The 72,089-nt window shown below is 41.0% G+C and overlaps 2 protein-coding genes and 1 pseudogene across 3 annotated transcripts; all 3 read right to left on the bottom strand.

Annotated features, from left to right (window-relative positions):
• Positions 1-9,396: 9,396 nt before the first annotated feature.
• LOC147638571 (peroxidase P7-like) lies at positions 9,397-11,913 on the bottom strand. The gene is made up of 4 exons (XM_086798792.1): positions 11,623-11,913; positions 10,572-10,766; positions 9,962-10,127; positions 9,397-9,863 (listed from the first exon to the last, which is right to left on the bottom strand). Exons 1-4 carry the CDS (start codon positions 11,911-11,913, stop codon positions 9,451-9,453), a joined length of 1,065 nt encoding a protein of 354 aa, XP_086654918.1. The 3' UTR covers positions 9,397-9,450.
• A 29,097-nt stretch (positions 11,914-41,010) lies between these two features.
• LOC147638572 (adagio protein 1 pseudogene) lies at positions 41,011-51,737 on the bottom strand (annotated as a pseudogene). The gene is made up of 2 exons (XR_015265918.1): positions 51,638-51,737; positions 41,011-43,173 (listed from the first exon to the last, which is right to left on the bottom strand). The product of XR_015265918.1 is annotated as an adagio protein 1 pseudogene (transcript).
• LOC147638573 (adagio protein 1-like) lies at positions 51,634-52,088 on the bottom strand. Its single transcript, XM_086798488.1, has one exon. The coding sequence runs from the start codon at positions 51,913-51,915 to the stop codon at positions 51,634-51,636; it is 282 nt and encodes a 93-aa protein (XP_086654614.1). The 5' UTR covers positions 51,916-52,088.
• Positions 52,089-72,089: the final 20,001 nt, after the last annotated feature.

Here is a 72,089-nt window from a genome sequence, read left to right on the forward strand (position 1 = left end):
TAAAAGTGTTATTCTCATTAAAATTAATTTTTATGCATAAAGGATTTATTTTTATTTCAAAAGTGTTATTCTCATTAAAATTGATTTTTATGCATAGAAAGATGCATAAAGGATTTATTTTTATTTTAAAAGTGTTATTCTCATCAAAATTGATTAGAATTTTTATATCAAAAATAGAATTCTCTTAAATTCTAAATAATTAAATAGTATGAGAGAAATTTCTATCATTTTATATTCACCCGGATTGTAAAAAGAAAATTCAATGAATCTATCGAGATCGAATTATTCAGATAAAGGATTAATTTATTCCTCATTGGAATTTGTAATTCATTTAGAAATCAGTTAAGTGAATATTCAAAGAAAGAAATTCAGTAAAATAGTTACTGAATTATCAAACCTTTTCGAGAAAGATAATTCAGGAAAAACCTTATCCGACTCGAACCTTTAATCAGACTATGACAAAGATCAAACTCTTTTATCAGTCTCGAGAAAAGAAGGTGTGACCAGTTTAGAAAAATACACTCAAAACTCTACTAATTCTGAAACTAAGTTTGAGACCCTTCAAATTGATCTGTGGATCAAGGTTATAGAATTCAAGGAATTCTGATATGAAATTCAAAATTCCGATCAAGGAGTTTTTGGGGATACTGATTCAAGAAATACTCTTGTATTCAAAAGAAAATCAAATTGAAAACTTGCTTAGAAACCTTGTTTTCTTAAAGGACCATCTTACGCCAGAATGGAGGGAGGAGATATGATGTGAATAGATGTGATGAGATGTCATGTGAATAAGGATGTAAATGAATGATATAGGTTGTGAGTGGATGATATGTGATGTGAATAGATATGATGACATGTCATGTGAATCAGGATGTAAATGAATGATATAGGTTGTGAGTGGATGATATGTGATGAAAATGGATATCGATGTGTATGTGAAGAATGGATGTGAATGTGTTTGTGAAGAATGGATGTGAATGTATATGTGAAGAATGGATGTGAATGTGTATGAGAAGAATGGATGTGAATGTATATGTGAAGAATGGATGTGAATGTGCATATGAAGAATGGATGTGAATGTATATGTGAAGAATGTATATGGATGTGTATGTGAATAATGGATGTGAATGTGTATGTGAAGAATGGATGTGAATGAGTATATGAAGAATGGATGTGAATGTATATGTGAAAGAATGGATGTGGATGTATGTGAAAGAATGGATATGGATGTGTATGTGAAAGAATGTAATGTGACATGAATATATAGGGATGTGAAATGATAGATATGAATGTAAGGATAGATGTGAGTAGTCGTACATGTGAACGATTGGGTGGATGTGGATGAATGAGATGAGATGTGTATGAATGAGATATGGAATGAGATATGACGTGGATAGAAGTGATGTGATATAATGTGGATAGAATACATGTGATGGGATGGTTATGAGAATGAATGTGGTGGATATGAATGAATGAATGTGATGGATATGAATGAATGTGATGTGATGGATGTAAATGGATGTGATGTAAATGAATGTGATGGTGGACATGAATGAGATGTGATGTGATGTGAATCGGGATGTGAATGAATGAGATGTGATGTCATGTGAATCGGGATGTGAATGAATGAGATGTGATGTCATGTGAATCGAGATGTGAATGAATGAGATGTGATGTCATGTGAATCGGGATGTGAATGAATGAGATGTGATATCATGTGAATCGGGATGTGAATGAATGAGATGTGATGTCATGTGAATCGAGATGTGAATGAATGAGATGTGATGTCATGTGAATCGGGATGTGAATGAATGAGATGTGATGTAAATTGGGATAGATGTGATATGTGATGTGAATGAATATGATGTGATGAGATGTGAATGAATATGATGTGATGAGATGTGGATATGGGTAGCTGCAAGTGATGAGAATGTGGATATGGGTAGCTGCAAGTGATGAGAACTATTGTGGATAAATGAGAAAAGATGTGATGAGATGGAAAAAGATGTGATGTGAATGGGAATACATATGAAATAAATGAGGATTGATGTGGAACAATGTGGAAAGACAAGAATTTGTTATAGAAATTGTATTTATGCCCTGTTTTTAAATGACCATTTTATGTCAAAAATGTTGGGGAAGCATTTTGACCGTCTTGTGAGAATGAGGTCGTGGAGACCTATCTGATAAATTTACAACAGCTGACGGAGAGTCAACAGAGGACGTCTCGCGTAGCAAGGTCGGCCGAGGTCTTGACCAGCCTCGGTTCGATTTAAATGGTGAGCTTCCGGTACGATGGATGAGGGACCAAGGAAGTGGCCTATGAGTGAGGCGCTAGGTGACGTACGAAGGATCCTAGAGGGTGCTGACCATACGGTGCTTGGGCTCTGGACTGCCGAAGATATCCACACATACATCGAGGAAGATATTGGAACTAGGAGTAAGAGTTGTTTTCTGAATTCGGGCATGGATCTGGTTGATTGACCTTGCTGATCCTCAACGGATGAGTCCATGGCTCTTTTATATGGATCTGTTGGTTGATCTTGCTGATCTTAAATGGAGATTCCATTTTGATTTTTTTATAAGTGAATATATTGCCGGGTACTATGAGCTAGGAACTATCGAAAAGGCCCCTGAGTGGACAGGTGGTGAGTGTTCTGGTTGCCAATGATGCCATAGGTACACCGATGAAGGAAAAATTAGAAATTAGGTTTCAACCGGATATTTTAGAGGATTATGATCAATGATACTATAGTTTCATTAAAATATTGTTTTAAAGTCAGCTAGTAATTTCATATTAGGTGTGTAAGTGGTGTGACTAGTTCTAAGTTCGCATGAATATCTGGCTAGGGGGCCTGGGAACTCTTTTCCCTGGTACCCGCCGGGACAAAACCTAACCAAATTCTTAAATGGATCCCATCACTTCAGTGGTTGGGCGGTTGGCTAACCCACGGGACTGGATGGGGTTAGGCTCGACTGATGGATCCCTAAAATGAGACTAAATTCTGTTATGGTACGATAGATGAAGTAAATCCCGGATAAAAATTGTTCTATGGAAAAGAATCAACGGTTGTGCCTCTCAATGAAGAAAAAAGCATTGTTCTCTATGATCCAAGTGCAATCTTTTCCTTGATCTAACTATGGGACTTACTAGTTCGGTCAGATCAGTTCAGTTAGTTAAGGCTTTTAACTACGTTAGAGTAAAACTATCCTGGAGGAATCGCCCATGTTTTTCGAGTGAGGGAAGTTTTTCTGGGTTCGGTTTTGGAAGAACCAAGGGATTAGCCTCTTGTCTGGATATACGTGGGCGAGGCCCCAAGTGAGGGACCTTGCCCCGTGCAAGAAGTGCTACTTCCGCTGCTAGCACCCCAGAATTCATTGCGTGGTGGGGACAAGGATCTTTCAACTGTTTCAAACTGACTTGCGTAATCGCCTTCAGTCGTTTACTTACTTAAGAGTTTTATAAAATTATCAAGCTCTATCCATACCCTCATATATGAAGATTTTTTATCATCCTTGGATCACTAGCTTGGTTAGTTATGTTCTTGCATAGATATTTCCAACATTCCCATACTGTTGTAACTTGTTTGTTTTCATAGTTTGATAAGAACCTCCTAGATTTGGCTCCTCTCATTGACACATATGCCAGAACATCACCAGTGGTACCTGATTTCTGTCATCCTTTTTAAGTTGCACATGTCCACCATGAAAGCCCATGTTAGAGAGTAAAATCTCACATTGCTCTCAACATGCATCCAATAGCTCTAATGGCAAAATGGAATGAGCATAGCCAAGATGAAGCTTTAATAGCTTATCAATATTCTAATTTATGCATGTAAGGTACAAATGTAAACTCTCTCCAGCTTTATAGGAAGTATGGAATCCCAATTGGGATCCTCAGGCACAATACATGGTTCACCCTTGAATTTAGCTATTTTGGTTGAGTTTCCCTTACTCCTGGTCTTTGATTTCCCTTTAGCCTTGGTCTGGTCTTTATTACCAGTTACTTGCTTTGTCTTGTCTCTGGATGGAGGCTTCGTACAATCCATTGTAGGGTTATACCAATCCGGAGTGTTCATTCCTGCCATGCAATAGAAGCATGGGTTTGCATATCTAGGACCACCACACACCCCATACATGCACTTCAATGCTTTCAAGTCGGCACTCATGTGCCACTCAACTGTAAATTTTCCTACCCCATCCACCACAAGCATCTCTCCTTTATTCTGAGCATCAATGACGCTTGGAATTTTTGTGTGCCAAAACAACCATTTGAGACTATCATGGCTCTCATCTAGCACTGCAGCTACCCCTTATGTACCATAGTTCCATCGCTGACTGTGCGCTATGTAATGGTTGGTCTCCCTTACCTTGGGCATAATTTAAAGCTTTGTTCATCAGCCCTATACTAATTCTTTCCATTTTTGGATGTTTTAGAATTTGTGCCTCATCAAGATTGATAACAAAAATAAGATTACCCTCACAGTCCTCTATTGTGCATTGATAGAACTTCACCATGGCTAATTGGACCCTTCTAACATCTGTAAATATGTTATTATACATGTCATAGTTGAATATTGATTTTTTATTTTTTTTGGCTTCTCTACAATCATTTTTTGTCAATGTGTTTGTATTCTTCTATGAACCCTGGAATAACCAAATTTTGTTGGTGTCATGTCACTGCTACAGTATGTGGTTGGGATAAGCCGAACACACGAAGACGATGAGGCTTCATACCTTGGATTTGATATGGCTCTATATCCCTTTCTGCTTATTCAAACCTTGTCACATGCCTCCACCACCTGATCAGGCTTGACCAAGTCACGAAAGTCATTGCAAACTTCCTTGACTTCCTTCCTTTGAAGCCCTGCACACTACAAGAGCTTGAGCATTTCAATCATGTCATTGTTTTTTATAGAATATTTGATCATAGATATTATATCTAAAGGATTATCGAATCAAAAACCTCCCACACTATTCATGTAGCTTCGAGCAAGCCTCATCCGTTTCTTCTTATAGCACCCATGTGTGGCTAGGCATGTAACACTTTTAAACTATCTAGATCTCACTCTTAACCGAAAAGAAGTGCTTTTTAGTTGGATTTTTTGGAGTGCATGTTCCTCCAATTTTTGGTTAGTTTGTCTAAGCTTTGTTACCTCTTCTTAGATGACTAAAGTAGCCTTTCCAACTCATTTACACGTTGAGTTTGTGAGATCACAATGTCTTCTAGTCCTTTAACAGATTGCTTGTACACACCAAGCATAGTTTCAGCCATATTTGTGTGTTGATAATGGAAATTGTAGCTTGATTAGTTAATCTTGAACAATATCCAAATAAGCCTTCTCTACCATCCCCAATGAATCGAACAATATCATGTAAGGTGCTAAATGATGGAGGCTTACAAGTTGATGCGTCAAGCGAGTATAGAACTCCTTGAACCCACAAATCTACATGCTTCTTTCCTTCTGCACAAAACCTTTAATCTTCAGCCTCATCATGTAGAGCTTTGTGATGAATACTTCTCCACGTGCAATATTCTTTGTCAAGTACCAAGTTGATATGGTGTCTTTTCTTTAAGTGTGGATCAACCCTTGGAGTCACCATAGCAATAAAAATGACCCAAACAAAAAGAAACAGATGGCAAGAAGAGAAAAAACAAAGTAGAAAGAAAAGAGAGGGAAAAACTCACGTCATTTCCTATGGAAGAGAGAAATATGTTATGTATTCAAATATTTGAAATTAGCTTATTTTAGAAAATGTGTACTAAAGTAGCTAAGAGGGCCGCCAAAAGGATAGGTGAATTAAAGACTATAGATACATGATGGATGACATTAAAGACACTCTCCTCTAGATATAGGTAAAAGAGACACATTTAATATAGCTATTTGTCTCTACTACTTTAGTTAAATCACTTTGATTAAGAAAGTTAATCCAATCCTTATGCAGCCATTTTGTTTTTCATTTTTGGCCCTAATGGACATCTCTTTGGAGATTGTCTATATTTACTCGTCGTGATATCTTTAGAGTATGAGCCTCACATTTTAAAGACATCTCTTTGGAGACTATACATGTGTGCCCTTGTTATCTTTAGAGTGTAAATCTCAAGTATTTGAGATTATAGCTATGAAGCATCTAATCACATTCAATGTCAAAAAGACCTACAATAATTCAAGTGTGTGTATGTGGGTGAAAGCATGGTATAGTGTACCCATTTAGTAGTGTTTTTGGCAAAAAAAATTGACAGGTACTAAGCATACTTTTAGTACTAAATAAAGATCCATGGCAAGAAAATTTAGAACTCTAAAAATAGAGATCCTCCCACAATTCAAGAAATTTTGGACGTGCATGGTAGTTCGATTTGATTTCATTGAGTGCTCATCTTCCCCGATTTGCATGATTCTCGTTTCTCAGAAGCTCTCTCCTACTCTGCCACTACCACGCTTCTGCCCCTCCCCCCTCTCTCTCTGCCTCTCCCCCTGCCCCGCTTGTTCTCTGTCTTGACAAAGCTCTCTCATTTGATCACAGAGTTGAGTTGCAAATTTGATCTTGTAGAAACTTCCCAAAAAGGCAATCATGACTTCTTCGTAGGTCTGGAGGTGGTTGCCTGATATCTTGACACCCACTTTGTCGCTTTGTCCTTGAAGGTATTCATAAAGGCATCTCTGCGAATTTCACTTAGCTCTGGTTCTTCTAAATCCCGAGGTCTGGCCACTTTCTAGTATTTCTCAAACCTCCTCACATGTAGGTCTGCATCTTCCCCTTTATCACCTGAAAACACTGGGGTGTACAAGAAGGATGTCTGTAGGTAGCAGATAAGTTGAAAAAACTACAGAGTTCATCCCAGCCATTACTTGGACTTTACCGAGGTATATCTACATTATTGTTTGTTTCTTAGGAAAGGAAATTTGGCTCCTTAAACTGCTATCCAAGTGTAGACAAAATCTTGCATTAGAAGAGATACATCAATCAAAACCCCCTTCAGTAGCTAAACTAATCAGTTGCCAAGTTTTGCTTTCTGCATCTGCCAAAGGGAGTCAAGGGCACTATCTACATCATTATTATCTTCAACATGATATTACCTCTTTCATCTTCTTCTCCAAATTATTCAGATTATTAGTACGATTAGTACTAATAGTACTATTGGTACTAGCAGTATCAATACTAAAACCACTGAAACTACTATTGGTAGTATCAGAGTTCATACTTACTAACTCTTGATTTTGTAAATTTTTTTTTTATAGTTATGCAGGTATAATTCTTCATGAACTTCAAAGAAGAACATCCCTCCATTAACATCGGCTTTCGTGCTTTTCAAAGCCTGAAGCCTTATTTTGTTAGAAAACTTAAGGAGAGAAACACATGCTATTGTGTTTACCATACAAGAATTGATTTAATATGTCTTGATGTGAATTCCATGAGGAGCGATACAAAATCATTACATGGAGATGCATGTGATTGCTTGTTTATGGTTTGCAGGTCGAATGAGGAGGAAAAGTGCAATGCCTATGCAGCCACCTATTCTTCTGTGCCAGAACTGTGGAGGTCAATAGTATGCCCAAAGGAAGAGTCAGCTGAGTGGCACAAGCTTGCATGCTTACTGCAAACATGTAAGAACTATTCGAAACCTTTTTTTATCCTTGTGAGCTTGATGTAGCAAATCAAGAACTGGTAAAGTGGAAGACTTATGACTATGTCATAGAGGACATAGGAAAAGGTCAAATAAGGAAACGCATAAAACAAGTCTACAAAGAGACACCTGCAAACGACATTATCCCACTTTTTTTGCAGCATTTAAATGTGTTCATCCCCCATAACTTTTGAAGTTACTAGCAGAATTCTCAATTCAAAGAATGCTTTAATAATTTGCTAGATGATGTGGTGATGTCTGTTGTTGACTTTGTCGAGAATTATACCTTCAAGGTGCAGAACGAGATCCAGTTCATGCATTGGTATAGTGACCAGTGTACAATATTGGTACAAATTTACTATTGAAATGAGGATGGAAATTTAAAGAAGTAATCCATCTTTTATATTTCAGATGATAAACAACATGACACATTGCTCGTTCAACATTGTTTTAAGCTTCATTATCAACGTCTTCTGTCTTAAGGACTGAAGTTTACAAGGCACTGGGTTTGGTCGGATGGAGCACCATCTGAATTTAAGGTAGCACACTCATTTTACTTTACGAAGGCTACTCGTGGCTTCTCCACCGACATCAGCTCCCACACTCATATCTGTCATGTTGTACATCATCAAAGCCCGATTTGATCGGGCTGATTGGTAACTCATGCATCTCATATCATCCATATTTGTAAACAATATAGCATTCATGCACCATGCATATTCTCTCACAAAGCCACTGTTAGGCTTTAGACCAAGGAAGTGTTGAAGTATGCATGCATCTATGTGCATGCACTTATGTACTACATGCATATATACACTTCATGCGCATACACTCAACTGCCTGACCAACACCTCTGCAACATAACAATACTATAACTACCACAACCCTCTATTCAACTAGAGGTAGACCTTTGTAAATACGTATATCAATGCAACACATATCGTTTTTTATGTTCTTGGCTTTAACACTAGCTTTAACGCCTCTTTTTCTTGTCTCTTTGTGTGCCATCTCTAGCTATGGAGCCCATTGCTTCACTCTAACCAGTGCCTAGCCCCTTTAAATTTGCTATTTCTACCACTTGGTTCTACCCTATGCTCACATAACTCAATTTGTGGTGTAATTTTTCACGTGAAATTCAAAAATCTCGGTTGGAATTTGACCTTGCCTTTAATTTTAAGGAATGAAATTTGCACATTTTTTTTCGAAGGTACAGGAAATTTTAGAAACACACACACCCAGGATTTAGTTCTGGGTGTGTGTGTTTCTAAAATTTCCTGTACCTTCGAAAAAAAATATGCAAATTTTAACCCTTAAAATTAAAAACAACATTGAATTTCAACCAGGAAAATTACACTAGTGACCACGTTAAAAACAATATTGAAATAGCGATGAAAGCTTTCAGAGCCGTCACTTTATTACACTAACTAGCTACCATACGCATTGGAAACAAATGTCACTTAATGCCGCACGGAACTACCAAAGCGTATTCGATAATGCTTCATTACTGCTCAGACATGGGAGCCATCGTTGGACATTCTGTTGCATCACAAGCAAGCGGTAAAGCATTTAAAGAGGCGTATAACAGTCACTGGAGATCAAAACCCTAAAAGCTTCTGCTGTATCACGTCACTGATTCATTCGCACAAACTAAATGATTCTTGCGATAAGTTTTGAACAGGTGGTCATGTGTAGATGACTAGCGAGAGGGATCCATTAGAGTTACAAATGGAATGATCTTCAAGTCTTAGAGAAGATTTTCAACTGGTGCTTTGCTGCTACTCACTATTGCAGCAGACAAATTATCGCAAAACAGGCTACAGTGATCAGTTCTGAACAGAGCAGTTGTTCCGGATCTCTCCCTCGTCCCGGGAAAGCACAGCAAGGTTGCTGAGCTTGATCATACCCTTCTTGAAGTCTTCAAAGAATTGTTGCTGGTTCTGGGCATAGGATTTAACCAGCGCACTTGTGGTGGGATCATCCATGAGAGCCTGGTCGGTGGCTAACACCCCCTTCCCAAGGAGCAGATTCTTGTAGTAGCTATTGTCAAAAACATCAGCGCTAGCGGGGTCCAAAGGAATATGGGAGCTGCTACTGTCTAGTGTCGCATTTTGGCATGCTTCGGTAAGATTGAAGAACAGACTGATGTTTAGACGAGCGTCGGGCAGTCCGGAAGCCCAAAGAGCAGTGAGTCGCTTGTTGAACGTGGAGCAATTGGCGACGCCAATCGTATGGGAGCCTGCACGACAGAAGCTCTATATCGTGTCAGTAGTTACGGCCCATGCTTAAGTGCAGACTACAGACATCCGAGCGTAATTCATGCAGGCAGATCATCACCCAGGAGGCTGACAAGATCTGTCTCGTTGAGGCCTCTTTTGAGAAAGGATTTGATCATGCTGGATATGTTCAAGGTAGGACTGGGAAGTTCGTCTCTGGCTGTCTGTGCTGACGAGTTTCGAGTATCCCTTCTGCCTTTGGGTAAACTGTAGTAAGGTCCGCCCGCCTGCATCAAGACAAATCGCTTAGAAACGCCCCTCTGGAAGGTTTAAATATGCGAGCACAGATTAATAATCAACAAGCCGGCCTTCTGTATTATGGCATATCAACAAGCCGGCCAACAAGTAACAAGTACAACGTCTATATTGAGAAATGAATAATCACAAATCACCAAATCTGAGTGTGTAACTAAACAGGATTATTCAACACGCTTAATACAAACGTGTCGCGCTGGAAGAGGTTCAATCTAGGACTTTCATCACATATTTATCAGTGTCTCCTGTTGAAATCAAATCCGAAACACGCACAGGCATCAAAAATGTTGCAAAGTGTCGTCCGGCTCTCTCGCTCTCTTGCAGGATTATAAGTGAAATAAGTGCACTGCAGCAAAACATTGAAAGGCGTCTACTAATTACTAACCCAAATACAGTCATCTCTAATCTAATTTTACCTGGACCACAGCGTCTCTTGCCGCCAAGACGACGATGTCTGCGCAGGAGACAGTGTTGGGACAGACAGACTCAATGCTAGCTTTAATGTCCTGGATCAGCTCAAAGCCTCTCAGTGAATTCTTGTTTGGGGGAGCATCCCGCTCGGATGGATTCCCGTTCCAGTCGGAAATCAGAAGCACGGAAGCATCGCAGCCCTGCAACAGCCAATTTAAATACCACAGATAGATTTTGTTTTAAAAAGAGAACCCTAACAAGCATCTCCGTTACTTTTGTTTGGCTTGTACGCATGAAACCTTTTCTTGCTTTGAACTTTTAATTAACATCAACATTGCTGAGCGTAATTTTGTTTGGCTTGTACGCAGTAAATTACCTTAATGCTTTTAGCTTTTAAATAACATTTACACTGCTGAGACAGAAAGAAGGAATATGTTATAATTGAATAGCGATATCTTTAAGAGAAGAACAGTTCGCCGTACGTTAGTGTCTATAAAATCCACCACCATAGGTTTGAGATTTGCAGCAGATGCGAAGGCAGATTGTGCTTTGTCAAAAGCCCGAGCCCGCAGTGCGCATGCGCAAACCGAGACTAGAGTAAACAAATTACGAGAAGCCTTATTACAGAGGAGTTCTTGTATTCAGCTGCAAATAGAACATGCTTAAAAGAACAGCTAGCCTAGATAAACTTTATTGTTAATTTGCGCCAGAGATATGCAGCAAAAGCGAAATTGTGGTGCTACAAGTAACGATACTTTTTGAAAACTGGCGATTTTTGCAAACAACAGTTTGTATGCACAAAAAATGTGAAGAAGGAGCGCGGAAAATAGGCGAAAGTTAGAACTACATGAGACGATGAGACGAACTTGAAGGAGAAAGGCGAAATTGGCCGATTAATCCTAAATCGCATGGGTTTGAGGTTTAAGCTGCACATCGCCGTTGCAATCAACCATATTACTTTTCTAATACAGCGGGATGTCTTTAACAGTGCTTTGTTTTCATTATAATAAAAGCGACGAATTAAAAGAGGCGAAAACGGATTTAGATTAACCTAACCTGAACAAAACAGTCATGGAAAGCCATCCGCAGGAGGCCGGCCGCGAGAGAGCGGTTCTGTGAGAGACTGGACACCACCACTTGATTGATTAACGGTTCGACAAGGGGACAAGACAGTAGATAGAAGTCGTCCCGCAGGCCTTCTGGTGCAGAGATTGTTACGGTGAATGAAAGCTGGGGGCATATGCCGGACCAAAAGGAAGCTAGAATGGATAGCAGAAGTATAACCCCAGCACTTGTGAACACATAGCTACGCGAGAAGCCAGCTAAATTGGCCTTGGAAGGAAACATCCTACTAAAATGGATTAAACAGGTTGTCTCTGCCGAAACGAAAACAGATTAGCCTATTAGCCTTAGCCTATTACAGCTTAATGAAAGATAAGCATTACTAGGTTATAATTAAATGCATATTCTTTCTACTATGGAATACTGAAAAAGAAACAAATCGAAGAGAAATTATCTTGTTAGCGGGGCTGCCAGTTACCAGTTAATCGATCAGATTTGCGCAGCAGCCTGCTTAAGCGAGAACGTTAATCAATTAAGATGCGTGCGTGCTCGGAATTCAGCTTGGTGCAAGCTGCATGATTCTGAAAAATTAATTTCTCTTAGGCATATTGTAATTAGGAGCTACTCGAGCGCGATAAATCTTTCTACGATTGACTAAATTCATAGATCTCTTCCCTTTGTGTGAGAAACAACTTATTACCTGCTGGAATCGATCAGATTTGTATGCAGCTACCTTCGACCAGAAAAAAAAGGATATGGCATCAGTCTCGATGACGATCAGATATTCCGAGTGCTAAAATGGAAGTGCAGAGTCAAAAATGAGAAAACCTGCGGGAGAGACAATAATCAATCAACAGTTAATCTATTCTGCGAGAAAGATCAGGGAGCAATCCAGGCACAAATGACAAGTTTCTCCTACTTCTGTTGTTGCTGTGTAAAAGTCTGCTGGAGCTTGAGCAATATTCTTGGTGAAATTTGGAGGAGTCGTAAGTAGAGCAAAGCTCGACGTTTCAGCTGCATAAACGAAAACAGGCCAGGTGAGGAAGCAGTCGAACCAGAAATTTGGATTCTGATGCTATTCGATTGACGTTGGTAGTACTGGAAACAACCTGCAGAAATGTCGAGATTTATCGTAGGCTCTCCAACTATATATATAATTCCCAAATGAGCACTCTAGAATGTCCCCTTGCAGAGGAGACATGGGACCTGAGATACACGCATACTCTGCCATTGTTGAGAAGGATTTCAAGGTCACTCGTATTGTTGGAAGGTAACTCAGGTTCCAGCCCAAGTTATCATTAATCCCGTTCAAGGTACATAAATTCAGACTATATGTGATGGTGAAACATACCCGCAAATCTTTGTGTACGTACAAGTGTTCAAGTGGCACATGGCATTACTCACCCAAACTGATTTTGTTGAACCGCTTTGATTTGACTTTTTTTTTAAAGCAATGCAATTTTTCCCTTTTGGTGAAATTTTAGGAGTAACTAGTTTCTCTATAATCTTGAGCCCCCTCTTTGTGTAGATTCGAGAAAAAGAGAATTTTGTTTAAGGCTTTTGTTGATGCTTTATGAGCCTTATTCTAAAGTCTTATTAGTCTTTAGTAAAGGCTTGGTAAGCCTTTAGTGTTTAATCTTTTAAGCTAAACAATGAAGTAAAAGTGCTGCATGTTGTCGAAAAAGAGTGATTCGTACCGACCATCCATGGAGGAAGTGACAGAATTTGTAGCTACTCTTGCTACTGAGCATAGAATCATAGCCTACACCACTTGTTGAACACATCCATGGAGCCTATTAAGATATTACACTTATCTACTGCCTGTAGACATTGACGACACGCTTGGGTGATAGCTTTCGCACTTATGTCACTTCCATAGTTGGTGAGATTATGGTCGATATACTTCCAATGGGCGATAGGCTGTGTGACAACCACATTTGGATTACTAAGGTATGACATAGTTATAGCACCAGCTCATATAGTAAGGTTCGTACTATGGACCGACCATTATGAAGAGTAAATCCCCAGTACTACTTAGAGGTACAAAATTAGCAAAGATTCAAGTAAGGGGCTTACCTCTTATGCTTGTTGCTAGAAGCTTGTGACAGGCACTTGAGGGAGTTTGGAGAAGCTTAAGATCTGAGCCTCCTTGCCAAAGATGTGGGCCGCTTACCTTAACCTAGCCACAAAGTAAAAAGATTAGTAAATCTTTTATTTAATGAATTATGTGAACTATTAAGGTATACATATAAGAGAAAGAGAAGAGGGTGACATAAGGAAAAGAGAGAGAGAGAGAGAGAGAGAGAGAGAGAGAGAGCAAGTCATTGAAGTAACTTCCAAACCCTAAATAAAACATGTAATCATTTTGTTTTGCTTGAGATTACCTTAAGCTTTTTTGTGATACATATGGAGAGAGGGTTTCTTGCTTGTGAAGGAAAATAAGAGCTTGTTTGTGAAGGGAGAAGAGAGAGAAGAGGGTAAAGAGGGAGAAGAGGTGAGTGCTTTGTAAACCCTACACAAAACATGTTATTAATTAGTTTATTTTTATAAAAGCTTAAAGAAAACAAAAGAGACAAGAGCTTGAGATTACCTTAACGCTTGTGATGCTTGTGTGTGGAGAGAGATCTTTCTTGCTTGTGAAGGGAGAAGATGGTTTGCTTGTGAAGGGAGATGAGGGAGAAGAGGTGAGGGCTTGGGAGGAAAAGGGCTTTTGAGAAGATCTTGATAGCAAGGGGAAGAGAGAGATTAGGGCAAGCTACAAAGGCATGCCATAGCTGTAATGATTTTAGTATTATCTAAATTACCAACTTAAGACAATAAGTAGAGAGTGATGATGATAAACAACTACTATTGAATTGATAATGAAAGATCTAAGTATATCTTTGATATCAGTCGTGATCAGTATGATTGTTCATTTCACACCGTATCGTTTTCTAGGTTTAATATGTGTTTTCATTAAAAGTGCACCATTATTTAATTGCACAAACCTCTTAATGAGAGAAATTTTAATTCTTGTAACACTCATATTACAGCAAAACAAGATTGATGTTTGTCTACCATTAGGTGAAATATAGACTCTCATTTCTTTTTTCTATAGCCTGCATGTATTGATGAGTGTAATCTCGTCGGCATTTCAATGAGTTTATCTTGTTGTGTTTGGATTAAGGAAATCTGGATTTTTTCTTTGTTGGCATTTCTTTCTCTAGTTCCGTACTTTAGGTGATTTATACAGTCAACCTGATGGTTTACGGATGGACATATGTGACTCATCGAGACGTTGATGACTCTCTATGTTGATATGGGTAACTTGGGACACCGATAATTCCATGTGCAGATGTGGGTACATCGGGCAGCCAATGGATACCTGGTTCCTACTGACCGTGCATACTTATGTATGGGTATCAACCTAGGGCACTTATTGATGTCAGTCTTGAGGACATCAAGCTTGATGCATCAAGGGATTTCTTGCGTGATATGCAGGAAATGCTGACCGAAGCTCGGGATTCTATTAAGAGTGCTCAAGATAGGGCACGGTTCTATGCTGATAGAGAACACTCAATTTGGTCTTTTGAACCAGGAGCGTTGTTTTATTTAAAAGTTCCTGAAGATTTTCAGACCTTGTCAAAAGGAAAATGCTCGAATTTATCTCCTAGATATTGTGGTCCATTTTGATTTATACATCAGATTGGCACGATTGCGTATGAACTAAAACTACCTCCAATTGTTAGAGTTCATCTAGTCTTTCATATCGATAGATTGAAAGGGAAACTGGGAGGTGAGGATAACATAGTTACTCCTCAAGAACTCGTTGAAGTCGAAGATTTATCCTATGTTCCAGAAGAACCTTATAGGGTATTCACGGAAAGGAAACTTTGTAGTTGACTAAATTTCCCTGAGGTTAAAATTAGGTGGAAAGATAGGGAAATAGAGGTTTCGACTTGGGAGTCGGTTGAGATTATTCAGCGTAGTTCTCCTTCTTTTCATTGAAAGAGTGCAATGTTTTGAGAGAGGGAAAGTATGTTATATGCACATTATGTGTGCATATACTAGGAGGCTAACCCACATTAGGCTTGTGAGCATGGGAGCATGGGAACAAGCTCTAGTGGAGCATGGGTTAGGACTAACCTTAAGGGTTAAGGTTAGGGCAAGCATCCAAGGATCACACATGGGAGATGGAGAGTAAAGAGTCACTTGAGGGCCCTCCTATATAATAGGGGCATGGGGCACACTCAAGGGGGGCTTAGGCTATGGTCTCTTGATGTTATCTTGAGGCTAGGTTATCTTATCTTCTCTTGTGTAGAGGATCATAACTACTCACCTACCATTTCACACTATAGCTACATGTTGATGGATTGGAGTTATACCTCTTGATGGTATGGGACATCAAGGTAAAGGTATGATGTACTTCATTATAACTCATGTGTGCGTCCCTTGGGCTTGGGGGTGGTCGGGTGGATAAGTTTATGTCTAATTTATGCATGTTTATGCATAACAATTATCTAGAGAATTCTTAGGGTTTTAACATCAGGGTAGCCATAAACAGAACCTCCTGTGGGAAACCTCACTACAATACAATCACACGCTGTGCTTGTATTGACACCTTTAACAATAAAGGTCATGTCTCCCACGTTTGCCTTCTACAACATATCAAAGACATGTTCTAGCTCTAGTGAAGTGCACATGCCATCATCTTTGTAGAATGATGTCCTGCCACACCAAGTTGAGTAGAGTTATACATCAATTATGATTTACAAGATATAAAAGACACACCTTTATAATCTTTTCACATGTGGTCACATTTAATTATTACACCTGTAAACACCAAGGCATCTATAACGATAGAGGAACTAGCACTTTGATGTTCGCTCGGAGCATCGAGGACTACTTTCATGGTATGATGAGATACTCCTACAAAGCGTACATTTTGTAAGTGCATGTACCACACAAATACTTTACATTATCATTATCAATGAGTAAAATCATACCTGGCCAATTCATTTGGATAGGAGTCAGGTCACCCAAGCTAGGTGGATTAATTGGTTGCAATGGTGCATTTGGTGCTTCATCTCTTGCCAAGCTTATCTGAATCCATAACTTAATCTATGCTAGCATCCAAACAATGTAACAATAATACCAATGAACCACAAGTAAAAGAGTGCCTTGCTTGTGTTGCTGCATAACCAACTTCTTCAACTTTTGGGGTTGCCTCAATCTTGCAAGTGCTATCATCAGAATCGCTTTCGTCATATTTTGATGGAGAGGTATCAGAGTCATCCTTTTCCTGTAGTGACTTTCCTTTTCCCTTTCCCTTCGTTGCATCCTTTTTTGGCACTTTTTTCCCATTCATCATCATCATCCTCTTCATCTTCATCATCCCCTTCATCTTTCATAATAAGACCTTTTCCCTTGCCTTGAACATGTGATTTGTCACGTAGACTTCTAGGCTTCACAATAGAATTCACAATTCTAAAATATATAATTAAAAATATTTAAAATAAAGTGAAATATCTAATTGTATAGTTCATACCATGGTTGATTGCTTTTCATTACAAGCCTAAGTATACATATCCTTCTCACTCTTGGGAAATTTGCCACTTAGAAAGTCAAGGAACAATGGGCATCTCTTGTATATCCCTGCATCCCAAAGGTCTTGAAGTTGTTATTGTGTATACATAGTGCTCTCATGTTTTGGATTGCGCCATTCTTTTAAGATTGCATGCACATCTGCAATAGATCTCTCGCATGGCACTTACAAATCCATCTACACATTATTATATCCATTCAGTTTACAAATATAAGAGTACAACCAAGTAGTAAGTACACTTCGTAGTGTTGCCATATATATAGGCAGTGATGTGTGTGAACACACTTAGGACCGCCGGGGCACTTTTTTCCTCTTTAGGAGGTTTTTTCCCCCGGCTTGTATATACGCCCATCCTTCTAGGGCTAACTTATCTTTGTACATTGACACAATCTAATACACTTTGTGTTGTGTGCATTCTTGCTTCTTCTTCTCCAAGCTTTGTGTGCTTTCCTGCAACCCTAATTCCAACAATTGGTATCAGAGCAGGCATCGGCTCCCAGGGCTACGCCGCCAGCACCCTCCGACTCACGTTCTCTGATTGAGGTGAGTTTTCACGATAGCTTCCAGGTCCCTATTCTCTGCAAATCTGCCCGTAGGGCTTTGCGTTCTCAGAATTCGCATCTGAGGTCGTTTCGGGCTCCGTTTTTGCATTTCAAGTTCTGCACAGGTGTTTTCGTCATTTTCTGCAGAAATTTCGACAGTGCAGTTTTCTGCAAAACAGGCATACGTATTCTATTGTGGACCGTGCTACATAGCACGAGTTGTTTTTTGTTCAGTATTTGCTTCATTACAGGCAGCTTTTGCATCAGTTTCAGTCAGTGGCCATGGCTGATAACAGCAATGATGTATTTCGCATGTTGTCTGCTGAAGACAAACTGGATGGAGATAGCAACTACCCACTTTGGGCATACATGATGTAGCATGTTTTGGTTGCAAAAGGAGTGTGGAACATTGTGCAGGGTACGGATGTACGTCCAGGTTCTGTGGATGTAGGATCTGTTGAGGATGTTGCAGGTTCTAGCAGCTCTACTGTTGCTGCTGTTTTACCCACTGCTGAACAAGCTCGTTGGGATGGTAAAGATGCGCAGGCTCATGCCTTGATTGCACTTTCTGTCAAACGTAACATCACCCCACATATTCGTTCAGCTAAAACAGCAAAACAGGCTTGGGATATTCCAGCTGGTTTGTATGCAGGTCGTAACGAGGCAAAAATCGCTTACCTGCGTAAAGAGCTAGAATTGAAGATTATGCAGGAAGATGATGACATGAATGTTTTTCTTGCTGAGATTAAAGATCTCAAAGAACAGTTGATTTCTGCAGGTGAGATTATTCCTGATCATTCTCTTGTGCAGACTGTTCTTGATGCTTTACCTGAGACATATCAGACTTTTGCTTCCACGTGGAGACTTCTTAATGAGGACAGACCTGATGCTGTCAAGTATGATACTTTAGTCAACAAGCTCTTGCAAGAAGCGCAGTCCAGGCAAAACAGGGCCAGGCAGCGTGCAGTTGATCAAGCATTTATTGCTACCCAGCAGTAAAGAAGAAGTGGTAAGGCAGCCCCTTCCACTATTTCTTCTCCTATTAGTAGGTCTGCAACTTCTTCTCCTTCCACAGGTAGCAACAATAAGAATGAGAAGGCTCTTGATAAAGGCAAGAAAAAGACCAGGTGCAACTATTGTAAGGCAAATGATCATGTCATTAAGAATTGCCCTAAGCTAAAGGCTAAAGAGGCAAAGAAGAAAGAGTCAAATGCAGCCACAATAGCGGATGCTTCTACAAATGCAGATTCTGCAAATGTTGTGCAGGATACAGAATGGGCGTTTAGCGTGTATTGCCAGTATGACCCATCTGTACATGATGCATGTTTGGCAGTTTCTGTTGACTCTCATGTTTGGTATTTTGACAGTGGTGCTACAAAGCACATTACCTCGCATCGTGATATGTTCACTTCTCTTGAGGCTGTCCCTAATGGGAATACTGTCACATGTGCCAACAATGCTTCTTACCCAGTGAAGGGCATTGGTAAAATTATGCTTACTGCTGCAAATGGCAGTGCTTTCACACTTTCAGATGCTTTGTATGTGCCAGGGATAAAGAAGAATCTATTGTCTGTCTCTGCACTTGCTAGACTTGGACTTGTAGTCAAATTTGTGGATGACAGATGTACTGTTCATGATTTAACTTCTGGTGATACGATTATTGTATCTGGCACCTTGTTTCGTGGACTGTATAGGCTCAATTCTTATGACAAGTGTGTGGAAGATTCAGCAAATGCAGTTTCTGATGAAAAGGCAGTTTCAGATGCAAAACTATGGCATGCTCGTTTTGGTCATCTGAACTTTGCTAGTTTGCTGCGTTTGCAGAAATTTGATATGGTTGCTTCATTGCCCCCTCTTGAGGCACCATTGAAACATGTTTGTGAAGGCTGTATTTTGGGCAAAATGCAGCGTTCTGCGTTTCCAAAGGATGGTTCTGTGTGGGCCACTCGCAAATTGCAGCTTGTACATAGTGATGTATGTGGGCCTATGCAAACTCCATGATTTGGCAAACACTTGTACTTCGTGACTTTCATTGATGATTACTCAAGGCATGCATGGGTATATCCACTGAAGGCAAAGTCCGAAGTGTTTTTGTGCTTCAAACAGTTTTTCCTTATGGTTGAAAATGTATCCAATTGTACTGTGGGCACCCTCCGTTCTGATCGAGGGGGGGAGTACATGTCTAAAGAGTTTGATGCATTTCTGGCTAGTCGTGGGATAAAACACCAATGTACAGTGCCGTATACCCCTCAGCAAAATGGTGTTGCTGAGAGGAAGAACAGGTCACTTATGGAGATGGCACGATGTATGGTTAAGAGCCAAGCTTTGCCACATGCGTTTTGGCTTGAGGCTGTCATGTGTGCTGCATATGTACTCAACAGGTGTCCCACTAAGGCCTTGCAGTCTATTACTCCATACGAAGCTTGGCATGGCAGGAAGCCTTCTATTGGTCACTTGCGTGTCTTTGGTTGCTTGGCCTATGCTTTAGTGCCTATGCAACAACGCAGAAAATTGGATGATAAGGCTGTCAAATGCATTTTTGTTGGTTACAGTGCTGAGAGCAAGGGTTACAGATTGTATCATCCGCAGTCAAAGCGTATCTTGATTAGTCGAGATGTTGTTTTTGTGGAAGATGCTGTGCAGCCCTTGTTATCATGTACCAAAGAGACAGGTGTAAGCTCACGGGATGTATTTGATACGTTGTTGCCTCTCTTTACAGGTGGGAATTCAAATGTAAGTCCTAATGAGGCAAATATTCAGCCTATGCAGATTTCAAACGACATCATAGATCAGCCTATTTCTGATGCAGATTTACAGGATGTAATTCATGAGGATAGGGCTGAAAATGAGCAGGCTAGAGGTATGCCTAAATGGCTGGTGCAAACCTTGCGTGATAGTAAGATTGATGCACCTATGACTAGTCGTACTCGTTCAGGTTTTCAGCATGCCTCTTATGCATCAGATTGTTATGCTTTGGCTGTGTCTAGTATGTGTGAAGAGGAAGAACCTCTTTCATTTGATGAGGCACAAAATTCAGAAAATTGGTTGGCTGCAATGCAAAGTGAATATGATGCTATAATGAAGAATGGTACATGGTCTTTGTGTGATTTGCCTCTTGGTAAAAAGGCCATTGGATGTAAGTGGGTTTTTAAATTGAAACGAAAGCCAGATGGTAGTGTTGATCGCTATAAGGCTAGACTTGTTGCAAAGGGTTATGCTCAAGAAAAGGGCATTGATTTTGATGAGACCTTTGCTCCCACTTGTCGTATGACTACCATTCGTAGCATTTGTGCATTGGCAGCTCATAATGGTTGGAATGTACATCAGTTGGACATAAAGACTGCGTTCTTGAATGGAGATTTGCATGAGGAGGTGTATGTATCGCAGCCTCGTGGTTTTGTTCAAAGAGGGCAGGAAAACAAAGTGTGCAGGTTAAAAAAGGCTTTATATGGTTTAAAGCAAGCTCCATGAGCTTGGTATGAAAAGATACATGCATATTTGACTGCACATGGGTTTCAAAATAGTCCAACAGAAAGCACTTTGTATGTTAAACGTGTGGATGGTGTACATCTAATCATTGCTCTCTATGTCGATGACATGCTGCTCACAGGACCAAATGAAAGTCATATTGCTGATTTTAAGGCTGATTTGAATGCCTCTTTTGAGATGTCAGATTTGGGGCATTTGCATCATTATTTGGGGATACAATTTAAGCAGTGTGATGGAGGTATTGCTTTGTGTCAGACAAAGTATATTGAGACATTGTTGCGGAGATTTGGCCTTGAAGACTGCAAGCCTATTGCTACTCCAATGGAGACAGGTTTGAAGTTGAGTCTTCATGATGCTGGAGATCACTTTGATGTCACACTCTATCAGACAGCTGTTGGTTGCCTCATTTATGTATGCATTACGAGGCCGGACATTCAGTTTGCAGTCTCACAGGTGAGCAGGTTTATGCATAGCCCAGGGTCTCAGCATTGGAAGGCAGTTAAACGCATCTTTCGCTACTTGAGTGGCACCATACATCTTGGGTTGTTTTATCCCAAGGGGGGATCGTTGCCGCCAGATTTACATGCTTTTTCGGACTCAGATTGGGCTGGTTGCTATGACACAAGAGTGTCCACAAGTGGTTTTTGTTTCATGCTCGGTAGCTCATGCATATCTTGGTTGAGCAAGAAGCAACCTACTGTGGCCACTTCTAGTTGTGAAGCTGAGTACAGGACAGCTTTCACAGCTACGGTTGAGTGTGTGTGGCTCAGACGGCTTATGGCTGACTTGGGTGTTGGACAGGAGTCTGCCACCTCTATCTTCACTGACAGTCAGAGCGCATTGGCAGTTGCGAGAAACCCAGTTTTTCATGCTCGCACAAAGCACATTGAGGTGCATTATCACTATGTCAGGGAGAGACTCTCAGCAGGAGAGATCAGCTTGGCCTATGTGCCAACACAGGACAACCTCGCCGATCTTTTCACAAAGGCACTTCCTCGTGAGAAGTTCGAAGCTTTCCGCAAAGCTTTGGGCTTGCTTCTCTTTGTGGATTGATCTACTTCGGGCATGGCACTCCCCTATACATGAGTGCCAGCTCTCGTTCACACCATCACTCCCAGGGGGGATTTGTTGCCATATATATAGGCAGTGATGTGTGTGAACACACTTAGGACCGCCGGGGCACTTTTTCCCTCTTTAGGAGGTTTTTTCCCCCGGCTTGTATATACGCCCATCCTTCTAGGGCTAACTTATCTTTGTACATTGACACAATCTAATACACTTTGTGTTGTGTGCATTCTTGCTTCTTCTTCTCCAAGCTTTGTGTGCTTTCCTGCAACCCTAATTCCAACACGTAGAATGTTACGCACCTGAACACAGCACGCTTGGTAGCCTTGACGATAGCAGGGTTTGAAGCTACCTCGAACAGCTTCCCAAAATACAGTCTCTTAAGATCGGCAAGGTCCTCCAAGAATGTACGGCTATACCTTGAGCTCCAATCTCATGCCATAGTCATGAATTCTCTTCGCAACTAATCCCTAAAAAAACTTGCATTTGTTGTGCTACCATTGAGATTTTTATTCAAACAAAATAGAGTACTTTGTAAATATCAAGAAGATAGAGAAAATAATTATTACATACTTTTAGGGATTTGTGAATCCTTCAGCCTCTGTAAATCACCATCAATCAAAAGATCAAAAATATGTGCTTTGTGGTCATTTGGCAATGAACTAGCTGGCAATGAACTAGCTGCCAAGCTATACAGCCTATGCTCTGTTAAACAATCCACTTTCTCATCCCAATTAACTTGCTCTACTCATCTGCAACATAATACCAAATTTAAATCGCAATATTAAAACCATCAAATGTTGTTGCCTACAAAATAGATAGAGGAAATGGTGTAGGATTTCTTACTGAAAGAAACCTTTCCCTTGTGTAGTGTTTGCAATCACCGCCAGTCGCCTTGTAGCATGCCTCCACTTTCTTTCATCTTTATAAAATACCGTTCTCCATTTCTCTTCAAACTCTTGTGTAGGCAAACTATCTACTAGGGAGTCTTGGGTGGCTGTGAGGTACTCATCCTATTATTCACGAATTACAACATTAGTGGATAATATGCAAATGTTAATCATATATTGCAAGTGTCTAAAGATTGAAGGTTTACCTTGAATACTATTTGGGAAAGTTTCAAAATCTCGTAGTTATGCCAAGATGAGTGGCCCTTTTTTTCTATGGTGTTGAGGCATGCTTGTCCATCCATGCTTTGTTCATCTCTCTAGTGTGCTTCATAATTGTTTCTTTTTTTGCCAGCTCAAGTGTCCTAATGAGGCACACTTTGTCCACAAGGGAAGAAGAAACATAGCCCACTTCATTCATCCTATGGCAACAAAATTTAAGGTTATGATGAAATACCGAAACAAAGTACATCGAATATTCCTAATTCAAAGAGTCTTAAAACATATATTCTCTTACCTATTTAAGTGACCTATCACTGTGAAAACCTCCCCCTTGCTATCCTCATTGAATTCAATAAGGATAGCATCAACACAAGCATCTCTTTATGTGACATTCTTGAATGTTACATCTAGATATTGCAAGTGCAAACTAATTAGTCCCAAAGCTATTTTATAAAACAAAAGATCGCATTAAAAAAAGTAGGCAATTTAAGTAGACTCACATTTATCTCCTCCATCCATGCCATAACTCGATGATTTCCGTCCCACACATACAACATCTATTTGCTCATGAATTTCCACTATATGCCTTTGATCATATTCGCAACCTTCTCATTTTTCAATCGTCTGCCAGATGTCATTCCATGCAATAACATCATCTTGAGTCACTTCTCTAACAAGATTATGGGTGTTAAAACCCTAAGATCTTTCTAGATAATTGTTATACATAAACATGCATAAGTCAGGCATAAACTCATCCACCCGACTACTCCCGAGCCTAAGAGATGCACACATGAATTATAATGAAGTACATCATACCTTTACCTTGATGTCCCATACCATCAAGAGGTATAACTCCAATCCAGTAACATGTAGCTATAGTGTGAAATGGTAGGTGAGTTTTTTAAAATTTTTAATTTACCTCGAACGCATAAGAATATGAACAGTCAAAAAATTTTGGAATCCCAACGGTTTTCTCAGAATACAGAAAGCCAACAGTTTTGGGAAAATGAAAAGACAAGAAAAAATTAGAATGTGAAAAGTCAAAAGTTTCCGGAATCCGAAAGGTCAAAAGAATTTCTGGAATTCGAAAAGCCAAAAGGTTTCCCAAGATTCGGAAAGCCAATAGGTTTCCCAGGAGATAGAAAGTCAAAAGACTCCAAGAGAAAATTTTAGAAAAATCTAGATAATTTTTTTCTCAAATTTTGTATTTTCTCCTTTTTTTCCACGTTTTTTCCAAGCTTTGAAAAGCTTTTTTTAAAACTCTTTTTTTATATATTTTTTAAAACTAAAAAATAAAGCTTCTTTTTTAAAGCTTTAATAAAAAGCTTATGAAATTTTTTTAGGGGGGGTGATTTTCGCCCACCTGCAGCGAACCCCCCTCCCCCCCCTGTGCGCTGCGCATCAAGATAGAGAGGGAGGAGGAGACTCCCCTCTCCTCTCTCCGCTCTTCTTCCCTCCTTCTCCAACCAGAAACTTTCTCTCTCCACCCCCTCCTTCTCTGTAATCGGAGAGGAGGATTAACCATTTAATTAAACTCCCATTAATCATAATTAAAGTTTAATTATGATTAATATTTAATCAAATTATGCCTATTAAGAGGCATTCACATGCCTGAGAGACGAAAAAAGAAGGAAAATTCTGAATTCAGAGGCTGAAGAGGGTCTCCCATGCACACGGGAGAGCATTCCATGCATCAATTGACTGCCCGACACTGCGTTTTGATAGAATTTTGACAGAAAATCGAAAGAAATCCGTAGAAAACCCATAAAAATGCATTAAAAATAAAATTTTTACCATAAAAATGCTCAAAAAAATTTTAAAAATTTAGAAAAAAATTCCTAAAAATTGTAAAAAATCAGGGAATTCATTCTACCAAAAATATTCACAATAAAATATGTGGTATTTTGGTAAAAAATTTTATTAATACTTATTTTAAACCACAAAAAAATAGAGAAAAATAGCAGTAAACTCACGAAATTTCCCTGCAACGTCGATTCATCCATTCAATAGAAGAAACACGCGTTCCAATTGCCATATCGACAATCTACATGCAAATCATCAACACGAATCAACAAAATAACATTTTTATTTAGTATATATTAAAATTTACTTCAAAAAATACCAAAAACTTACAATAAGAAAGAAAAATTAATAACAATTAACTAGAGATTGCTCTAATACCACTGTTAAAACCTTAAGATCTGTCTAGATAATTTTTATGCATAAACATGCATAAATCAGGCATAAACTCATCCACCCGAATACCCCCGAGCCCAAGGGATGAACACATGAATTATAATGAAGTACATCATACCTTTACCTTGATGTCCCATACCATCAAGAGGTATAACTCCAATCCAGTAGCATGTAGCTATAGTGTGAAATGGTAGGTGAGTAGTTATGATCCTCTACACAAGAGGACATAACATAACCTAACCTCAAGATGACATCAAGAGACCATAGCCTAAGTCCCCCTTGAGTGTGCCCCATGTCCCTATTATAGGAGGTCCCTCGAGTGACTCTTGACTCTCCATCTCCCATGTGTGACCCTTGGATGCCTGACCTTAACCTTAACCCTTAAGGTTAGTACTAACTCATGCTCCACTAGAGCTTGTTCCCATGCTCCCATGCTCACAAGCCTAATGTGGGTTAGCCTCCTAGTATATGCACACATAATGTGCATATAACAATGGGATGAGGAGATGGAGCAAATAAACCTGCATCTATCGCGGCAACATAGCCATTCATATAAGATTCCCTTGCCATCTTCTTGTATCTAAACTGCACTCTTCGTATATAGGGGTTAGGCACAAGTATGCACAAGGGAATAGGTGGCAAAGGAGTTGATTTCACCACTTGCAATGCACACACACATGTTATGCTTGGTAATCCAAAAGATACCTTATGTAAGATTTGATAAAAAGTGGTTAACAATTACCTTCACTCTGTTAAGATTGTCTTGTAGGAATTTTAATCGCAAGCGAGTTGCATGAGTCACCATGAAACCCTCTTCATTCTCGCATTATTTTTCAATTCCCTCGTCCACCTATCCTACTTCCTTAGTTTCTTTAATGGTTTTTAAATAAGAAACTTTCTTCAAAGACTTAGCAACTCCACTTGGATTCCTTCGAGGAGGACTCCAATCATCATCTTCCTCTTGCACTTTCTTCCTCTTCTTGGTACTTGTCACTTCTTGGCTTGCTTTCATGGCAAGTGTTCTCTTTACACGTTTTGCATGCTTTGGATGTGGGGTTTCCTTTGATGTATTTGTAACAATCTAAACACATCGACCTATACAAGACAGATTGCTCTTAAAAAATTTACTAAAAAAGAGCATAATTGGAAAGGTGGAGAGAGACTTACACAATATCTAGCTGGCCACACAATGATGTATCCTTTGGTTTGATTTAACTTGTCGATATCACCATCTTCAAGGGAAAAAGAAAGAGGAACTTCTCCCACTTCAACATCTTCTATCGACATGCCAACATGACCAAGCGGTAAACCAATTCCATGGACAATATCTACAGTGGGGTCTACATGCAAAATGGTCCCAGTATCTACCTTGGTATCACTGAACATCAAGGACACTTGTGTCCCTCTTTGGAATTGGGGAGACACCATGAGGACAAATAAGTAGCACCAGAAGAAGGAGATCGAACAAGGAAGAAAGAGTCCTAAAAGATATAAGAAAGCAAAAGATAAAAATAGAGCAAAAAAATAATAGATATAAATAGAGGAGATAAATAGAGGGATAGATATAAATAGAGAAAAAAAAGATTAAATTAAAAAATTAGGGTTTTGAAAGAAGAGAAAGAAGGAAGAAACAAAGAAGAAGAGAACAAAGAGAAGAAACAATGAAGAAAATAACAAAGAGGAAAAGGAAGAGAGAGAGAGAAGGGGTGTTCCGTTAGAGAGAGAAAGAGAGTGTGTGAGGAGATAGAGAGAGGGAGAGGGCTATTCTTTTAGGATTTAGGGAGGGAGAGAGTCGAGAGAAGGAGGGGGGGCTATCGTTTTATGGGGGAGAGGTGAGAGTTTTACTTTTAGGGAGGGGAGGGGACGTTTTGCTATTAGGAGGGAGGGGGTGTTTTGATTTAGGCAGCAGGGAGCACGCGTTTTGCTTTGGGGGGGGGAGAGGGGGTAGCTACGTTTTGCTTTGGGGAGAGGGGGCAGCTACGTTTTGCTTTAGGAGGGGGCAGAGTGGCTGCTATGTTGCAAGGGGGAAAGAGCGCTGCCACATTTTTCTTGGGGGGGGAGGGCTGTCGTGTTTTGCCGCGGGGGGGTGGGGTGGGGAGGGAGGAGGGTTGCTGCGTGGGCTCAAGCATTTAATGAAGGGAGGGAAGGTGCATACGCCCCCCACTAAGGGCAACCATCGCCCTTAGTGGGGGGTGGGACACCCCCACCAACGAAGGGCGATGGGCGCCCTTAGTTGGTGGGGGGATGCCCCCCCACCCACTTAAGGGCGATCGGCGCCCTTAAGTGGGTGCCCCCCCCCTAAGGGCAACGGTCGCCCTTAAGTGGGTGGGGGGTCACCCACTTAGGGCCCTTTAGTGGGTTGGCTGCACCCACTTAAGGGCAACCGTGCGACCCCCGCGCACCCACTTAACTACGATGGTCACCTTTGAGTGGGTGGGGGGGCCTTTGTCGCCAACTAAGGGCGATTTTGGCCCTTAGTTGGCGACCCCCCCACCTACTAAGGGTGATGGTCGCCCTTAGTAGGAGGGAGGGATGGGGGTCGCCCTTAGATGATCCCCCCCAACCAACTAAGGGTGATCGGACCTTCATGGATGGGGGGTTTGCCAACTAAGGGTGACCCACCCCCCCACCAACTAAGGGCGACTGTCGCCCTTTGTTGGTGGGGGGTGTGCGGTGAACCATAACCCACTAAGGGTACGACCCCCCACCAACTAATGTAACTTCTCTCTCTCTCTCTCTCTCTCTCTCTCTCTCTCTCTCTCGATCAATTAATTTATCAATCACACGTACGACACTATTGTCGAGCATCGACTCTATGGAGTGATGGAAGGACATTGTTCTCGTGTCACATTGCATATGCATTCTCTTATGCTAGGAAGTTGTGCCTAAACTTTCCACTCTTTCCCAAGCAATGCCTAAACTACCTAATCATTCCAAGAACATCTTTACTTGGGGTTAAAATCAGTTGCTTAAGAACTATATAATACAAGGATATACTCTTTAGTTGAAATAAGAATGGATGGAATCATAAAAAGAGATGGCAAAAAGGTTATAGCTTAAATTGGGATCATAGAAGACATATAAAGGTTATGCAATCATTATATGAGATTTAGTTATGGAATAATAATTATATAGGACTTAGTTATGTAATAATCATTAAATGAGAGATAGTTATGCAAGCATTTGTTATATAATATAATTATTGAAAATGAATTTTAGATTTTATGTATTAAATAAATTATTTATAATGATCATTTATAATTATTGAAAATGAGTATAATTTTATTTTTTTTCTAATATATATAGAATTAGTGTTTAGATTTTGAATTTGTTGTTGTCATTAGTTTGTTGTGTGTTTGTGAGCTGGTTTTCTGAGAGCTTGTGTGTTTGTGAGCTAGTTTTCTAAGAGCTTTTCTTGCCATGAACACTTCTTTTCACATTTTTATGGGACGTTTGGAGAGTGATCCTATTGTTGGAACTGTACAGGGTCGTTTTTATATTATTAAAGCTGATGATTTTGATGCAATATTATGTCCTCACTCTAGATTGAAAGTTTTTGCAATCAAACCACAAGATGATGGTGTAGATCATCTTACACCTATCTAGTTAGATAGACCCGCTGGAGAGGAACCATGATAAATCTTTGATAAAGATATAACAATATAATAGCTTATTATTCCAATAATAGGAGAGTCAAGCAATACTACAATAAGCACCCTAAAAAGAAGTCATTATTGACCTTACAATTGGATATTCTCCCACATGTACACCACTTTAGAAGAGTGTGGTCAAATACTTATTGTCTAAGGAATCTCATGCTGGTATTCTTCGTAGATTGTTACTAGCAAGCACACATCTTGAGAAAGTAGGAGAAATTCCTCAAATCTATAATGGTAATGTGGCTTTTGAGTTGCCGAATGTACGACGTGATCTTTCAACCTCTCCAATGCAAGGAATGGAGCAAGCACATGATGGCCATTGTTGGGTGAAACATGCAAAGAGTCATGTGAAGTTTCATGGAGTTGTACGAAATAGTTTTTGTGGAGGCTTATTTGAGTGCACGTATGCCTTGTGTAGAAGCATAACTATATGAATAGCACACCGAATATAACATCATGGATTGGTAAGCTTATTGTCTTGGCTTAATTTCAGTAAACCTAGATTTATAAGCGTATTTATTGGAACTTTGTAAATTTTGACATAATAGGCAAGCTCACACAAAAACTTCCCTCTCTAGGCTTAATAATGGATGGATATGTATCACTAGCTTGTTTCTACTGTAAGAACAAACTTTTGTGTAGAAGAATGTGTGGTGCTACGGTGTACTATTATATGCTTGATGATCCACATATGTCAAGATTGATGATACATCAAGGGAAACATTTTCATGAGGTGCAAAGATGAACATCAAGGTAGGCATTGCAAAAGACAAGAGAACTTGTGCAAGAGGAAGTTTCAGAGGTGGCTACAAGTGATCCAAGGAAGGTACAAATGGATATCACCAAACAACTCATATTGGATGCAGTTGTTAGGAAGCATACAAAGAATAAATCAAATGTTAGCAACATGGAGTTATCACTATTATTAGAACACATGCATCCTCTAATTCAATGTCAAAGGTAATGTTCTTTCCATATTGATTTTAATTGTTTGGTAATTCTTGTGAATGAACGTTTACATAGTGTAGGGAGCAAAGTCAAGTATCCTAGAATTGAAGAGACTACATTTTTGAGTTCTTCCGTGGTAGTTGTTTTCTTGGGCAAGCTTTGGATGAGTCATACCAATGTTATGTGTTTAAAATGTCAGCTATAGGGCTTGCATCGGGTTTAGATCTAGTGAATCGAATGCATCAAATAAGAGGCGGGGATTAGAGAAAGGCTTGGGTTTGTTTTGATCACATCAGGCGTGTGCAAGGATGAACAACAATGGCTGCACATGTATATGATCCAAGGTACAGTTTGGTCTTGTAAAGTTCTTAAAAATTTTGATCTTGTTTTTAGTACTTTTCCAATTGTCGTATGATGGCATGCAATTTGCAAGAGCTCATGATAATTGCAACTTGCGAAATGAAAGAGGAGGACAAAGTGGCACAAGTGCTTTTCTGGGATATGATTAACAATGTTGTGATCCAAAAAGGTTTTTCCAAGCCATAGTTTTTTGGCTTCATGGCTAATGAGGCTAGAGATAACTAGAAGGCAGTTAGGACATTATATAATAATTGTTGAGATATCGAGCTCATCTAGTGAGGCGGTGGACACTAATGACCCGCCTGGGGGATAGGCCCCACACTTACACCACTGGCATGGTTGGTGAGATCATGGGTGATATGCGGCCAGTGGGATGACAGGCTGTGTGACAGCCATTCTAAAGACTGGCATAGTTATAGCGCCAGCTCATTTAGTTGGGTTCACACTATAGAGAACCCTTGTATGTATTTGGTTGAGTACCTTTCATATTGTGTGTACTCTTATCTTGCATATGGTGTGTTGAGTGTTGAGTGAAGAAGAAGAAGATTTTCAGCCTCTCACCATGTGTGTTCTCTATTAGGGTTTTGTGAGTGTGTGTGTGTGCTTGCAAGAGCTCAAGCTCTCTTCTCCCCTGCATCTTTTCATGGTATCAGAGCCTGGTTCGTGCTAAGGGCTGAGCTACAAGCAAGAGAACCACAGGAAGCGGTACGAGGGTAAGAGCTTCAACTACTCTTCCCTATTTGTGTTGGTGACTACACCCTTGTCGTACGGGAGGCACTGGCAAACGATCTCTGATTGAGGAGCTTTCTTCGCGAGAGTAAAGCTATAGGGCAACTATACTGTCCTATCGGACCCTATCGGACAATATTTAATGGGCCAAAAACGCGTTTCGGACGCGTTTGGACCTCCGTTTTTCAGAAAGCAGGCGATTTCGAGCACTGCGGGTAAGTCATCGATTCTCCGCAGAACTCTGTTTTAAGAACTGCAGGAAGACAAATTGGCTGTGCAGACACTGTGGGTGCTACAAAGAGGTCAACAGTTGCCATTGGGTATATGTATGCATATTGAAGTCACTGATTGTGACATTTGAGAGTACTACAGTACCGCTGCAGAAAATATAGCAGTTTGTGCAGGACAAACCAGAGTGCTATTTTTGGTAAAATTGTGTGTTTGGCAAGATGTCAAATGATGGCATAACCCAGATTGTGACTGAGAAGCTTGATAAGAACAACTTCCATGCTTGGAGGTTCAGGTTGACAAATTTCCTGATGGGAAAGGGCTATTGGGACTACATAGAAGGTGAGCATGAAGAGGCACCAGAGATACTGGACATAAATCCGACTGCTGCAGATGTGAAAGAGTTTAAAGACTCAAACCAAGGAGCCAGGAAAGTTATGTATTGGCTCTCCATTAGTATACAGGACACCATGATTGGGCACATTCAGGATGCCAAGTCCCCCAAGGAGGCGTGGGACACCTTGGTAAAACTCTATGAAACAAATACCAAGGCACGTAAGATACAGTTGAAGAATGAACTTCATACTGTGGAGAAAAAGAGCATGTCTGTGAATGACTATGCGTTGAAGATAAAGGGTATTGTGGAATCCCTTGCATCTATTGGTGTGTCAGTAGATGATGATGATAAGGTGGAGGTCTGTCTACGTGGTCTCGGGCCACAATACAAGGCGTTCAAGACGTCTATTCAAACTCGCGAAAACATTCCCAACTTTACAGATTTGGTGTCTATGGTGATTATAGAAGAGAAGAGCTTGGGTGAAGACCAACAGTCTTCACAAAACAAAAACAGTTCAGAGCAACAGGCCTTCTACACAAGTTCAGAAAAAGGACGAGGTAGAGGAGGTCGTGGACGTGGTCAAGGAGGTGGCCGAAGGTAATCAGAATTATGGCCAGCACAGCAGGCAACAATAACAGTCCCAGAATACACAACAACAACAACAACAACACGCAGGTAGAAGAGGCAAATTCAGAGGCAGGGGGAGTCAAAGAGGCCGTGGAAATTGGCAAAGGCAGTATAATGATGCACATGAATGCTATTATTGTGGTAAGCCTGGACATGTGCAGGCAGAATGTTATAAGAAGCACGCTGACATGCAAAATGGGAAAGTGCAGCAGAACAACTATGCATCCTCAAGCAGAAACAATGAGGATAATGAAAGGTTGTTTGTTATGCAGCATGTCGTGAATGCCATGTCTAAAAATGTTGAAGCAACACAAAAAGATGATATATGGTATGTGGATTCAGGTGCTTCGAACCACATGACAAGTCATGGGGAGTGGTTCAAGGAGATGAAAAACCTTGAAAGACCAGGTTTTGTGGAAACAGGGGATGACACTGCTCATCCAATTGCCCATGTTGGAGATGTGCCATTATCTATGCAGGATGGCAAAGTGAAGTACCTTGCAGATGTACTTCACGTTTCGAATATAACAAAGAATCTGATTTCAGTTGGCCAGATGATTGAGAAGGGTTTGCAGGTTCTCTTTAACCCTGATGGTTGTTATGTTGAAGACTTTAAAGACAAGTGCAGGTTGGTTGCAAAAGGCAACAAAGTGGGCAGAATGTTTACGTTGAATGTAGACATGCCTGAAATGAGTGCTGTGATGTTTGCAAATGGTTCAGGAATTGTTGCAGACACAGGACATTTGGCATAAAAGAATTGGACATGTGAATGCGCAGAGAATGAAGTCTATGCAGACTAAAGGAATTGTGACAGGGCTGCCAAAATTTAAAGTGGAAGGTATGCAGAGAATATGTGAAGCATGCCAATTTGGAAAGCAAACAAAGCATGTATTTCCACGTAACAGATATGTGAGCAGAAATGCACTAGATGTTGTGCATTCAGATGTATGGGGTCCTACGAAGACCATGTCTATAGGAGGCTGCAGGTATTATGTGACATTCATTGATGACCACACAAGGAAAGTGTGGGTATATTTCATGAAGGAGAAGAGTGAGGTGTTCACTCACTTTCAGAATTTCAGAGTTTTGGTTGAAAAGCAAACAGGGAAATATGTAAAGTGCCTAAGGTCAGATGGAGGGGGAGAGTACTTCTCCAATGAGTTCTTTGAATTTTTGAAGAAGAATGGTATTCAGAGACAGTTTACATGCAGATACACTCCGCAGCAAAATGGAGTTACTGAGCGGAAAAACAGGCACATTGTTGAGATTGCGCGAGCATTGATGGAAGAGAAGAATATGCCGCATAGCTATTGGGTTGAGGTTGTTTCTACAACAGTATACATCATGAACAGGACTCCAACTGCAGCCATACATGATGTAACTCCAGAGGAGAGGTTTACTGGCAGAAAACCTGATTTGTCTCATCTGAAAGTCTTTGGATGCATTGCATATGTGCATGTGCCAGATGAGCTGAGAACTAAGCTCGATCCAAAAGCTGAAAAATGTGTGTTTATTGGATATTCCCTTGAGCAAAAGGGATACAGGTGTTATAACCTTGCTACACATGAGTTGAGGGTAAGCAGGGATGTTGTCTTTGATGAGATGAGCAGCTGGTATGCTGCTGAAAAAGAAGCTGTTGGGATTGATGTGAGTGGAAGTGTGGTTGCACAGAATGCAAGTCAGCAATCACAGTCTTCGAGTGGACCAGGAGAGTCCTCATCTAGTGGGTCTGTTGTTGATAGACCATGGAGTGGCAGGCTGCGTCATAATACCAGTCCTGCAAATGTGATTAGTACATCACGTAAAGGCAAAGAGGAAGTGGTTGAGCCCCTTGGTATGCCTGACATTTCTGTAGGGCATTCTCATGTTGATGGAGAGTCTAGTGGCTCAGATATGAGCCTTGATGAGGAGCTTGGGATCCCAGCTATGAGAACACCTGGTGTAAAGAAGGCTATGGAAGCCATGAATGAAAAGCTGCGAAGATCTGGGAGAGTGAAAAATCCTGTGCAGAGATTTACATATGATGGTTATGTGGCACATCACTATGCATATATGGCAAAGGTTGTGCAGGTTGTGGAGCCCACATGCATTGATGAGGCTGTTGGAAATGTGTGTTGGGAGAAAGCTATGGATGAGGAGATGGATGCACTATATGGAAATGAAACTTGGGATTTAGTGAAATTTCTTGAAGGCAAGAAAGCCATTGGATGCAAGTGGGTGTACAAAGTAAAACATAACAATGATGGAAGCATAAACAGGTATAAGGCTAGGTTGGTAGCCAAAGGGTATGCGCAGACATATGGCATTGATTATGAGGAAACTTTCAGCCCAGTTGCCAAGATGGCAACAGTAAGAGTTGTGATAGCAGTGGCTGCATCAAAGCAATGGTCTTTACATCAGATGGATGTAAAGAATGCATTCTTGCATGGGGATTTGCAAGAAGAGGTGTATATGTTGCAGCCACCTGGTTATGAGGATGTGAGTCACCCCGAGCATGTTTGCAGGTTGAAGAAAGCCTTGTATAGCTTAAAACAAGCACCAAGAGCATGGTCTGACAAGATTTCTGAATATCTTGTCACTATTGGCTTTCATGTAGCCAATGCAGATTTCTCGCTGTATGTGAGACATGGTGATAGAGGGGTTGTGCTTGTTGTCATCTATGTAGATGACTTGATCATTACGAGGGACCATGATGCAGAGATCTTTGATGTAAAGATCTTGCTTAGACAGAAATTTGAAATGAAGGATCTGGGGGAGCTCAGGTATTTCTTGGGCATTGAGGTGATTAGGTCACCACATGGTATTGGATTACTGCAGAGACAGTATGGCTTGGACATGTTGTCCAAGTATGGTATGATAGGCTGTAAGCCTATCTCAGTGCCATTGGATCAGAATGGCAAGTTGAGTGTAGATTCAAGAGAGATCTTGGAGGATCCTACTATGTATAGGCGCATAGTAGGAAGCTTGATCTACATGACGATCACCAGACCAGATTTGAGCTATGCTGTTGGGTTGGTGAGTCAGTTTATGCAGGTTCCACGAAAACCGCATTTGGATGCATTGAGACGCATACTGAGGTATGTGAGGTCTACTTTGCATTGTAGACTATTCTATGAGACTGGGATAGAGATATGTGTACATAGGTACACAAATGCTGATTGGGCTGGTAGTATCTCAGATAGAAGATCTACCAGTGGCTTCATGTTTTCTTTGGGGAGTGCTGCTGTGACTTGGAGCAACAAGAAGCAGCCTACAGTTGCTCTATCCAGTACAGAGGTCGAGTACAGAGGAGCTGCTATGGCAGCATGTGAGGTAGCTTGGTTGAGAAAGCTACTTGCAGATTTGGGTCTATCAGTGGATAGACAAGTTGTCATTTTCTGTGACAACATTAGCAGTATATAGTTGGCCAGGAACCCAGTTTTTCATGCTCGCATGAAGCATATAGAGGTCCACTATTACTTCGTCAGAGAGAAGGTCTTGGCAGGAGAACTTGACCTTGTTTATGTCAGCACAGAGGATCAGGTAGCTGACATCTTCACCAAAGCATTGGGTACAGAGAAGCTCCGCAGATTCAGGGCTTCGCTTGGTGTACATGAGATGGAGTTGAGCTCGAGGGGGAGTGTTGAGATATCGAGCTCGTCTAGTGAGGCGGTGGACACTGATGACCCGCCTGGGGGATAGGCCCCACACTTACACCACTGGCATGGTTGGTGAGATCATGGGTGATATGCGGCGAGCGGGATGACAGGCTGTGTGACAGCCATTCTAGAGACTGGCATAGTTATAGCGCCAGCTCATTTAGTTAGGTTCACACTATAGAGAACCCTTGTATGTATTTGGTTGAGTACCTTTCATATTGTGTGTACTCTTATCTTGTATATGGTGTGTTGAGTGTTGAGTGAAGAAGAAGAAGATTTTCAGCCTCTCACCGTGTGTGTTCTCTATTAGGGTTTTGTGAGTGTGTGTGTGTGTGCTTGCAAGAGCTCAAGCTCTCTTCCCCCCGGCATCTTTTCAATAATGGACAAGAGAATATATTGGAAGGTCGTGAGCATTCGTGTCTTTTTCATTAGGAACAAAGCTTGAACATCCATACAGTACAATATGTAGTTAGGAATTTTCAGAAAGAGTACAATCGACTATGTCATCAGTGTCGTTGTGCATTGAGTGAGAAAGAGGCATTTTTAAAATATAGACACATTAGATCGTGGTGGATGAACAGTAAAGTCGTCGATGCAAACTTACCAGCCATGGATTGTTGGCTTAATTAGTGCCATACTAGATATCCCCATTGGAGGAAACATCTTGTAGAGGTAAGTATTACTTTCTTGGTTTTCGAAAAGAATAGCTTGTATTTTGAATCTGAATTGTCAACTTAACTATTTGGTTATAGAATGCGGTTGGAGCTTGCAATTAACTTAATCTCCAGTTGTAGGATGTCGACGATGCTTGTGTGCCGCACATGCCGACCACCAATCTAGCATAAAAAAACATGCAAGTTGGTTAGCAGGAGAGGGTTTCACGGGAACCATCTCTTTATATGATGCAGTTGTTTCAGACCTCGCTAATGCCCTCTTGCAATCCACAAAGAAGCATGCATGCATGCAAGGTAAATATCACGAAGTGGACCCTAGAATAACAAAGTTGATGGAGAAGACCAAAACATCAAAAGCTCCAAGTCCATCAAGCACTAGTAGATTGGTAGAGGAAGCAGTGAAGAGTGGCACACCAATGTACTTGCAACCAAACTTTTTTGGTGATAACATTACTGTTAGCCGGCGTCGAAAACCCCGATTTATAAATCCTGAGGAAGATAACTCATCACATCGTCCAAAGTATGTCACAAAAAACTAGCCACACAAGAAACAAGGTAGGAGATTAAGCTTTCCACCCATATTCCTTTAGCTACAGGTGGTCAACACAATGCAGAGGGAGAGACAGCTGAAGTAGAGGTGCAAAAAATTATGGAGAGTGGCATACATGATTCAATGTGGGCTATACATTGAACATCTCTACACAGCAAGGTAACTTGCCAAGGATGGTTAGGTGGCCAAGATGGCAAGTGCAAAAAGAGCATTAAGAACCGTGGGCAAGGTGTTCTAGCTCCTTCTTTCTATGGTATGAGAGAATGGTCTAGGGGGCAAAGGCGTCAGTTTATGTGGTTTTGTCAGTAGCATGGATCATTCTTGGAGAGTATGTAACACCATATGTCAATCACCTTGCTAGACCCCAATTGTTTGGCCAGTGGGACGAGGTACAAACTTGACTGTGGATGAGATCTGAGCATTGGAGGCTAGTGGGTTTGTGTTGCAAAAGGGATAATGTCGGGAAGAAAATGATGTAGGACAATGTTCAACAAGGTACAGAAGTGGCATATCGGATATGGTGTTAAGGAAACCCTACCCTAACGTGTCATAGGAAGTTTCCTATTCGCCGAGCTCGAGCATGGATCAAGAGCTCCACCGTAGCCACTCGTCACCGCTGTCCTCCCACACTCGTTTTGTCACACCGAGGCGGTTGCTCTAATCTAATGGGTGATGCAAGCTCTCTTGCAAAGATTGTGTGGAATCTCCGCGCAAGATAATCACGTTGGTTAGCCTAATCACGAGAGAGAGAGAGAGAGAGAGAGAGAGAGAGAGAGAGAGAGGAAGCAAGAGGGAACAAGTGATTAGCGTCACTTCCAAACCCTAACCCTAAGCACACCACACATGCTAGATTAGAGTTGCAAGAGAGAGGGAGAGAGAGAACACTCTACTTCTACTGCACAAATGGGAGAATGAGTTACAAACAAGAGAAATTGCCTTTTATAGTTCCAAGCCTTTTTCTAGGCCGCCCGAGAGTAAGTGACCAAGGGCGCCCAAAACATAGTTACAAGGCTTTTCTCTATGGTTTGGCCAATTGACCAAAATCCTCTTGTCTGTCCTTTGAAGCTTAATACTTGGGAGCGTCTTTAGGACGTTTTCCTCATCAAATGACGGGATTTACAATATAGCATGAGCACCCATTACATACGTGTGCGGACATAGTTTTCATAGGAATGTGTTAGCCAATATGTGGTTAACATACTCCCCTTCCTAAAGTCGATCGCTTCCTCGTAATCAGTGAGGGGTTGTTGAGGCACACGGGGAAGTGTCACACTTGGTTGGTTCTCCTATCTCTCTGGAAATGAGAGGGGTGGGGAAGCCAACAAGATGGAAAGAAGTTAGTGGAGTACTGGCAGTTAAGCATCTAGCGAGTATACCTAGTAGTACTCTGCTTTTGTTTTTTTTTCCCTTTGCGTAGCAGGACATCCTCATTAGAGGATTCATAGTACTTGAATGAGTAGACCAGCATGGAATACTTAATGACCAGTATCCCAGTGGTAGGTGGTATGATTAAAGAGGAGTTAGTAAAACAATGGGGTTAGTAAGCAAGTGGCGAGGGGGGAATTCCGAAGAGACAAGGAGGAAATACGCATGGATACTACTCACGCTCCAAGATGTTGTATGTCGATGGTGATGTGCATGAAGCTCCAACATCTTGTCAAGATATCATGATGGGTATCTTGGCTCCCGTGGATGTTGAGTCATCACGTTGCGGTGTTCTCTCATTTTCTTTTTATGCTTTGTCTTCTTCTCTCATTGGAGCTCTAGGATCCTATGTTGATAGGAGTGGTAGTTGATGTCGAGGATCCATAGGTGTTGAGCCGAAGAAGAAATTTTGGGTAGGATTGATTAGACATGAAGCATAATTATTCGGGTGCAATAGAGGTGATTAAGAAGATCTAGAACCAGCCTTGCGCCCACCACGGTCGCCCCATCCAGAGATGTACCTGGATGGCTGTTGATGATGAAGCTTTATGCGGTGTGTGTGCATAGTACAGAGCCCAGTGAGATTTGTAGGTGTTGTGCATGGGCGAGGGAAAAAGGTGTGCCCATGGTCCTAATCACCGTCTGTGTGGGGGGACAGGAAAGCATGAATCCACATAATCCAAAAATAGTGCTATGCAAAAGACTACTTCTCATTTGCTTCATCATCAAGAAAAATACACCTTCTCCTACGTTTCTCCCGTCCCAATGATCGATCATACGATATGGTGCTTGTCATGTGTATTGCCATTGCCTCTGCATAACATGGTAACTCACTTTAAACTTCCATGACAACATCAAAGAAAAAGAGAAAAGAAAAATGTAATAGAAAGACATGCATGTTTTACTTACTAGTCGGATGGTGCATCATACACTTCATAATCACCAGAGGATGTGTCACTTTCTCCAAGGTCTGCCACCTTTTTTGTGCCATAGATCTCCTCTATATATGGTGAAAGGTAAATGTGAGAAAAACAGTTCAAGAGTCGGATTGACACGATCCAAGATTGGCGATTAAGGATATTGAATCGTCTAGAAAGTAAGATTGTCGAGTTGGATCCCCATGATCCAACATCGACGATTAAAAGTATTGAATCGTTTGGAAAGTGAAATCATCCAAGAGTCGGATCCCACGATTCAAGATCGACGATTACGGATGTTGAAATGTCTGAAAAGTGGAATCATCGATGATGTGACACCTTGATTGTACTGCAAACTAATAATATTAATTAAAAAATTAAAAAATAACACCATGCCATGTTAATACAAACCGACTGGCCGCACTCGTCCTTGGATTGTGTGGCTCCTCTCAACAACCAATCAACCTCTAATGGGTTTAAACACTCCACAAAGATTGTAAACTTTTGTTAATCTGGTGAGGCGGTGGGATTGGTTCGGTTCATTTGGACCAATCATAGGATGATTGATGTTGACCAACCTTCATAAGTATTAACCCTGTATAATACATATCGATTAGTTCCACAATCCTCATTCCATATCGTGGTCATTTAATTTACATACACCTATTTGACCAATCTTCACCACATTAGTACATACTTGTATGTGCATCCTATCCCTAGATTGCCATCACAACTCCTTAGACCCTATCGATTTGTAACATTGAGTTGAATCAATAGTTTTGCATTATCCTCCCTTACTCTTTCCTTCAAATACTTTGTCATGTGATAATCCTAGTATATTTTCTTACAAAAAGTGCTCTTTCTTTGTCAAAACTATAGCTCTTTTCCAAAACGACTTAAAAGTGCTCTTTTCACACACCCTTAAACAAATAAGTGCTAGAGCGCCTAAAATTTTTAGAATTAAAGTCCTAAGTTTCCGCACATTCCTTAAATTTATCCAAAATTTCAAAATTCTGTGACGATTGCGTGTTCGTGTAGCGGTTAGAATGGAGTTCAAGAGTCCCCCAGTTGACACTTGTGTGTGTGGGTGATAGCATGTGTATTTTTTCTATAAAAAAAAGTTTTTAAAACGAATTTATAAAAATAAAATTATCCTATAGTGATTTGCTAAACTTGTTCTCTATTTACTGGATCTTGCTCACTCATTCTTACTTGGGCTATATAAGCATCCGTGATATATGAGTGTGGTGAAAGATACTCGATGCTGGTATTTTCCCAAAGACCTAATACGGTCCGGACCTCCTGTAGGTGTAAATATGTGAATCATGATTTCCTGTGGTGAGCATACAAAACACATTAAGGAGCCGAGTAGATTACGACTAAGTTTAGTCTAGCTAAATCCATTTGCATCTTGAGGTTGGCAAAAGAAACCACGGAACACTCATAAAGAGAGCTTTTACAACAAAAATGCAAACAGAACCTGAGATATCACTCACAAAACCAACTCACGCAGCGAGATAACTGTGGCTGCATAAGCCTATCCCCCCAGTGGCATCTTCTATGTGCATCTTGATCACACATCCAACTTCCCCTCACAAAGTGGAGGCTCTTCGTGTCCCTTTTTCACCTCTGCAAACATATTTTTCGACAGCACAACTCGTTTGCCCCTACATTTCTAGCTCTGTTGCAAGTGAGAGCTCATGAAGCTCATTCAGTATACACCCCTCACCTGTTTCACCCCCTAACACGACCGCTCGTGTTCCCCCCACAATACACGTGCTGTGTCCCCATGCAAACTTTGGTTTCTGCCCAGGCACATCAAGTTTCCTCCAGGTAGGCTTTTCCACTGTTGCATCTAACAGATAAAGCTGAGAAGCCGGATGCAACCCTGCCACTGAGCCACCAAAAATGAGCACTCGCCCACCGGGCAGACTCACAGTAACATGATCAAGCCTGGGAGGGGGCACAGAACCCCCAGGATTACTGCTCAAGAACTTCCAGTTAGGATCATCTTCACTAAGATCAATCGTGTACACATCACTTGACCTCAGCCTCAAAGAACCACTTTTTGCAAAACCTCCAAACATGAGGATTTTACAGCCTTCGTAGACAGACAATGAGTGGCCTAGTCGGGAAGGTGGACTCCATGACACTGGTATTTCTTTCCACATAGGCTTGTCCACTGTTAGGTCCAGAAGAAAGGTGTCACTCAAAAGCACACCTGAATCTGCACACCCCCCAGATACTACTAGCGTTGTACCATCTAAAGTGCAAGAGCTATGCCATGATCTGGGAAGTGGAGGTGTTCCTCCTGTGACTTCCCGCCATACAGGCTGTTGTGCATCCAAATCCAAGACGAAAACATCATTCAGTAGCCCTTCCCGCCGGCATCCTCCGAAAACTACCAACCAGGATCCATTCAGGCAGCTTAGAGTATGCCCCCATCTGCCAGGGGGTGGCGAACTCACATGCACATACCGCCATTCCGGAGATGCTGCACCCAAGTCTAGTACAAACGTGTCATTCATAGGCTGCATGTTTATGCCCTCACCACCAAAGAGCACCAACCGATTACCGACTGCACATGCACTGAAATTGCAGCGAGAAGGCTCCACAGCCCCTCCTACAATGATCTTCCTCCATGCAGCTCCTTCAAGCGAGGTCAACTCTCTTGCTAGTCTCCCCCAACCCAACCTCTTAGTACCCGGCACAACTTCAAGAATTGCCGTGGTCTCCGCACCCCATGTATTTTGACATAGTCTTCCACAAGTCTTCATTCTTCGTGAGCTGAGAAAGCCGTGTGCAAACAGAACCAAGTGATGCAACGTCCCTCGGTGACAGCTGTGCCAATATTTTCTGACCCAAAACTTCATCACTCAGATCCAGGAGTCCACAGCCGTGATATCGGAAAGGCTGGTCAGATGCAGCTGCTTTTCCTCTGTGAGGAGTAGATTCTTCAGTAAAACACTCCGCTGTATGGAAGGCCTCTTTCCACGAAGAGCATGCCAAAGGTCCTAGATCTATGTTTGCTTCCATGAACACCTGTATGCCAATTATGTGGGAAACTGTTACATCATCACTGTGGATGGGAGTTAGACACAATCTATTCATCATTGGTGTCCCATCTTTCCGGAAGTTAAGCAGCTCACCCGATCTCTTATATAGGAGATGAAGAGAACACTTGAATTGAATTGAATTGATTAAACTGAGTACAATAGATCTCTTATATAGGAGATGAAGAGACACATTTGAAGAGGCATGTCCTTTGACGAAAGGACATAACCATAGACGAAAGGATACAACTTTAGGCTAAGGGATGTGTCTATTCGATGTAGAGGCACAACCATTCATCAAGGGATACAACCATTCGTCGAAGGGAAGTGGCTATTCGATGAAGAGGTACATCCTTTGGTGAAGAGTCGCAACCAGTCGAGGGTAGGGGTTCCCTTGGCTGGTTACTCTTTGCATCTGCAACAGGAATCAGCAATGAAGAGAGGATCTGATACATACATACGTCACAATCGTGACATTCCCTCCCATTTAAAATAAAACCCATGTGTCAAATGATAGACATCCGTTTGTCAAAGAACTCCTGAAGAAGATTAGGGTACTGCTGCATGTCTTCATCTGTTTGCCAAGTGGAATCAGACTCATCCAAATCCATCCACTTCACAAGAAATTCTGTAGTCAACTTTCTTCTTATTTCCTTCTGTCGCACGTCAAGAATTACTTCTGGAACAAGGATAATATGGTCATCTTCAATTTCTGGTACATATGAAGATAAGTTTGGAATAGGCGAATCTCCTTGAACATACTGTTTGAGCCAAGAAATGTGAAAAGTCGGATGAACCTTCCCCCATGAAGGTGGAAGTTCCAACTTATAACTGACAACTAAATTTTTCTTAAGAATCTTGAAAGGCCCATAGAAGCGAGGTCGCAACTTTGGAAAAACTGACTTCATTGTTTTGTAGCGGTGAGGTGCCACATACAACAAGACCAAATCTCCTTCTTGAAAATCTGCATGTCGACGATGCTTGTTGGCCTGTTTTTGATATTTTTGTTGCACATGGACCAATTTATCTCGAGCTTGCACAAGCACATCTTGCATCTCCTGAACCAATTGATCTGCCAACGCCACTTTGTGTTGTAAAACAAAGTTTGTAGGCACAAGAGGAGTATGCCCATATGCTGCTTGAAATGGAGTTAATCCAATTGCTTGAATGATGGGAATTATCATAAGCAAATTCCACGAGTGGCAAATAATCTTTCCATGATGCCAAACGGGATTGAATGTAATGTCGAATCATTTCTTCCAAAATCTGATTGACTCTTTCAATCTGTCCATCTGTTTGAGGATGATAGGCTGAACTGAACAACAAATTTGTGCCAAGAGATTTGAACAAAGACGTCCAAAAATGTCCAGTGAACTTTGGATCTCTATCAGAGATGATGGTCTTCGACAAACCATGCAATTTGAAGACATGTTGTACGAACAATGATGCCACATCTCGGGCTGAAGCAACTTTCTTGCAAGGAATGAAATGCGCCATTTTGGAAATCGATCAACCACCACACGAATCTGAGCATTGCCTTTGGATGAACGAGGCAAAGTGGTAATAAAATCCATACTGATACTTTCCCATCTCTCATTGGGAACTGGCAATGGTTAAAGTAACCCTTGAGGAAGTTATCGAGAGGCTTTCATTTTCTGACACGAATGACAAGCTTTGACAAATTTGATAACATCTTGCTACATCTGAGGCCAGAAGTATGTAGCAGACAAAAGCCGATATGTCTTGTTGATACCAGGATGAGCAGCATAAGGAACTTCATGATGCTCTTGAATGAGAATCTTCCGCAATGAAGTATTGTGAGGCACACAAATGCGATAAAAAAAGAACAGCAATTCATCTATGATGGTGTAGGCTGCAAACATGTTCATTTCTGCAGGACTGGGATTAGAAGATTTAAGAGCACGGAATGCATCTCCAAAATCTCTATCTGTCAAATACTCATTTTTGAAACAAGCAGGGATTTCCAGTTGCACATCTGTGATGGCAAAATTAGTGGCTCGAGGCATGCGGCTCAAGGCATCTACAACCACATTCTGAAGACCAAGAACATACTGGTTAGTCATGTGGAAATTAGCCAAGAATTCAACCCATCGGCCTTGTCCAGAGTTCATAACAGGTTGAGTGAAAATGTACGTCAGAGATTGATGATCTGTACGTACAACTGAATCTACTCCAAGAAGATGATGTCTCCAAGTCCGACAAGCATGCACGATTGCCAAAAACTCCTTATCATACACAAGATACTTGCTTTGAATGGCTGAAAACTTCCTGCTGTCAAAAGCAATGACACGATCATTCTGCATCAAAACTCCACCAGAAGCACGATCTAAGGCATCTGTCATTACATCAAAGGGCTGGGTGGGATCTGCAATGGCCAAGACCGGGATTGTCGTCAAGGCATGCTTGAGATCATTGAAGGATTGCTCAGCTTCAGAAGACCACTAAAGTTTGTCCAGCTTTGTCAATTATGTCAAAGGGGCAGCAATCTCTAAAAACCTATGCACCTTGCTGTGATAAAAGTTAGCAAGTCCCAAGAAAGAGCGAACATCTGAAACGGTGAGAGGCAAAGGCCAATCCACAATCGCCTGAATCTTCTTAGAATCTACTGCAATCCCATTAGCAGAAATGATGTGACCAAGTTATTCCACATGGTTCTTGAAAAATTCGCTCTTCTTCTTGTTGATGTACAACAAATTGGTGCGTAGTACTTCAAAGACAATCTGTAAATGCTCTTTGTGATCGACCATAGATCAGCTAAAAACCAGAATATCATCGAGATAAATGATCACAAACTTGTCCAAGTACGGCCCAAAAATTTCATTCATCAGGGTCATGATTGCAACTCGGGTTGGAGGAGGTTGACCTAGGATAAGATCAATCGGGTGATCCACAGGACGACAAGGAGGCAAAGTCGTCGGAAGATCATTCGGAAACAGATCCTGAAAAGGCCTGAAGAAGGTTGCTCCAAGTAAGCAGTTGTTGATGACGAGGCTTGAGATTGCTCACTAGTTTCTGCTTCAATCTCCCGTAACATGACCAAGGATGTTGTACAGTCACGTTTGCGGACAAGGCGCTTGACTTGCAGGGCAGAAACAACAGTGATGGGTTTGGCACTGAAAAGGCCACGAAGTTCCAGCTCTCGACCATCATGGTATAACTGGATTGAATGAGAACGAAAGCTGACCACTGGATCATATCGATACAGCCAAGATTGTCCCAGTATCATGTCATAATGTGACAACGGCATCACTGAAAAATTAAGGTGATCTTGGTAATCTTGAATCTGGAACTGAAGCTGTTGCACCTTTTTGTTACAATTAAGCAAGGAACCATCAGCAAGCTCTACTTGAAAAGCATCCACAAAATGTCGGGTCTGTAGGCGAAGCTTGTGAACCAAAGAAGTGCCCACAAAATTAGTGGAACAACCACTTTCCACCAGCACATTGATGGGATGGTCGCCAATGAAACCCAGAAGACTAAGGACCTGCTTGGAAAGTGTCATGTGCATCAGAGATGCCATGGACATTTCCAAGGCTAGATCCAGAAGAGGCAAGCAGAAAAAGACTATGAACCAGTAGAGCCAGAATATAGGAGCTTCAGGTGTAGCATCTGAGGTGAGCATGGAGCAGGACAAGTGGGGTCATGAAGGGAAGCAGTCGGCTGAAGCACATGAACCCAAACTAGGGCTGTCGGCTGCAAGGAAAGGAGGATGTTGGCTGTCGGCTGACGTCAGCAGGAATGGTGGGCAGCATGCGCATCAAAGACAAGGACCAGCAGCAGTCGGACAGGGCTAAAAGGGATTATTTGGACATGGAACTGGCCGACCAGCTGTCGGCCAGCATAAAGTGTCAAAAATCCCATATAAAAAGGGCTCCTTGCTCCATGTTTGAGTCATTCCACCCACTAGGGGTGAGAGTCATTAGGATCCTAGTCTAGGGCAAGTTTTGGGTGTGTTATCACCTTTTCAAGAGGGCAGCCAAGGGCTGCAAAGACATGTACCCTTTTTGTACAATAGATATACTGAAATTCCAGCACTTCACTCTCTCTCTCTACTCTCTCTCTACCTGCGTTTTTGCATCAGATGGTGCGTTTTGCATCAGAAGGTCTTCAAGAGTGTTTAGGGCTGAAAGAAGACTACCCAGAGCTTCCGCACGTTACAGAAAGATTCACCGGAACAGGGTTGGTACTTTGGCCATTAAGCATCAGGGTACTGACAACTTCAAAAACGCGAACAGAGCAAGCTATTTGTCTGTTTTTGTCTTTCACAGGAGGCGGGTCATGATCAACATGGTGGCAACTGTCCACTTGAGAATTGCGCCGAGTGTTGGAGGGTTTAGGGCGCTGAGGACATTCATACCACCGGTGATCACCAGAACAAATTGTACAGAGGCCTTGACGGCTAGGTTGCGATGAAGTGACAGTCGATGAAGAGGTTTGCTGTCCTGAAAAGGTTTCTCGCTTGAAGTTGCGCCGATCATTGCTGCGACTGTCCTGTCGGGACCGATCTCGGTTTCTGCTACCAGAGGATTCGGTCTGAGAGGATCCTGTGTTTGACGCGGGAGCTTGCTCGGAGAAGCGCAACCGGAAGGACTGTTGTCCAGAATATGGTCGCCGAGAGTTTGGTTGTCCAGGATTGGGACATTGGGGTTGGCTTGTCCCATTGGGTCGATACCGCTGGTAAGAACGAGCGCCAGAGGAAAAGTTTCTGGGAGGACGCTTGTAATCACTAATGCACTCGACATACGAGATTGCTTCATCCAGGGTGGCAGGATTATACTTACGGACTTCATCTTGGATCATGGGTTCAAGCCCGTCAATGAAGCTGTGAAGCTGGTCAGAGGGACTGAGTGTCTCTATCTCAAGAGCCAGTTTTCGAAACTTTGAGATGTACGCGGCCACAGAGCCAGTTTGACTCAGGCGGCGGAGAGAAGACCTGGCATGAAAGTTCGCATTTGCAGGCTCAAAAGCCTTGCCAAGAGCATGCCAGAATTTATCCCACGTTGGAGTAGACTTGCCATCTGAAATCCTGCGTCGCCACCAAAGGAAGGCACTATCTTTCAAGAGGGTACTGGCCAATGCCACCTTTTTATTTTCGGGCAATTCGGTATTTGAGAAATGAACCTCCATCTTGTAGAGCCAGTGATCGATTAACTGCTTATCGCGGCAGATATTGTAGGACTCAAGTAACTTCATATCCATCTTTCTTGTCTGTGCTGTGGTCATTAATTCATACAAAAGTTTGAGTTCAACATTGTCTACCTCGGCGGTCAGATCGGGAGGAGTTGAGGGATCGTCTTGTTGGCCCACCGAGGATGATGATGAAGTCGGTGAACGCGATCGACACGCTCGCTGTGACTTCCTGGATCCCTCGCGCTGGTGTTGGTGCCGTTGTTGCATGTCTTCCATTTGTGATCGCATTGATGCCATACCGTCGAAAAAGGCCCTTTGCAAGTCCTCCATCTGTTGTTGAAGAGTGGTCATCTGCAAGGCCTCCATCTGAGGATCGGCGGGTGGCACGTTGTCGTGCGAAGTCGACATCTGGAGAACTCAGAGAGAGTACTGAGGTGAAGCAAGAAAGGTCCACCCGGGATATAGGATGGAAGGAACAGCTGCTGGAGAGGCAGTAACGGGATCCTCGTACTCGAAGCCGGGGTCCTCCACTTCCTCGGGATCGTCCTCGGAGGTTACTTCGTCTACTTCCACTTCTTCGTTTGGTTCCGCCAAAGAGCTGGGCACCAGAGATAACGGGGTATAATCAGGAACGAGATCTCGCAGTAGAATGTCACAGGAGGACGCGTGGAGGAGATATTGCGGAGGCCATCCACACTGCACTCTGGAAGAAAATGTGCCAACTCAGGGTACCGTGATAGGAAGTACTCGAAATGAGCAAGTTGCAGTGGCTCGCAGGTGAGGAAAATAGTCCAGATCACCCGAGTGTCGGGTTCGGTTACATGCGGGCTGCTGACATGTATGCAGTACACCTGTGAGGCCGCGGCTACTGGGATAGGAGAGTCCGGGAGACTTGGAATCCACCCAGCATCGACGGAAAGTGACACCGGTTCCAGAGTGGGGGCACGAAGAGGGCTGTGTTCGGGAAGGAGAGCCTCGAGGATCTCGTCGATGTAACTCAGGTAGGGGATGTGCATGTCGGGCTCCTCTGGAAAATTGTCCATGAAGCATGCATGTGGATGGCAAGGGGGCACACACAGTGTGACGTCGGCAGAGCCGGGAGAGAGGGTGAATGCGAAAGTGCAGTCGGCGGCATCTTGACAACCGAGGGGGAGGTTCAACGTCGAATTGCCAACGGAAGGGGGGGGGGGCATGGTTGTCACGGTACGAAAATACGATACCGTACGAGAATTTTTGGTACGATATGAAATTTTCGGATACGGTACGATAAAATACGGTTTTTATTTTTTACACTTACAACCTATGGAGCTTCAAGCTTGAATGTGAGGGAAGGTTGGGAGGGGAGGAGTCTACAGTGCTTGAGGAACCAGAACATGGATATGTGTCTCTCCCGGTTGGATCTCCCGATTGTCTCCAAAAAAGAACCTGGATGCGTAATGCAATACCAAAGGTGGTGTTAAGTTTAGGGACTCCTCTCTAGATCAAAATGGCCATGTCCAAATCTTATCCCTCGTGCATGACTTGAGAATCTAATTGTCTAGCCTACCTATACCAGGGATCCCCAAGTGATGTAGCAAGATTCTCTCATCCTACCAATCAAGTGTACACTACCAGTCTACCTCGCCAGATTTTTTAGGTCTCTCAACAACCCCATGTGGAATACTGAGTGGACACGAAAGTTGCGAAGTATTGCGAGCATTTGGGATCTTCGTAAAGCAGGGTTTCTATATTTCTTTTAGCATTTGGAATTTTTTTTTCCAAGGAAAAAAAATTTTGGGAAAAAAAAAATCTCGTACGATATCGTACGAATTCGTACGGTATCGTACCGTACGAACCGTACCATACGAACCTGTTCGTACGCGTACGAGAAACAACTATGGGGAGGGGCGCTTCACACTCGCGCTCACTCTTTTTTTTTTTTTGATTAGAGGCCCAAATGCCACGTAGCGTGCCCCCAAAAAAAAAATTTTGTTTATGGCTTAAGGGTGACGGTGGTGATTCACGTACCCGACCGGAAGAGGGGGTGCGCTGCTTCGAAAAGGCGCCGCCTGCTGCATCTGCACGATGCAAAGAGGGGGGGGGGTGATCGATACTCAGCAGCGAGGGGCGCTCAGGGCCGGCAGCTGCACGAAGCGAGGAGGGGGCTCATGGCCTACAGCGAACGAAGTGAGGAGGGGGGTTGTGCGCCAGGTCCGCCATCGCTCCATCAGTCCTATACAACACACGTGTGGGTTGTCAAGGGGGGAGACTACTAAGTAAAGAGGCTAAGTGGCCCGCATAACCCAAAGGGGGGAGGAAAAAAAATATTTTACATCACCATGGGCAAAGCTTTACGCCAAGTCCACCATCGCTCCGCTGCTTCCATACAGCACTGAGAAGAGGGGTGGACGAGGGAGTGCCGCGGAGAGGGTGAGGGCTTCACAACCCACGGGTAGGAAAGGTTTTAGCTCTGATACCACTGTGAGGATTATGTTGTTAATCCCTCATATTGTGTACTAATTACTACTTAAGTACTTAACTTAGAGAACAAGAGACTTCAGGAGAACACTTGAGAGAAGATTGAATTGAATTGAATTGATTAAACTGAGTACAATAGGTCTCTTACATAGGAGATGAAGAGACACATTTGAAGAGGCATGTCCTTTGACGAAAGGACATGACCATAGACGAAAGGATACAACTTTAGGCTAAGGGATGTGTCTATTCGATGTAGAGACACAACCATTCATCAAGGGATACAACCATTTGTCGATGGGATGTGGCTATTCGATGAAGAGGTACATCCTTTGGCGAAGCAACCAGTCGAGGGTAGGGGTTCCCTTGGCTGGTTACTCTTTGCATCTGCAACAGGAATTAGAATGAAGAGAGGATCTGATACATACATACGTCACAATCGTGACACTTTGTTTATCCTCTATAGTCTCAAAAAAGAAAGCAATGATTAAAATGTCACTGATCTTTTTAAGCATGAGGTGATAAGCATCACTGTCTTAACAAGAGTTTCAGAAATGCTTCACCACGAGAGGAAGATGGAGCATGTGCGCACGCATGCATGCACACACACTCACAAGTGCATGCACACAGAGGGACTTCTTCTCTAACCCCTCATAGGCGCTTAAACCCTGCATCGTGAGAATGAGGTTTTAAGAGCTTTTCAATGCACAATATTATACTTAGGCCATTGCTCTGTTGTAGTGCTGCAGCTGCGGAGCTAGCCTCAGCATCGCAGTGATGTTGATGACCACGACAAGAATGATGATGGTCAGGATGATGATGATGATCACCACCACCGGCAACTAGTTGCATTCAATGAATGTATAACTGACACCAGCCAAGTCTTTCCTTCTGAAAGGGGGCCAGAAAGAGAGTTGTTCTGAACGTCAAAATCTACCACTGTTCCTGAGAATGTAGAGGGAGGGAAGGACTAGCACCCTAAAGGGATTTTAAGGCTTACCCCCGCATGTGCGTGTGCACAAGTGACCCTGCATTCTAGAAAAAATACCATGTGGGTAGAGAGTTGCTCCACTGGCGTGACTGTTTTTCAAATATCTTGCTTGTTTTACCATCACAGCAAGAAGAAACTCGCACGAAATGAAGCTAATCTGTTACTAATGATGTGAACAGCAATTACATACACACACACACGTGCAGCAAAAGCTTGTGTAAAAATTTTCTGCCAAAATTCAAGCGCAAAGGTAAGGCATTGTGAACCACCGTAGAAGACTTACCAGTTTCTGCCTAGGACCTCCTCCGCCTTGTAGCCTGTGACAAGCTCGAAGACCGCATTGACGTAGATGATGGGTTGATCGGGGTCGAGTGCATCTGCAACCACCAAGCCACAAGGGCTGGACCGCAGAAGCATCTCGCTATGTAGTGGGTGTGCAAACATACCCACCAAATCATCATCATCATCATAATGATGGCACTTCTGCTCATCAAAGCACGAGCCATCGGCCATGTCCGCATCATCCTCCCCCTCGCCGACATCCATCTTCCACCTTGTCATCGAGGATCAAACAGTTGGAACGCTTGCATAGTTCGGGAAGCAAACTATTCGAAATAACCAGCTTCAGCTTCGCTCTTCTCTCTCAAGATGAAGATGAGCCTGGCCATGGCAATGAACCAATTGATTGAATGAACAATGACAATGCTCGAGATATTATTCTGACTGTCCCGAAATATCATAAATATCTGCGCATCCCTTTTACTTTCCCCTCATAAGAGTGTGGTCACGCCCACCAAGTGCACATTGGGTAGGTTGGGTAGGGTGTGGTTGATGATGCTACACAACATTCATACAAACCACTCTCTCTTTGGTGGTGGTGATGGGCGTCCCCTAAAGTGGTGGAGCTTTGGTAGTCGACTTCCCTAGGTCTCCAACAAATCAATCTCTTTACCTTGTCTCTATGGAGGATTGTTCAAGACATAAGGGATTGTCCAATGCCTTCACACCAACATGCACACCCTTCTTTATGTAAACGGTAAAGCTTGCTCCAGTGCTTATCCCTCCAATAAGGGATTGATGCATTGTTGAAGATATACGACGGATTGTCCAATGGCTTTCACACCAACATGCACGCCTTTATTTATGTAAACGACAAAGCTTTCTTGGGTGCCTATCCCTCCAATAAGAAAGCCCTCACTATGGGCACGTGAGGGATTGTCCAATGCCTTCCACACCAACATGTGCACCCTTCTTTATACAGACGGTAAAGCTTGCTTGGGTGCTTATCCCTCCAATAAGCATGCCCTCACTATGGGCACGTGAAATGGGTGTCCATTGTATATAAACATATAATACTCACCACTTTGTGAACCTCATGAGTTATAATTGCACTTTATGAATGTATGTGTGCACTTGCATGTGTGCATCCATGTGCACATGCATGTATGTGTGTGTGTGTGTGTGTGTGTGTGTGTGTGTGTGCGTGTGCATGTGCTGCATGCATGTGCAAGCGTATGTACAAAGAGAATCCACCATGCGCTTGCACATGCATGTAGCACATATTGATAGTTATTTTGGACTTTGAAACTCAATAGTTAAAAAGTGCTTGGACTCAATAGTTAAAAAGTCCAATAGTCCAAGATAGTTATCATCAAAGAGATTGTGTGTGTGTGTGTGTGTGTGTGTGCGTGTGCTGCCTGTATGTGCAAGCGTATGTTCTCTTTGATAGTTATTTTGGTCACACAAAGAGAATCCACCATTACAATTAAATATAAAAGATAAGTTTGAGTTATGTCTTTTCAAACATAAGGTACCTTCCATACCTAAGCAATTCTATTGCATCACCATTTCATTCATACACAATCATTTCATGGGAGCCCACCATGCAAGTTATACATATGTGCAAGGGATGAAAAAATTCCTCAAATGGAGGATGCATGTGGAGTATTATTTCCACCACATTTTGCATTATGAGCAAATATTATAGCCCATTGGAGATTAGCCATGAGACTTCATCTCAAGTTTAAAGAACTTTAAAGCTTTTCCCATGCCTCTAAAGATGATTCTAGTTAAGAGAAATGAGGAATGCAATCATCATTAAGGGCCAATACAATCTATCCCAGATTATGAGAAAGAAGCTAGACAAGAATAACTTCCAAGCATGGAAGTTTAGGATGACCAATTTCCTTATGGTGGGAAAAGGGATATAGGGAATTCATTAAAGGGAGCCAGAGATTGCTAAAGAAACTCCCACTCCACAGTAGGTGTAGGCATATAAAGCATTGCATGAAAGAGCCAGAAAAGTAATGTACTAATTGTTTAATAGTGTGACAAACTCTATAATTGTGCATATACAAGATGCATAAATACCTAAGAAGGCGTGGGACACCTTGGTGAAAATGTAAAGACTCTATAATTGTGCATATACAAGATGCATAAACAACTAAGAAGGCATGGGACACCTTGGTGAAAATGTACAATTCACTCACAAGCTCGGAAGATGTACAATTCACACACAAGCTCGGAAGATGCAACTAAAGTAGTAATTAAAGGAGGAGTGTTGAGAAATATGGTACCATGGAGCATAAGGAAGGTAGGGAGTGAGTGCCAATCTAGAAAATAGCCACATAAGTATAAAATATCCACATGAGTAAGTATAAAATATCCACATGAGTAAGTATAAAATAGCCACATGAGTAAGTATAAAATATCCACATGAGCTAACAAAGTAGTAATTAAAGGAGGAGTGTTGAGAAATATGGTATCATGGAGCACAAGGAAGGTAGAGAGTGAGTTCTAGTTTAGCAAAAAGCCACATGAGTAAGTATAAAATATCCACATGAGCTAAGAAAGTCAAGTTGTACCCACCTCATATAAAAGGGGTCATTCAAGCAATCAAATCAAGCATCACATCGTAAGTATTTCTATGAGTACAAGTCTCATTCTTGTAGCCTAACCGAACTTGACTCTAAAGCTTCATTAGCTTACATAGACACTCATGATGCATTCCCTTCACTTCTATCCACCTTAGTTCACCTTTTTCATCATCAACTCTATGGCTATGGAGAACTCTAGATCCATGTTTTCTAACATGGTACCAGAGCATGGTTAAGCTCTCTTATAGTTGCATTAGCTTAGGTATAGCTCTCATCAATCTTCCCTCAGATATACTTGTATTAATCTTAGTATTAAGCTCACTAATCCAAATTTATCCATTGTGGTCCAAGATTGTTGAGCTCCATTATCTTCATTCCCTACACCATTTGGAAGTCACTTTAGGGCGAGCTTTCCCTCAACTAGGTGCTTCTCCCACTCTAGGTTTTGGGAAGCTTTGTTGTCATTCACACGAATTTTAGCTTGCCGTGCTGACTAGTGTTTTGGCCCATTCCTCCTCCTTGCTCAAAATCAGCACACAAACCCTTTTAGGGGTGTGTTAGCCATGCTATGAGCTACCCACCACAAACCAAATCTTAAGGCATTTGGTTCAGCAGGCAAGCCGAGAGAGGAGAAAAACCAGTCGTGACAATTAATGATTTGTGCCATTTTTGGGGGTTTTGACCTATTTTTGTCCTTCATCCAAGGGTCCCCGCTAAGAGCTTCAAGTCCATGCTTTAAAATCCCCTTGAACTTCATTTTCTATGAGCTCAATTTAAGCCTCCAAATCCCATTAGTGTTAATCATTGTTTTGAGTCCTAATCATAGTCATTAAGCTATAATTTGCAGAAGTTGAGCTAAAGTGACTTCAAAATTGGATCATTGGGGTTGCATTCAAACCGAAAAAATCATCTATCTTCAAATCCACTCTACCTAGCCACACTACACTACTACACGATGCCTATGTACCGATGACGTTTTTCGATGCCATCGAAAATAAACGTCTATATAGATGTCTATATAAACGTCAAAAATAACGTCTCAGAAAACGTCGCTATATATGGTGATAAAAGTGTCGCTATAGACGTTGGAATAAAAGTCAAAATTTTATTTTTTTATTTTTTTTACTTGTTTGTATCATTACCAATATATATGTTTCTTTTTCACTTTTAGTATATGAAAATACTTATAAATTAAATGAAACTAATAAATACATTTCCATCAAATCATAACATGTGAGATTATTTGCATGTTTACAAAATCATAGTTGATCATTATCAACCCTCTCATCTTCAAAATGATCATTAGCTCCAAAAATATCTACTTCAAGGAAAATCCCTCCATCTTCAAGGATAATGATCATTTTGAAGATGAGAGGGTTGATAATTATCAACCCTCTCATCTTCAAAATGATCATTAGCTCCAAAAATATCTACTTCAAGGAAAATCCCTCCATCTTCAAATTGGACGATGCATCTATGTCAGCCTCTAAATCTTCTAGCTCTGGCTCTGGTTCCTCATTTAATGTTGCTGGCTCTCCATTAAGATCATCATACTGTGTCTAAAACATTTCCTGTGTCTGATTGTTCGATCTCTATACCTTCATCTAGCCCTTGTTCTTGAGAAGATAAGGAGCTAAAGCAAGGAAGCACTATTGTGGAACACGCACTATTCAACAAAACCAACAAGAAATGCTTTCATTGTGGAAGGATGGGACATTACCAATGCGAAAGAAGACTTAAGAATAAGACAAAGTGTGATCATTGCAAGCCGAGACATACAGAAGAGGAATGTCCGTTAGAGTCTGAGATTCGAGTTTGAGAGAACTTTCATGATTTTTAAGAATTTATTGCTATCCTCATCCATGAGGAGATCAATATATTAGGGTAGTTAGGACCTCAATTTTTCGGAAAGTAGGCGATTTCGAGCACTGCGGGTAAGTCATCGATTCTCTGCAGAACTCTGTTTTAAGAACTGCAAGAAGATAGATTGGTTGTGTAGACATTGTGTGTGCTGCAAGGAGGTCAACAGTTGCCGTTGGGTGTATGTATGCACATTGAGGACATTTGAGTGTAGTACAGTACCGCTGCAAAAAATACAGCAGTTTGTGCAGGACAAACCAGAGTGCTCGAAGGTGGAAGTGGCCAATTCAGAGGCAGGGGGAGTCAAAGAGGTCGTGGAAATTGGCAAAGGCAGTATAATGATACACGTGGATGCTTTTATTGTGGTAAGCCTGGACATGTGCAGGCAAATTGTTATAAGAAGCAGGCTGACATGTAAAATGGAAAATTGCAGCAAAACAACTATGCATCCTCGAGCAAAAACAATGAGGATAATGAAAGGTTGTTTATTATGCAACATGTTGTTAATGCCATGTCTGAAAATGTTGAAGCAGCACATAAAGATGATGTATGGTATGTTGATTCAAGTGCTTCGAAGCACATGACAAGTCATGGGGAGTGGTACCATACATAAAGATGATGTATGGTACGTTGATTCAAGTGCTTCGAACCACATGACAAGTTATGGGGAGTGGTTCAAGGAGATGAAAAACCTTGAAAGACCAGGTTTTGTGGAAACAGGGGATGACACTACTCATCTAATTTCCCATGTTAGAGATGTGCCATTGTCTATGCAGGATGGCAAAGTGAAGTACCTTGCAGATGTAGTTCATGTTCCGAACATAACAATGATTCTGGTTTCAGTTGGCTAGATGATTGAGCAGGGTTTGCAGGTTCGGTTTAACCCTGATGGTTGTTATGTTGAACACTTTAAAGACAAGTGCAGGTTGGTTTCAAAAGGCAACAGAGTGGGCAGAATGTCTACATTGAATGTAAACATGCCTGAAGTGAGTGCTGCGATGTTTGCAAATGGTTCAGGAATTGTTGTAGACACAAACATTTGGCATAAAAGAATTGGACATGTGAATGTGCAGAGAATGAAGTCTATGCAGACTAAAAGAATTGTGACAGGGCTACCAAAGTTTAAAGTTGAAGGTATGGAGAAAATATGTGAAGCATGCCAATTTGGAAAGCAAACAAAGCATGTATTTCCACGTGACAGAAATGTGAGCAAAAATGCACTAGATATTTTGCATTCAGATGTATGGGGTCCTTGTATGGGAGGCTGCAAGTATTATGTGACATTTATTGATGACCACACAAGGAAAGTGTGGGTATACTTCATGAAGGAGAAGGGTGAGGTGTTCATTCATTTTCAGAATTTCAGAGTTATGGTTGAAAAGCAAACAAGGAAATATGTAAAGTGCCTAAGGTCAGATGGAGGGGGAGAGTACTTCTCCAACGAGTTCTCTGAATTTTTGAAGAAGAATGGTATTCGGAGACAGTTTACATGCAGATACACTCCATAGCAAAATGGAGTTACTGAGCAAAAAAACAGGCACATTGCTGAGATTGCGCGAGCATTGATGGGAGAGAAGAATATGCCGCATAGCTATTGGGCTAAGGCTGTTTCTACAGGAGTTTATATCATGAACAGGACTCCAACTGTAGCCATACATAATGTAACTCCAGAGGAGAGGTTTACTGGCAAAAAACCTGATTTGTCTCGATGAGGTGAGAAGAACTAAGCTGGATCCAAAAGCTGAAAAATGTGTGTTTATTGGGTATTCCCTTGAGCAAAAGGGATACAGGTGCTATAACCCTGCTACACGTGAGAGTTGAGGGTAAGTAGGGATATTGTTTTTGATGAGATGAGCAGCTGGTATGCTGCTGAAAAAGAAGCTGTTGGGGCTGATGTGAGTGGAAATGTGGTTGCATAGAATGCAAGTTAGCAATCACAGTCTTTGAGTAGACCAGGAGAGTCCTCATCTAGTGGTTCAGTTGATAAACCATGAAGTGGCAGGCTGCGTCATAATACCAGTCCTGCAAATGTGATTAATACATCACATAAAGGCAAAGAGAAAGTGGTTGAGCCCCTTAGTATGCCTGACATTTCTGCAGGGCATTCTCATGTTGATGGAGAGTCTAGTGGCTCAGAGATGAGCCTTGATGAGGATCTTGGGATACCAGCTAGGAGAACACCTGGTGTAAAGAAGGCTATGGAAGCCATGAATATAAAGCTGCGAAGATTTGTGAGAGTGAAGAATCCTGTGCAAAGGTTTACCTATGATGGTTATGTGGCACATCACTATGCATACATGGCAAAAGTTGTACAGGTTGTAGAGCCCACATGCATTGATGAGGCCATTGGAAATGTGTGTTGGGAGAAAGCTATGGATGAGGAGATGGATGCATTATATGGAAATGAGACTTGGGATTTAGTGCAATTGCCTGAAGGCAAGAAAGCCGTTGGATGCAAGTGGGTGTACAAAGTAAAACATAACAGTGATGGAAGCATAAGCAGCTACAAGGCTAGATTGGTAGCCAAAGGATATGCGCAGACATATGGCATTGATTATGAGGAAACTTTCAGCCTAATTCCCAAGATGGCAACAGTGAGAGTTGTGATAGCAGTGGGTGCATCAAAGCAATGGTCTTTACATCAGATGGATGTAAAGAATGCATTCTTGCATGGGGATTTGTAGGAAGAGGCACCGGTTATGAGGATGTGAGTCACCCCGGGCATTTTTGTAGGTTGAAGAAAGCCTTGTATGGCTTAAAACAAGCACCAAGAGCATGGTCTGACAAGATTTTTGAATATCTTATCACTATTGGCTTTCATGTAGCCAATGCAGATTTCTCACTGTATGTGAGACACAGTGATAGAGGGGTTGTGCTTGTTGTCATCTATGTAGATGGTCACCTGATCATTACGGGGGACCATGATGCAAAGATCTTTGATGTAAAGATCTTGCTTAGACAGAAGTTTGAGATAAAGGATCTGGGGGAGCTCAGATATTTCTTGGGCATTGAGGTGATTAGGTCACCACACATGTGGTATTGGATTATTACAGAGACAATATGGCTTGGACATGTTGTCCAAGTATGGTATGACAGGCTGTAAGCCTATCTCAGTGCCATTGGATCAGAATGGCAAGTTGAGTGCAGATTTAGGAGAGATTTTGGAGGATCCTACTATGTAGGAAGCTTGATCTACATGACGATCACCAGGCCAGATTTGAGCTATGCTGTTGGGTTGGTGAGCCAGTTTATGCAGGTTTCTCGGAAGCCGCATTTGGATGCATTGAGACGCATACTAAGGTATGTGAGGTCTACTTTGCATTGTGGACTATTTTATGAAACTGGGACAGAGATATGTGTACATGGATACACAGATGCTGATTGGGCTGGTAGTATCTTAGATAGAAGATTTACTAGTGGCTTCATGTTTTCTTTGGGGAGTGCTGCTATGACTTGGAGTAGCAAGAAGCAGCCTACGGTTGCTCTATCCAGTATAGAGGTCGAGTACAGAGGTGCTGCTATGGCAGCATGTAAGGTAGCTTGGTTGAGAAAGCTACTTTGCAGATTTGGGTCTGTCAGTGTGGATAGAAAAGTTGTCATTTTCTGTGACAACATTAGCAGTATACAGTTGGCCAGGAACCCAGTTTTTCATGCTCGCACGAAGCATATAGAGGTCCACTACGATTTTGTCAGAGAGAAGGTTTTGGTAGGAGACGTTGACCTTGTTTATGTCAGCACACAGGATCAGGTTGCTGACATCTTCACCAAAGCATTGGGTACACAGAAGCTCTGCAGATTCAGGGCTTCGCTTGGTGTACATGAGATGGAGTTGATCTTGATGGGGAGTGTTGAGATATCGAGCTCATCTAGTGAGGCGGTGGACATTGATGACTCGCCTGGGAGATAGCCCCACACTTACACCACTAGCATGGTTGGTGAGATCATGGGTGATATGCGGCCAGTGGGATGACAGACTGTGTGACAACCATTCTAGAATAGTTATAGCACCAGCTCATTTAGTAGGGTTCACACTATAGAGAACCCTAGTATGTATTTGGTTGAGTACCTTTTCATATGGTGTGTACTCTTATCTTTGTATATGGTGTGTTGAGTGTTGTGAGAAGAAGAAGAAGATTTTTAGCCTCTCACCTTGTGTGTTCTCTTTTAGGGTTTTGTGAGTGTGTGTGTGCTTGCAAGAGCTCAAGCTCTTTTCTCCCCTGCATCTGCATGTAAGGAGTTAAGTTTTTGGGACTAAAGCCAATAATCAAGAAATTCATCTCAAAATTGAAGCCAATAATCAAGAAATTCATCTCAAAATTGAATTCTATGGGCTAGAAATGTTTATTGAGCCACTAGCACAATTTGTTAGCAAGATGAACATTATAATAACACAACTAGATGGCATAAATGCTAAAATAGAAGATAAAGATGCATTAGCCATTTTCTTAAGAAACATGTTAAAAGAGTACAATGCATTGGTGACTACACAAAAAATTGCTAGAATAAACATTTAAAGGATGTGTCTCCTCTCTTCTTAAAGAAGAAAAGGAGCTAAAGCAAGGAAGCACTATTGTGGGAAACACGCACTATTCAACAAAACCAACAAAAAATGCTTTCATTGTGGAAGGATGGGACATTACCAACGTGAAAGAAGACTCAAGAATAAGACAAAGTGTGATCATTACAAGCCGAGACATACAGAAGAGGAATGTCCGTTAGAGTCCGAGATTAGAGTTTGAGAGAACTTTCATGATTTTCAAGAATTTATTGCTATCCTCATCCATGAGGAGATCAATATTAGGGTAGAGCAAAGTGTTGAAGCTTGTGGATCCAAGCTCCCATGGAGATGGCGATGATAAGAAAGACTTAATCTTATATTAATTAACATGTGATTAGCATTAAGCTAAGATAGGGTGGGTGATACTGAAGAACAATCATGATGAATGAACTAAACTAATTAAGCTTTAGACTCAAGCACAATTAGGTTACAAGATTAAGACTTATACTCATAAAGAGGCTTGAGAGCTTTCTTAATTCCATTGATTGCTGAAAATGACCCCTTTTATATGAGGGAGGTACAATAAAGCTTTGATAGCTCATGTGGGATAACTTTGACTAGGTGGCTTGGCACTCTAGCATCACTCATTTCAACACCCCCCCTTGATGCTAGGTTGGGTACAAATTTTAGGCTTTCACTCTTCCTCTCTCTCCCCTTGTGCTAGGCTACTTTAGCCATTATGCTACTTTGGAATTATTGCTACTTTGGCTTTGTGAATTTTAGCTGGAGTGCATCATATGGCCTCAGAGATTGATCACATCACACTTTTTATAGAGACAAGTGGGGTGAAAAATACAATGGATCTTTCTCTAGAAGAGTGCATCTTCTACTGGAGCGTCTTTGACCTTAATGTAGTTTCCCTGCTTCTTTTTGTAATAGAAATCTTCTTCTAGGTGACCAATTTTTCCATAGTAGTCACAAACAAGCTTTAGTTTATCTTTATTGTGCGACATTCACGACCAAGTTTTCCACAGTGATAGCATCTTGGAAGCTGAAATGTTGATTGATTTATCCTTTAAAATCTCCCACCCTTTGTATAGATTTCTTGCTCACTTGAATGTGATTTGACTGATTCTTTATCCTTGAAGTTCGATTCATATTCAAGAAAAGATGATTCTATACTTGGAATTTTAGTGTTGGGAACATTTTTAAGTCTAGCAACAACAAGTGATTCATATGGTTCTTTGTCACTCATTAACAACACAACAATAGATTCATATTCTTCAATAACTTTATTTAATGTAACTAAGTTTTTGTTTAATACCTTTGAACTTGTTGATATGCTGTGCCATGGTCTTGGTGTCCTTCTTGTTGAGCTTGTAAAACTGCATGAGAAGGTTGATCTTTGAGCTCTTTGAGTCGGTGCCGAAAATCTTGTTAAGCTCCTACCATGCTAACTTGGCATCTTTGATGTTAACAATGTGACTAATCACATCATCATCGAGATTTTGAGCAATAAGGCCCAATGTTTTGTTGTTTTGAAGTGGCTCAATCTCCATTTGTTCATCCTCAATTAGGTGCCAAAGCCCCTTATACATAAGCAAGTACATGGTCTTTCTTTGCCATGTGTAATACCCATCACCATTAAATCTTGAGACGACTTCTACATGCTCCATGATGAAAAGGGAATCTTACCTTGAGCCTTGATTTTAGTGCTCAAGCAGTGTCTATCCCTTTTACAAGTGGTTAAGATGCAAATTATGTGCTAAATTGAACTAAATACGGTGAAAAAAAACCACTTAAATTGAGTAATGCAAGTAAATGAGATGGATTTTCATGCAAGAGAGGGTTTCCCATAGTTGAATAATACTTGAATATTCTAATTTTTACTTTCATTAAGCTCAATTTGAGTAAATTGATTGTTAATGACAAGGATTAAGTGCAAATCATAATGATTAATAGAACTAAAAATTGAAGGATAAAATTAAACAAATCAATGGTATTTTTGATGGGGCTTTTTGCTTGGCCTTCTTGCCCTTGATGAATACCTTTTGATGGGATCCACAATCAGCTCAATTTCTCACAGAAATCAGCTCAAATCCACGTTTATGCTTGACTGGTTTTTTGATCCCACAGTTGCCACTAGTGGATGAGCTCAAATTAGCTCAAATCCACGTTTATGCCCGAGTAGTTTTTTGATTCCACATCTGCCACTAGAGGATGAAATGGGCTCAAAATTGGTTTGTGGGTAGCTATTGCTAACCAACAGCTAAGAGCTCTTTGGTTGCGACAAGGCTGAATAATTGAAAAACCTAGTCGGCGCTGTAGAGCGAAATATGTGACTTGGAGAGATGATTTTGGTTGAAACCATCCAGTTAGATTAAACACCTTGAGATGGGGAGTAAGTGGCTAAAAGATCTTGGAAAATGGTCAAGAGAGTGTGGAGAATGAGGATTTGCAATCTCAGCCTCTCTCTTGCGTAGAAGATACGATTGGACTTAAGTTAAGTAAGTGCAAATGGCTAATAGATTGAGATTAATGCAATGTGAGTTGAAAGAGATGAATGCTAAGCTATAGGGAGAACTTTTGATACCAAATTAAAGCTTGTGTATCCAAGCTCCCATGGAGATAGTTTGATAGCAGCAGAAGTAGCTTCTTCTTGCATGTGGCAGCAGAAGTAGCTTCTTCTTGCATGTGGCAGGGTTTCCCACTCGGGGCCTCGCCCTCGAATGTCCGGGCACGAGACTAATCTGGTGGTCATTCCCAAACCAAACCCCGAAAATTTTCCCTTGCCCAGAAAACGCCACCTTTTTGAATTTCTTAACGAATTTTCTAACGGGGTCAAGAGACTAAACTAACCTTCATTTGATTAAACCAGATATAGAAGGAAACTATTACAGACTTAACTTGAAGAATCAACGCTTTTTTCCTAATTGAATTAGGCACAACCGTTGATCTATTCATTTGAAAAGTCTTCAGGCTTTTATTTAACTACTCGAGTTCTAAGTGTATTCCTATTAATCAATTCTATTATTAAAACTCTACTAATTCCAGCCTAACTCCATCCAGTATAGCCACCGCCCAACCACTGGAATTGGTAGAAATAGACAAGTACTCACCCACCCATAATTGAATGCCTTTCTTAACTTTTGCTTTAGAATACTAATACGCACACACTTCTCCTTAAACTTTAACTCATAAAACAGTCCAATGACAACAATTATTGGTTACAGATGTCATAACTCAAAATTTCCATCTAATCCTTGTTTCTCAACAAATAAATTATCACTCTAGACTCTCCGTTGAGACCAACTGGTCAGCAACGAGATCCAGTAAAACAGATTATAATAAACATTGGTCCATCATACAATATCTTCCTTAACATACGCATGGGTATCCTCGGCACCGCGAGCCTATGCTGGTCAGAACTCTCAAGGATCCTCCTTAGGTATCCTAGCACTTCACTCAGGGATCGCTTCGTCGGCCCTAGTCCATTGTACCGGAAGCGCACCATTTTAACCGTACCGAGGCTTGCCGTGTGAGCTATCCTTTGAACACTCCTCGCCAACTGTTGCAACCGAACTTCCCTTAGAAAAATACATATACCAAATGCTCCCTCCAGCATTCTGACGTAAGACAGTCCTTTAAGAAAACAGGGTTTCTATGCAAGTTTTTAGTTTTGATTTTCTTTTGAATACAATGAGTATATCTTAAATCCGCGTCTCCAAAACTTCTAGATCGTAGGTATGAATTCCAAAACAGAATTCCTCGAATTCTGTAACCTTGATCCTCAAATCAATTAAAAGGGTCTCAACTTAGTTTCAGATTTGGTGGGAGATTTGAGTGAATTTTCTTGAATTGGTCACATCGTCTTTCCTTGAAATTGACGAAAGAGTTTGGTCTTGGTCATAGTTTGATTTTGGGTTCGAGTCTGGTAAGGTTCCTCTTTAACTATCTTTCTTGAAAGGGGGTGATATTTCAATTACTATTTTACTGAATTTCATCCATTTAATATTCACTTAACTGATTTCTAAACTAATTACAAATTTCAATGAGGAATAAATTAATCATTTATCTGTAGGTTTTTTGAATTTTCTCATTACAATCCGAGTGAATGTGAAATGATAGAAATTTCTCTATCTGAGTATTTATTTATTCATTTATCAATATTCATGGAATTTAAATATGAAATTAAAGAGAACTCTAATTTTGATATAAAAATTCTTTATGCATCTATTTTTGTATAAAATCAATTTAATAGGAATAATACTTTTAAAATAAAAAGAATTTCTGTTATGTATCCTTCCATTCATAAAAAATGAATTCAATGAAAATATCACTTTCATAATAAAAAGATTTCTATTATGCATCTTTTCATGCATAGAAATTAAATTTAATGAAAATAACACTTTTATAATAAAACAATATCCAACATGCATCTTTCTATGCATAGAAATTGAATCTAATGAAAACAACACTTTTATAAATAAAAAAATATCCAATATGCATCTTTCTATACATAGAATTTAAATCTAATGAAAATAACACTTTTATAATAAAAAATATCCAACATGCATCTTTCTATGCATAGAAATTGAATCTAATGAAAACAACACTTTTATAATTAAAAAATATCCAATATGCATCTTTCTATACATAGAATTTAAATCTAATGAAAATAACACATTTATAAAAAAATATCCAATATGCATCTTTCTATGCATAGAAGTTAAATGTAATAAAATTAACACTTTTATAATAAAAAAAATATCCAATATGCATCTTTCTATGCATAGAATTTAAATCTAATGAAAATAACACTTTTATAATAAAAAAATATCCAATATGCATCTTTCTATACATAGAAATTGAATCTAATGAAAATAAAACTTTTATAATAAAAGAAAATCTTTTTATGCATCTATTTATGCATAAAATAGGAATAACACTTTTAAAATAAAAAGAATGGTGGGGATTATTCTTTTTGAAAAACATAAAGATAAAACTCATTTCCACAAAATTTAAGAAAATTTTGCCGAAAATTTTGCCATAACCTCCTTTGTATGGTTGACCATTTCTCAATTTTTACATTCTAAATTTACTATAAAATTTATCCCCAGTTTCGCTTCTTTATGCGATTACAACTGAGGCAGTGATTCTGGAGCCGAGCTGCTCTATGTACATATTGTAACTTTTATATAAATAAAGAAATGTTTTTCGAAGAAAAATTTCCTGTTGTATAAGTGATTATACAACAGGAAGAAAATTTTTTCGAAGAAAAACTTCCTGTTGTATAAGTGATTATTTACGGACGATCTGATAAAGAAAAATCTTTTATCGGACATATGTCATAGATCTCCAATAAGATCATTGTCTTGTTTAAGAAATTGTTTTCCGAACCTCTTAAGTCTTAGGATCTCGTGGATAATATCAAAATAAAAATTTAATAATATATAAATTTTTGGCAGAATCATGAGACGAGGAAACTGTGGCCGTTAGCCAGACCCTGTCTCTGAAGATGACGAGCTTGACCCTGATGTTCGCAAGGCTCTTCATAGGACTCAGCCAGGACCCTTCAAAGGAGAAGGGGAGAACCTGGGCGAGGCTGTGGAGAAATGGGTGGAAGCCATGGAAGAGTATTTTGACGTCACAGGCTACAATGAGCGGAGCAAAATGGCTCTCGCCCGGTTGAAAATAGTGGAAACAGCCAAGGTAGCATGGAGGAACCACTAGGTGCTATGGAATGGGGAGAAGTTGTAGATTCCATGGATAAATTATGAGATATTTTTGGAAAATTAGGGTTAAGTTTCCCAATTTTTAAGAGTCTAGATTATGAGAAAACATCTCAGTTGAATGCCCAAAGGAAAATAAAATGAATTTGTTTATTAAACTGAGGGTAGTTTTAGAAACTTTTTATCTCTTAGAGGTTAAAGAATTTGGAGATGGTTAAAAAAAGATTTATGTTAATTTTTTGATTTCTTTCTTTGAGTGAAAGGAGTCCCTCTCGGGGCCTTGTCCACGGATATCCGGACAAGAGACTAATCCCTCGGTTCTTCCAAAATCGAACCCAAAAAAACCCCCCAAACAACGCTCTCCACTATGATCTTATTTTTACTTAAAGAATAATGAATAATTAATCGACACGCTTAACCTAATACACAATGGAGACACATCTCGGCCTTTCAGTCCGAGTTCGAGTCATAAAAATCACTTGGACGTGGTGTGACATGATCTCAGCTTCCAGCATCTTCACCACTTCATGCATAAATGGCCGATCATCTGACATTGGACTTAAGCACAGAGTTGCAATCTGCAGCAACGTCTCCAAGCTATCCATAAATTTCCCCTCGCACCTAGGGTCAAGAATCTCCTTCAAGTTCTTCTCCTTTTTTGAGTGAGATAGCCCATCCAACAATGTTTAATCCCTTTTCAATAAAGGAAGCATCACTTGGCCGCTTCCCGTTGATAAGTTCAAGCAGAACAATCCCGTAGCTGTAAACATCTGTTTTTTTTCTGTTGCTCTTCCACTTTGAAGATACTCTGGAGCCAAATACCCAAACGTCCCCACAATGATAGAAGACATACCAGGGTATGCACGATTCATTACACAAAGAGGTGCTCTAATTCTATTTCTCGGGATAAAGCGGCTAAGAAGTCTAAAAAATTGGCATGAAGTTCTGAAGTTCCTGGGTGAATGATCACAGAGTAGAACGTGCTGAACAAGCCCTAGTCTTATCAGAATCATGGCCAAGGAAATATTTTGCCTGAGCCTCTAACGTTAACTGGTACTGATGTTAATACACCGTCCTCCACAGAACCACATATACCGACGTCGCTCAAGAGGATCAGGAAAGTAAAGACTCTCAAAAATGGCGAGCGAGTCTCACTCTACTCATTCGAGTCGTCGAGAGTTGAGTGACGAGGTGATCAAATGCAAAAGCTATCATATCCTGACTCTGAGAGAGTCCAGGAATTCCAGATAGGTTCGGGGTGTCCATCTATAAATTTCCAATTCAATTTATAAGTTTTCAATTTTTGAAGTTCATTCACATAGTATTAACAAGTGAAAAACATTTCTTTCCCAGATTTCAAAATTTTTTTTTAGGCAATTTCCGCTCTGATACCAAGTGTGAGATCCCTCAGCCCCCTCTGCACATCAGATTCCCGGTAGTAGCTGGCAGCGGAAGCAGCCCCCTCATGCGCGGGGCAGGGTTTCTCACTCTCGGGGCCTCGCCCTCGAATGTCCGGGTACGAGACTAGGCTGGTGGTCACTCCGAAAACCGAAACTAGGAAAAATTCCATGCCCGGAAAGCGGGGACGATTTCACCTTTTTGAATTTTTCTTAACGAGTTTTCTAACGTGCAAGCTGAGCTACGGGGGTCAATTTTATCACATGATCTACTTCCCGAATTGGCACCTCTGTTAGCTCTGCTGGGAATAAATCATCATACTCACTTAACCATTCTGGTTCTCTAGCCTTTAGCTTTGTGTCTACTGGATTCATTTTGACAACATAAATGAGCTGCTTCTTTCTAAGTCCTTTTAGTAACTTAGAAGCTTTTACTAATTGCAAACCTGGGGATCTTGAAATTTCGGTTTCATGAACTTTGTTTCCGTGAAGGTCATGGAAGGAAATGGTTCCATTATGAGAGTGAATGGAAATTGAATTCAATGAAAATAACACTTTTATAATTAAAAAAATTCTATTATGCATCTTTCCATGCATAGAAATTGAATTCAATGAAAATAACACTTTTATAATTAAAAAAATTCTATTATGCATCTTTTCATGCATAGAAATTGAATTCAATGAAAATATACTTTTATAATAAAAAAATTTATACTATGCATCTTTTCATGCATAGAAATTGAATTCAATGAAAATAACACTTTTATAATAAAAAACTTGTCCCTGAAGCCATTAAACTCAAGGAACAGCTTAGGCAGCTGTTAGAACAAGGGCTTGTAAGGCCCAATGTTTCACCTTGGGGAGCCCTAGTTCTCTTTCAGAAAAAGAAAGATGGAATGCTAAGACTCTGTGTGGATTACAGAAGTATCAATTAGCTGACAGTTAAGAATAAGTATCCTATCCCCAGAATTGATGAGCTTTTAAACAGGATAAGTGGAGCCCAGATCTTCACAAAGATAGATCTCAAATCAGGGTATTACCAAATCAAGATGAGTAAGATATCCCGAAGACAGCCATCAATACTCGATATGGGCACTATGAATTTACAATCATGCCGTTTGGATTGACAAATGCCCCAGTTACAATCGCCTAATGGAGGACATTCTCAAAGAATACTTGGATGATTTTGTTCTTGTTTTCTTTGATGATATTCTGATTTACTCAAAGAATGCAGCTGACCATGAAGCTCACTTCCGAAAAGTTCTTGAGATTCTAAGGAAGCACCAACTCTTTGCAAAAAAGAGCAAATGCACTTTCTCTGCCGACCATGTTGAATACTTGGGCATTCTGGTATCCAAAGATGAAATTTCTCGAGATTTCGTAAAAGTCCAAGCAGTCATAGATTGGCCTGAACCAAAGACAGTGAAAGAAGTCGGAGGATTGTTGGGATTAACTGGTTGGTATAGAATTTCTATACCTAAGTATGCTCTCATAGCTTCCCCCCCTAGACTAATCTTCTCAAGAAGAATATCCCATTTCAATGGTCTGCCAGGTGTCAGAGCGCTTTTGATAAGCTGAAGACTGCCTTGGTAACCAATCCCATTCTAAAGTTGCCAAATTTCTCTCTACCCTTTGAGGTAGTAATTGATGCCATTGGTTTTGCCCTGGGAGGTGCGCTCATGCAGAAAAATCATGCAGTGGCCTATGAATCCCGAAAACTCAGAACGCATGAGAGAAATTATGCTGTCCATGACCTGGAGCTACTTTCAGTAGTCAATGCCCTAAAGTTGTGGAGACATCACCTACTAGGTCAAAGATTCACTTTGATGACAGATCATCAGAGCTTAAAGTGGATCTTCACTCAGAAGGATCTCAACATGCGCCAAAGAAGGTGGATGTAGAACCTGCAAGAATTTGATTTTAAAGTCAAGTACCGCCTAGGCAAAGAAAATGTGGTAGCAGATGCCCTCAGTAGAAAAGCCTCCTTGCTTGCAATCACAGTGGTGTCAAATCCATTGATTAATGAAACTCTAATGAAACAAGAGAGAAGATCATGCATGATAGATTCTTTGGCCCTATTGCTACCCTACTTGTGCAGGAAAGCAAAACTCCTCAGGAGTTGAACTGAGTTCAAGGGTACAACCTGGATGATAGAATTATGTATTATAATGGTAGGATATGCATTCCCAACAATGAAGAGGGAACTAAAGGTTGAATTCTGAATGAAGCCCATGACAACCTTATTGCAGGACATCCAAGTTTCATCAAGACCTACATGTCTGTAAAGAAAAGCTTCTTTTGGCCTGGACTAAAAAAGGATGTACTTAATCATGTACGTCAATGCCTGATTTGTCAGAAAGTCAAAGCAGAGAGAGAGAGTAAAAATGCCTGGGAAGTTACATCCATTAGACATCCCCTTGATGAAGTGGGAATGTATTAGTATGGATTTTATTTCTGGACTACCTTCAGTGCAATCAGGTTACAACTCCATCTTCGTGGTAGTTTATAGACTAACTAAAGTTGCCCATCTGATTCCAGTAAAAGAAACCTACACTACAGTGGATGTGGCCAAAGTGTTCCTCAAGGAAATCTTCAGATTGCATGGCCTACCCACGAGAATAATAAGTGATCAAGATCCCAAGTTCACGTCAAGATTCTCGACTGCATTTTTCGAAGCAATAGGAACTTTCTTGGATCTCAGCACAGCTTACCACCCTGAGACCGATGGTCAAATAGAAAGCGTGAACCAAGTAATCGAAGATATACTTTGGTCATACTGTGGTGGCAGGGAACCGAAGAAGTGGCTAAGCTATCTGCACCTAGTCGAGTTCGCCTACAATGCCTCTTATCACCGAAGCATCGGGATGAGCCCTTTCAAAGCTCTATATGGACAAGACTCTCTAACACCATTAACTTTGTCTGACCCATTGATAAGGCTCGAGATGTCCAGACAGATGCTTGATGACATGGAGCAGTAAATGCAGTCATTCCGCAAAGATTTAAGAGCTGCCCAAGATAGACAGAAGCAGTATGCAGATAAGAAGAGGTCAGAGACAGAAAGTTTGAAGAAGCAAATATGGTCTTCATTCGAGTACGCCCCAAAAGAGGTTCTCTATCTCTTGGGAAGTATAAGAAGTTATCCCCCAGATACTGTGGGCCATATCTGATTACAAAGAAAGTAGGTGACTTAGACTATGAACTTCTTCTACCTCCTCATCTCAAAGTACATAATGTATTTCATGTCAGCCTTCTTAAGAAGTATGTACCGAGCTTGAATCATGTGCTTTATGATGAACTCTTAACTTCTTCAACCCAAGGACTAATGGAACTCCAACCTGAAGAAATTCTTGATATTCAAGAGAAGGTTCTCAAGAATAGAATTATAAGAGAATTATTAGTCAAATGGAAGTTCTATCCTTTTGAAGACGCCACCTGGGGGAGAAAGAAGCCGAACTGTTGCGGGATTACCCCCATATTGCGAGATGAGGACATCTCGCATTTTTCAAGTGGGAGAGAATGTAAGATTCCTCCCCAGCCCCTCAAGATGTCCAAATTCTTCCCCTCTAATCAATCCCCTTTTCAGAATAATCAAAGATCTTGTTTTTACCTGTTTTGGCCTAGAGAGAAAAAATGTTCTAGAGAGAGGTAACTTAGTTTTTAGATATCTTTGGATGGAAAAATATCCTTTCTTATTAAAATAAATTCCCCCGAAATAGAAGTTTAAAAAGAGTTTCCTAAGGTGCATTAGAAATAATTTATAATCTGCTCAAAAGACCTTACCATAAGGTGGGTCCATATTTTTTGAAAATTTTGGATTAAGGTTCTGAAGGACCAATAAGATTTATCCAAATGTAGGGAGGAGATAAATTGAATAAATAAAGAAAAACCCCCCAAAAATGAGTAAATACTCACAAGATGAAGAGTGGACTAAGGACCAAAGAAAATAGTTAAAAAACCGATTTTTGACACCTCAGAGTGGGGATTCCCCCTCATGAAGGAGACGCCTTTTTTCTCATCATCATTACTCCCCATTTTAAATCAATAAAATGAGATATTTCATCTCTCCTTTCTCCTATTTCAAGTCTAGTTCCAAAAAGTAAGCTGAACTGACCCAAAAATGGTCAAAATTGACCAAACTGATCTGGAAAATTCTAGAACCAGTTTGCTTGGTTTGAGGCTCACTTTTTCCTATAAATAGAAGCCTAATAGTGTTTACGCACTGTTACTCTACTCCTACCTAGAGCCAAATACATTGACTTCACTTGATAATTCAATTGTTTTTGACTAAATCCTCTACAAAGAAATTGGTGGCCACTCTTGATCCAAACAAGAGAAGAACCCTCAATCTCTCAAGTCAAAGGAAAGCTCACAA

Source organism: Cibotium barometz, chromosome 5, assembly GCF_041138505.1.
Source record: "Cibotium barometz isolate CiBa-2024 chromosome 5, ASM4113850v1, whole genome shotgun sequence".
NCBI classification, from domain to species: Eukaryota; Viridiplantae; Streptophyta; class Polypodiopsida; order Cyatheales; family Cibotiaceae; genus Cibotium; species Cibotium barometz.

Bases quoted from the DNA above. Each gene is read 5' to 3' on its own strand.
- LOC147638571 (XM_086798792.1), bottom strand. From the start codon at position 11,913: ATGTTTCCTTCCAAGGCCAATTTAGCTGGCTTCTCGCGTAGCTATGTG. The intron at 10,767-11,622 runs GTTAGGTTAATC...TGGCTGTTGCAG, and splicing joins TCCATGACTGTTTTGTTCAG to GGCTGCGATGCTTCCGTGCT. The intron at 9,864-9,961 runs GTGATGATCTGC...TCTGTCGTGCAG, and splicing joins AGATCTTGTCAGCCTCCTGG to GCTCCCATACGATTGGCGTC.
- LOC147638573 (XM_086798488.1), bottom strand. From the start codon at position 51,915: ATGACAAGGTGGAAGATGGATGTCGGCGAGGGGGAGGATGATGCGGAC.